The 52,123-nt window shown below is 45.5% G+C and overlaps 1 long non-coding RNA gene across 3 annotated transcripts; it reads right to left on the bottom strand.

Annotated features, from left to right (window-relative positions):
• Positions 1-17,169: 17,169 nt before the first annotated feature.
• Positions 17,170-49,309, bottom strand: LOC136305863 (uncharacterized). 3 transcript variants are annotated; one of them, XR_010725443.1, is made up of 3 exons: positions 49,250-49,309; positions 24,684-24,791; positions 17,170-17,385 (listed from the first exon to the last, which is right to left on the bottom strand). It is a non-coding gene; the product is annotated as an uncharacterized lncRNA (long non-coding RNA). The 3 variants fall into 3 exon arrangements; XR_010725442.1 differs by lacking the exon at positions 17,170-17,385 and adding an exon at positions 22,753-23,712; XR_010725441.1 differs by lacking the exon at positions 17,170-17,385 and adding an exon at positions 22,753-23,647.
• Positions 49,310-52,123: the final 2,814 nt, after the last annotated feature.

Below are 52,123 nucleotides of genomic sequence, written 5' to 3'. Positions count from 1 at the left end.
GCCACCTACAATCCCGAATGGAACAGAATTTCTTCCAGATGCAAGCTGCCACAAACTAGAAGACTAGTTTCCCTTGGAGGGCCAAAGGCCTCCTACAAACTGACATCAGGCACCTGGGCGTCTGACTTTACTTACCCCTAGAAACAGGCCATCATTTGTGCCCAACTCCCTCTGCCGGGCACCCGGCCTAAGACACCTACAATCTTGAACAGAACAGGATTTCTTCCAGATGCAAGCTGCCACAAGCAGGAAGCCTGGATTCCCATGGAGGAACAATTGCCACCTGCAAACTGACATCAGGCACCTGGGCAGACGACTTAACTTACCCCTGGAAACAGGCCATCATTTGTGCCCAACTCCCTCTGCCGGGCACCTGGCCTCGGCCACCTACAATCCCGAACGGAACAGGATTTCTTCCAGATGCAAGCTGCCACAAACTGGAAGACTAGCTTCCTTTAGAGGGCCAAAGGCCTGCTACCACCTGACATCAGGCACCTGGGCAGCTGACTTTACTTACTCCTGGAGCAACCCACCCTTTGTGCCCAACTCCCTTAGCTGGGCACCAGGCCTCGGCCACGTACAATCCCGAATGGAATAGGATTTCTTCCAGATGCAAGCTGCTACAAGTTGGAAGCCTGGCTTCCCTTGGAGTGCCAAAGGCCTCCTACAAACTGACATCAGGCACCTGGGCAGCTGACTTTACTTACCCCTAAAAACAGGCCATCCTTTGTTCCCAACTCCCTCTGCCGGGCACGTGGCTCTGCGCACCTACAATCCCGAACGGAATAGGATTTTTTCCACATGCAATCTCCTACAAACTGGAAGACTAGCTTCCTTTAGAGGGCCAAATGCCTGATACAAACTGACTTCAGGCACCTGGGCAGCTGACTTTACTTACCCTTGGAAAGAAGCCATCCTTTGTGCCCAACTCCCTCTGCCGGGCACCTGGCCTCAGCCACCTACAATCCCGAACGGAACAGGATTCCTTCCAGATGCAAGCTGCCACAAGCTGGAAGCCTGGCTTCCCTTGGAGGGCCAAAAGCCTCCTACAAACTGACATCAGGCACCTGGGCAGCTGACTTTACTTACCCCTGGAAACAGGCCATCCTTTGTTCCCATCTACCTCAGCAGGGCACCCGGCTCCGGCCACCTTCAATCCCGAACGGAACAGGATTTCTTCCAGATGCAAGCTGCCACAAACTGGAAGCCTGGCTTCCCTTGGAGTGCCAAAAGCCTCCTACAAACTGACATCAGGCACCTGGGCAGCTGACTTTACTTATTCCTAAAAACATGCCATCCTTTGCACCCAACTCGCTCTGCCGGGCACCTGGCCTCGGCCACCTACAATCCCGAACGCAACAGGATTCCTTCCAGATGCAAGCTGCCACAAACTGGTAGACTAGCTTCCCTTGGAGGGCCAAAGGCCTCCTACAAACTGACATCAGGCACCTGGGCAGCTGACTTTACTTACCCTTGGAAATAGGCCATTATTTGTGCCCAACTCTCTCAGCAGGCCACCCGGCTCCGGCCACCTACAATCCCGAACGGAACAGGATTTCTTCCAGATGCAAGCTGCCACAAGCAGGAAGCCTGGCTTCCCTTGGAGGGCCAGAGGCCTCCTACAAACTGACATCAGGCACCTGGGAATCTGACTTTACTTACCCCTGGAAACAGCCCATCCTTTGTGCCCAACTCCCTCTGCCGAGCACCTGGCCTCGGCCACCTACAATCCGGAACTGAACAGGACTTCTTCCAGATGCAAGCTGCCACAAACTGGAAGCCTGGCTTCCCATGGAGGGCCAAATGCCTCCTACAAACTGACATCAGGCACCTGGGCAGCTGACTTTACTTACCCCTGGAAAAAGCCTATCCTTTGTGTCCAACTCCCTCATCCGGACACCCAGCTCCGGCCACCTACAATCCCGAACGGAACACGATTTCTTCCAGATGCAAGCTGCCACAAGCAGGAAGCCTGGCTTCCCATGGAGGGCCAAAAGCCTCCTACAAACTGACATCAGGCACCTGGGCAGCTGACTTTACTTACCCCTGGAAACAGGCCATCCTTTGTGCCCAACTCCCTCTGCCGGGCACCTGGCCTCGCCCACCTACAGTCCCGAACGGAACAGCATTTCTTCCAGAGGCAAGCTGCCACAAGCAGGAAGCCTGGCTTCCCATGGAGGGCCAAAGGCCTCCTACAAACTGACATCAGGCACCTGGGCAGCTGACTTTACTTACTTCTGGAAACAGCCCATCCTTTTGCCCAACTCCCTCTGCCGGGCAACTGGGCTCGGCCACCTACAATCCCGAACGGAGCAGCATTTCTTCCAGAGGCAAGCTGCCACAAGCAGGAAACCTGACTTCCCATGGAGGGCCAAAGGCCTCCTACAAACTGACATCAGGCACCTGGGCAGCTGACTTTACTTACCCCTGGAAACAGCCCATCCTTTGTGCCCAACTCCCTCTACCGGGCACCCAGCTCCGGACTCCTACAATCCCGAACAAAACAGGATTTCTTCCAGATGCAAGCTGCCACAAGCAGGAAGCCTGGCTTCCCATGGAGGGCCAAAGGCCTCCTACAAACTGACATCAGGCACCTGGGCAGCTGACTTTACTTACCCCTGGAAACAGGACATCCTTTGTGCCCAACTCCCTCTGCCGGGCACCTGGCCTCGGCCACCTACAATCCCGAACGGAACAGGATTTCTTCCAGATGCAAGCTGCCACAAACTGGAAGACAAGCTTCCCTTGGAGGGCCAAAGGCCTCCTACAAACTAACATCAGGCACCTGGGCAGCTGACTTTACTTATCCCTGGAAACAGGCCATCCTTTGTGCCCAACTCGCTCTGCCGGGCCCACAGCTTCGGCCACCTACAATCCCGAACGGAACAGGAGTTCTTCCAGATGCAAGCTGCCACAAGCTGGAAACCTGGCTTCCCATGGAGGGCCAAAGGCCTCCTACAAACTGACATCAGTCACCTGGGCAGCTGACTTTACTTTCCTCATGAAACAGGCCATCATTTGTTCCTAACTCCTTCTGCTGGGCACCTGGCCTCGGCCACCTACAATCCCGAACGAAACAGGATTTCTTCCAGATTCAAGCTGCCACAAACTGGAAGCCTGGCTTCCCATGGAGGGCCAAAGGCCTCCTACAAACTGACATCAGGCACCTGGGGAGCTGACTTTACTTACCCCTGGAAACAGGCCATCATTTGTGCTCAACTCCCTCTGCCGGGCACCAGGCCTTGGCCCCCTGCAATCCCGAACGGAACACGAGTTCTTCCAGATGCAAGCTGCCACAAGCTGGAAACGTGGCTTCACTTGGAGGGCCAAAGGCCTCCTACAAACTGACATCAGGCACGTGGGCAGCTGACTTTACTTACCCCTGGAAACAGGCCATCCTTTGTGCCCAACTCCCTCTGCCGGGCACCTGGCCGCGGCCACCTACAATCCCGAACGGAACAGGATTTCTTCCCGAGGCAAGCTGCCACTAGCTGGAAGCCTGGCTTCCCATGGAGGACCAAAGGCCTCCTACAAACTGACATCAGGCACTTGGGCAGCTGACTTTACTTTCCTCATGAAACAGGCCATCATTTGTGCCTACCTCCCTCTACTGGGAACCTGGCCTCGGCCACCTACAATCCCGAACGGAACAGGATTTCTTCCAGATGCAAGCTGCCACAAACTGGAAGCCTGGCTTCCCTTGGAGGGCCAAAGGCCTCCTACAAACTGACATCAGGCACCTGGGCAGCTGACTTTACTTACCCCTGGAAACAGCCCATCCTTTGTGTTCAACTCCCTCAGCCAGGCACCCAGCTCCGACCACCTACAATCCCGAACGGAACAGGATTTCTTCCAGATGCAAGCTGCCACAAGCTGGAAACGTGGCTTCATTTGGAGAGCTAAAGGCCTCCTACAAACTGACATCAGGCACTTGGGCAGCTGACTTTACTTACCCCTGGAAACAGGCCATCATTTGTGCCCAACTCCGTCTGCCGGGCACCTGGCCTCGGCCACCTACAATCCCGAACGAAACAGGATTTCTTCCAGATTCAAGCTGCATCAAACTGGAAGCCTGGCTTCCCATGGAGGGCCAAAGGCCTCCTACAAACTGACATCAGGCACCTGGGGAGCTGACTTTACTTACCCCTGGAAACAGGCCATCATTTGTGCTCAACTCCCTCTGCCGGGCACCAGGCCTTGGCCCCCTGCAATCCCGAACGGAACACGAGTTCTTCCAGATGCAAGCTGCCACAAGCTGGAAACGTGGCTTCACTTGGAGGGCCAAAGGCCTCCCACAAACTGACATCAGGCACGTGGGCAGCTGACTTTACTTACCCCTGGAAACAGGCCATCCTTTGTGCCCAACTCCCTCTGCCGGGCACCTGGCCGCGGCCACCTACAATCCCGAACGGAACAGGATTTCTTCCCGATGCAAGCTGCCACTAGCTGGAAGCCTGGCTTCCCATGGAGGACCAAAGGCCTCCTACAAACTGACATCAGGCACTTGGGCAGCTGACTTTACTTTCCTCATGAAACAGGCCATCATTTGTGCCTACCTCCCTCTGCTAGGAACCTGGCCTCGGCCACCTACAATCCCGAACGGAACAGGATTTCTTCCAGATGCAAGCTGCCACAAACTGGAAGCCTGGCTTCCCTTGGAGGGCCAAAGGCCTCCTACAAACTGACATCAGGCACCTGGGCAGCTGACTTTACTTACCCCTGGAAACAGCCCATCCTTTGTGCCCAACACCCTCTGCCGGGCACCCAGCTCCGACCACCTACAATCCCGAACGGAACAGGATTTCTTCCAGATGCATGCTGCCACAAGCTGGAAACGTGGCTTCACTTGGAGGACCAAAGGCCTCCCACAAACTGACATCAGGCACCTGGGCAGCTGACTTTACTTACCCCTGGAAACAGGACATCCTTTGTGCCCAACTCCCTCTGCCGGGCACCAGGCCTCGGCCTCCTACAATCCCGAACGGAACAGTATTTCTTCCAGATGCAAGCTGCCTTAAACAGGAAGACTAGCTTCCCTTGGAGGGCCAAAGGCCTCCTACAAACTGACATCAGGCACCTGGGCAGCTGACTTTACTTACCCCTGGAAACAGCCCATCCTTTGTGCCCAACTCCCCTGCCGGGCCCACAGCTTTGGCCACCTACAATCCCGAACGGAACAGGAGATCTTCCAGATGCAAGCTGCCACAAGCTGGAAACGTGGCTTCACTTGGAGGGCCAAAGGCCTCCTACAAACTGACATCAGGCACCTGGGCAGCTGACTTTACTTACCCCTGGAAACCGGCCATCCTTTGTGCTCAACTCCCTCTGCCGGGCACCAGGCCTTGGCCCCCTGCAATCCCGAACGGAACACGAGTTCTTCCAGATGCAAGCTGCCACAAGCTGGAAACGTGGCTTCACTTGGAGGGCCAAAGGCCTCCCACAAACTGACATCAGGCACGTGGGCAGCTGACTTTACTTACCCCTGGAAACAGGCCATCCTTTGTGCCCAACTCCCTCTGCCGGGCACCTGGCCGCGGCCACCTACAATCCCGAACGGAACAGGATTTCTTCCCGATGCAAGCTGCCACTAGCTGGAAGCCTGGCTTCCCATGGAGGACCAAAGGCCTCCTACAAACTGACATCAGGCACTTGGGCAGCTGACTTTACTTTCCTCATGAAACAGGCCATCATTTGTGCCTACCTCCCTCTGCTAGGAACCTGGCCTCGGCCACCTACAATCCCGAACGGAACAGGATTTCTTCCAGATGCAAGCTGCCACAAACTGGAAGCCTGGCTTCCCTTGGAGGGCCAAAGGCCTCCTACAAACTGACATCAGGCACCTGGGCAGCTGACTTTACTTACCCCTGGAAACAGCCCATCCTTTGTGCCCAACACCCTCTGCCGGGCACCCAGCTCCGACCACCTACAATCCCGAACGGAACAGGATTTCTTCCAGATGCATGCTGCCACAAGCTGGAAACGTGGCTTCACTTGGAGGACCAAAGGCCTCCCACAAACTGACATCAGGCACCTGGGCAGCTGACTTTACTTACCCCTGGAAACAGGACATCCTTTGTGCCCAACTCCCTCTGCCGGGCACCAGGCCTCGGCCTCCTACAATCCCGAACGGAACAGTATTTCTTCCAGATGCAAGCTGCCTTAAACAGGAAGACTAGCTTCCCTTGGAGGGCCAAAGGCCTCCTACAAACTGACATCAGGCACCTGGGCAGCTGACTTTACTTACCCCTGGAAACAGCCCATCCTTTGTGCCCAACTCCCCTGCCGGGCCCACAGCTTTGGCCACCTACAATCCCGAACGGAACAGGAGATCTTCCAGATGCAAGCTGCCACAAGCTGGAAACGTGGCTTCACTTGGAGGGCCAAAGGCCTCCTACAAACTGACATCAGGCACCTGGGCAGCTGACTTTACTTACCCCTGGAAACCGGCCATCCTTTGTGCTCAACTCCCTCTGCCGGGCACCAGGCCTTGGCCCCCTGCAATCCCGAACGGAACAGGAGTTCTTCCCGATGCAAGCTGCCACTAGCTGGAAGCGTGGCTTCCCATGGAGGACCAAAGGCCTCCTACAAACTGACATCAGGCACGTGGGCAGCTGACTTTACTTTCCTCATGAAACAGGCCATCATTTGTGCCCAACTCCCTCTGCTGGGAACCTGGCCTCGGCCACCTACAATCCCGAACGGAACATGATTTCTTCCAGATGCAAGCTGCCACAAACTGGAAGCCTGGCTTTCCATGGAGCACCAAAGGCCTCCTACAAACTGAAATCAGGCACCTGGGCAGCTGACTTTACTTACCCCTGGAAACAGGCCATCCTTTGTGCCCAACTCCCTCAGCTGGGCACCCAGCTCCGGCCACCTACAATCCCGAACGGAACAGGATTTCTTCCAGATGCAAGCTGCCTTGAACATAAAGACTAGCTTCCCTTGGAGGGCCAAAGGCCTCCTACAAACTGACATCAGGCACCTGGGCAGCTGACTTTACTTACCCCTGGAAACAGGCCATCCTTTGTGCCCAACTCCCTCAGCTGGGCACCCAGCTCCGGCCACCTACAATCCCGAACGGAACAGGATTTCTTCCAGATGCAAGCTGCCTTGAACATAAAGACTAGCTTCCCTTGGAGGGCCAAAGGCCTCCTACAAACTGACATCAGGCACTTGGGCAGCTGACTTTACTTACCCCTGGAAACAGTCCATCATTTGTGCCCAACTTCCTCTGCTGGGCACCAGGCCTTGGCCACCTACAATCCCGAACGGAACAGGATTTCTTCCAGATGCAAGCTGCCACAAGCAGGGAGCCTGGCTTCCCTTGGAGGGCCAAAGGCCTCCTACAAACTGACATCAGGCACCTGGGCAGCTGACTTTACTCACCCCTGGAAACAGCCCATCCTCTGTGTCCAACTCCCTCAGCCAGGCACCCAGCTCCGGCCACCTACAATCCCGAACGGAACAGGATTTCTTCCAGATGCAAGCTGCCACAAGCTGGAAACGTGGCTTCACTTGGAGGGCCAAAGGCCTCCTACAAACTGACATCAGGCACCTGGGCAGCTGACTTTACTTACCCCTGGAAACAGGACATCCTTTGTGTCCAACCCCCTCAGCCAGGCACCCAGCTCCGGCCACCTACAATCCCGAACGGAACAGGAATTCTTCCAGATGCAAACTGCCACAAGCAGGAAGCCTGGCTTCCCATGGAGGGCCAACGGCCTCCTACAAACTGACATCAGGCACCTGGGCAGCTGACTTTACTTACCCCTGGAAACAGGACATCCTTTGTGCCCAACTCGCTCAGCCGGGCACCTGGCCTCGGCCACATACAATCCCGAACGGAACAGCATTTCTTCCAGATGCAAGCTGCCACAAGCTGGAAGAATGGCTTCCCTTGGAGGGCCAAAGGCCTCCTACAAACTGACATCAGGCACCTGGGCAGCTGACTTTACTTACCCCTGGAAACAGGACATCCTTTGTGCCCAACTCCCTCTGCCGGGCACCTGGCCTCGGCCACCTACAATCCCGAACGGAACAGGATTTCTTCCAGACGCAAGCTGCCACAAACGGGAAGACTAGCTTCCCTTGGAGGGCCAAAGGCCTCCTACAAGCTGACATCAGGCACCTGGGCAGCTGACTTTACTTACTTCTGGAAACAGCCCATCCTTTGTGCCCAACTCCCTCTGCCGGGCCCACAGTTTCGGCCACCTACAATCCCAAAAGGAACAGGAGATCTTCCAGATGCAAGCTGCCACAAGCTGGAAACGTGGCTTCACTTGGAGGGCCAAAGGCCTCCCACAAACTGACATCAGGCACGTGGGCAGCTGACTTTACTTACCCCTGGAAACAGGCCATCCTTTGTGCCCAACTCCCTCTGCCGGGCACCTGGCCGCGGCCACCTACAATCCCGAACGGAACAGCATTTCTTCCCGATGCAAGCTGCCACTAGCTGGAAGCCTGGCTTCCCATGGAGGACCAAAGTCCTCCTACAAACTGACATCAGGCACTTGGGCAGCTGACTTTACTTTCCTCATGAAACAGGCCATCATTTGTGCCTACCTCCCTCTGCTGGGAACCTGGCCTCGGCCACCTACAATCCTGAACGGAACAGGATTTCTTCCAGATGCAAGCTGCCACAAACTGGAAGCCTGGCTTCCCTTGGAGGGCCAAAGGCCTCCTACAAACTGACATCAGGCACCTGGGCAGCTGACTTTCCTTACCTCTGGAAACAGGCCATCCTTTGTACCCAACTCCCTCTGCCGGTCCCACAGCTTCGGCCACCTACAATCCCGAACGGAACAGGAGTTCTTCCAGGTGCAAGCTGCCACAAGCTGGAAACGTGGCTTCACTTGGAGGGCCAAAGGCCTCCTACAAACTGACATCAGGCACCAGGGCAGCTGACTTTACTTACCCCTGGAAACAGGCCATCGTTTGTGCCCAACTCCCTCTGCCGGGCACCAGGCCTCGGCCACCTACAATCCCGAACGGAACAGGATTTCTTCCAGATGCATGCTGCCACAAGCTGGAAGCGTGGCTTTCCATGGAGGACCAAAGGCCTCCTACAAACTGACATCAGGCACCTGGGCAGCTGACTTTACTTACCCCTGGAAACTGGCCATCGTTTGTGCCCAACTCCCTCTGCCGGGCACCTGGCCTCGGCCACCTACAATCCCGAACGGAACAGGATTTCTTCCAGATGCAAGCTGCCACAAACTGGAAGACTAGCTTCCCTTGGAGGGCCAAAGGCCTCCTACAAACTGACATCAGACACCTGGGCAGCTGACTTTACTTACCCCTGGAAACAGGCCATCCTTTGTGCCCAACTCCCTCTGTCGGGCCCACAGCTTTGGCCACCTACAATCCGGAACGGAACAGGAGTTCTTCCAGATGCAAGCTACCACAAGCTGGAAACCTGGCTTCCCATGGAGGGCCAAAGGCCTCCTACAAACTGACATCAGGCACCTGGGCAGCTGACTTTACTTTCCTCATGAAACAGGCCATCATTTGTGCCTAACTCCCTCAGCCGGGCACCTGGCCTCGGCCACCTACAATCCCGAACGGAACAGGATTTCTTCCAGATGCAAACTGCGACAAGGAGGAAGCCTGGTTTCCCATGGAGGGCCAAAGGCCTCCTACAAACTGATATCAGGCACCTGGGCAGCTGACTTTACTTACCCCTGGAAACAGGACATCCTTTGTGCCCAACTCCCTCAGCCCGGCTACTGGCCTCGGCCACCTACAATCCCGAACGGAACAGGATTTCTTCCAGATGCAAGCTGCCACAAACTGGAAGCCTGGCTTCCCATGGAGGGCCAAAGGCCACCTACAAACTGACATCAGGCACCTGGGTAGCCGACTTTACTTACCCCTGGAAACAGGCCATCATTTGTGCCCAACTCCCTCAGCTGGGCACCCAGCTCCGGCCACCTACAATCCCGAACGGAACAGGATTTCTTCCAGATGCAAGCTGCCTTGAACATAAAGACTAGCTTCCCTTGGAGGGCCAAAGGCCTCCTACAAACTGACATCAGGCACCTGGGCAGCTGACTTTACTTACCCCTGGAAAGAAGCCATCCTTTGTGCCCAACTCCCTCTGCCGGGCACCTGGCCTCAGCCACCTACAATTCCGAACGGAACAGGATTCCTTCCAGATGCAAGCTGCCACAAGCTGGAAGCCTGGCTTCTCTTGGAGGGCCAAAAGCCTCCTACAAACTGACATCAGGCACCTGGGCAGCTGACTTTACTTACCCCTGGAAACAGGCCATCCTTTGTTCCCATCTACCTCAGCAGGGCACCCGGCTCCGGCCACCTTCAATCCCGAACGGAACAGGATTTCTTCCAGATGCAAGCTGCCACAAACTGGAAGCCTGGCTTCCCTTGGAGTGCCAAAAGCCTCCTACAAACTGACATCAGGCACCTGGGCAGCTGACTTTACTTATTCCTAAAAACATGCCATCCTTTGCACCCAACTCGCTCTGCCGGGCACCTGGCCTCGGCCACCTACAATCCCGAACGCAACAGGATTCCTTCCAGATGCAAGCTGCCACAAACTGGTAGACTAGCTTCCCTTGGAGGGCCAAAGGCCTCCTACAAACTGACATCAGGCACCTGGGCAGCTGACTTTACTTACCCTTGGAAACAGGCCATTATTTGTGCCCAACTCTCTCAGCAGGCCACCCGGCTCCGGCCACCTACAATCCCGAACGGAACAGGATTTCTTCCAGATGCAAGCTGCCACAAGCAGGAAGCCTGGCTTCCCTTGGAGGGCCAAAGGCCTCCTACAAACTGACATCAGGCACCTGGGAATCTGACTTTACTTACCCCTGGAAACAGCCCATCCTTTGTGCCCAACTCCCTCTGCCGAGCACCTGGCCTCGGCCACCTACAATCCGGAACTGAACAGGACTTCTTCCAGATGCAAGCTGCCACAAACTGGAAGCCTGGCTTCCCATGGAGGGCCAAAGGCCTCCTAAAAACTGACATCAGGCACCTGGGCAGCTGACCTTACTTACCCCTTGAGCAACCCACCCTTTGTGCCCAACTCCCTTAGCCGGGCACCAGGCCTCGGCCACGTACAATCCCGAACGGAATAGGATTTCTTCCAGATGCAAGCTGCCACAAGCAGGAAGCCTGGCTTCCCATGGAGGGCCAAAGGCCTCCTATAAACTGACATCAGGCACCTGGGAAGCTGACTTTACTTGCCCCTAAAAACAGGCTATCCTTTGTTCCCAACTCCCTCTGCCGGGCACCCGGCTCCGTGCACCTACAATCCCGAACGGAACAGGATTTTTTCCAGATGCAAGCTGCTACAAACTGGAAGACTAGCTTCCTTTAGAGGGCCAAATGCCTGCTACAAACTGAGATCTGGCACCTGGGCATCTGACTATACTTACTCCTAGAAACAGGCCATCCTTTGTGCCCAACTCCCTCTGCCGGGCACCTTGCCTCGGCCACCTACAATCCCGAACGGAACAGGATATCTTCCAGATGCAAGCTGCCACAAGCAGGAAGCCTGGCTTCCCATGGAGGGCCAAATGCCTCCTACAAACTGACATCAGGCACCTGGGCAGCTGACTTTACTTACCCCTGGAAACAGGCCATCCTTTGTGCCCAACTCCCTCTGCCGGGCACCTGGCCTCCGCCACCTACAATCCCAAACGGAACAGGATTTCTTCCAGATGCAAGCTGCCACAAACTGGAAGACTAGCTTCCTCTAGAGGGCCAAAGGCCTGCTACAAACTGACATCAGGCAGCTGGGCAGCTGACTTTACTTACCCCTGGAAACAGGCCATCCTTTGTGCCCAACTCCCTCTGCCGGGCACCTTGCCTCGGCCACCTACAATCCCGAACGGAACAGGATATCTTCCAGATGCAAGCTGCCACAAGCAGGAAGCCTGGCTTCCCATGGAGGGCCAAACGCCTCCTACAAACTGACATCAGGCACCTGGGCAGCTGACTTTACTTACCCCTGGAAACAGGCCATCCTTTGTGCCCAACTCCCTCTGCCGGGCACCTGGCCTCCGCCACCTACAATCCCAAACGGAACAGGATTTCTTCCAGATGCAAGCTGCCACAAACTGGAAGACTAGCTTCCTCTAGAGGGCCAAAGGCCTGCTACAAACTGACATCAGGCAGCTGGGCAGCTGACTTTACTTACCCCTGGAAACAGGCCATCCTCTGTGCCCAACTCCCTCTGCCGGGCACCAGGCCTCGGCCACCTACAATCCTGAACGGAAAGGGATTTTTTCCAGATGCAAGCTGTCACAAGCTGGAAGCGTGGCTTCCCTTGAAGGGCCAAAGGCCTCCTACAAACTGACATCAGGTATCTGGCTAGGTGACTTTACTTACCCCTGGAAGCAGGCAATCCTTTGTTCCAAACTCCCTCTGCCAGGCACCTGGCCTCGGCCACCTACAATCCCGAACGGAACAGGATTTCTTCCAGATGCAAGCTGCCACAAACTGGAAGCCTGGCTTCCCGTGGAGGGCCAAAGGCCTCCTACAAACTGACATCAGGCACCAGGGTAGGTTACTTTACTTACCCCTGGAAGCAAGCAATCCTTTGTGCGTAACCCCCTCAGCCGTGCACCAGGCCTCGGCCACCTACAATCCCGAACGGAACAGGATTTCTTCCAGATGCAAGCTGTCACAAGAAGGAAGCCTGGCTTCCCTTGGAGGGACAAAGGCCTCCTAAAAACTGACATCAGGCACCTGGGCAGCTGACTTTACTTACCCCTGGAAACAGGCCATCCTTTGTGCCCAACTCCTTCTTCCGGGCACCCGGCCACGGACACCTACAATCCCGAACGGAGCAGGAATTCTTCCTGATGCAAGCTGCCACAAGCTGGAAGGCTGACTTCCCTTGGAGTGCCAAAGAACTCCTAAAAATTGACGTCAGGCCCGTGGACAGGAGACTTAACTAGTCCCTGGAAACAAACCATCCTTTGTGCCCAACTCCCGAGGCCAGGCACCCGGCCTCGGCCACCTACAATCCCGAACGAAACAGGATTTCTTCCTGATGGAAGCTGCCAAAAACTGGAAGCCTGGTTTCCCTTGGAGGGACAAAGGCCTCCTACAAACTGACATCAGGCACCTGGGCAGCTGACTTTACTTACCCGTGGATAGGGGCCATCCTTTGTGCCCAAATCCCTCCGCCAGGCACCTGGCCTCGGCCACCTACCCTCGCGAACGGAACAGGATTTCTCCCAGATGGAAGCTGCCACGAGTTGGAAGGCTGACTTCCCTTGGAGGGCCAAAGGCCTCCTACAAACTGACATCAGGCACCTGGGCAGCTGACTTTACTTATCCTTGGAAGCAGGCAATGCTTTGTGCCCAACTCCCTCTGCCGGGCACCCGGCCTCGGCCACCTACAATCCCAAATGGAACAGGATTTCTTCCAGATGCAAGCTGCCACAAGCTGGAAGTGTCGCTTCCCTTGGAGGGCCAATAGCCTCCGACCAACTGACATCAGGCACCTGGGCAGATGACTTTACTTACCCCTGGAAACAGGCCATCCTTTGTGCCCAACTCCCTCTGACGGGCACCTGGCCTTGGCCACCTACAATCCGAACGGAACAGGATTTCTTCCAGATGCAAGCTGCCACAAGCTGGAAGCCTGGCTTCTCTTGGAGGGCCAAAGTCCTCCTCCAAACTGACATCAGGCACTTGGGCAGGAGACTTAACCAACCCCTGAAAACAGGCCATCCTTTGTTCCCAACTCCCGCGGCCAGGCACGCGGCCTCAGCCACCTACAATCCCGAACGGAACAGGATTTCTTCCAGATGCAGCCTGCTTCAAACAGGAAGCCCGGCTTCCCTTGGAGGGCCAAAGGCCTCCTCCAAACTGACATCAGTCACCTAGGTAGGTTACTTTACTTACCCTTGGAAGCAGGCAATCCTTTGTGCCCAACTCCCTCTGCCGGGCACCCAGCCTCGGCCACCTACAATCCTAAAAGGAACACGATTTCTTCCAGATGCAAGCTGCCAAAAGCTGCAAGGCTGCATTCCCGTGGAGGGCCAAAGGCCTCCTACAAACTGACATCAGGCACCTGGGAAGCTGACTTTACTTACCCCAGGAAAGAGGCCATCCTTGGTGCCCAACTCCCTCTGCCGGGCACCCGGCCTCAGCCAGCTACAATCCCGAACGGAACAGGATATCTTCCAGATGCAAGCTGCCACAATCTGGAAGCCTGGCTTCGAGTGGTCGGCCAAAGGCCTCCTACAAACTGACTTCAGGCGCCTGGGCATGTGACTTTACTTACACCTGGAAGCAAGCAATCCTTTGTGCCTAACCCCCTCTGCCGGGCACAAGGCCTCGGCCACCTACAATCCCAAACGGAACAGGATTTCTTCCAGATGCAAGCTGCCATAAACTGGAAGGCTGGCTTCCCTTGGAGGGCCAAAGGCCTCCTACATACTGACATCAGGCACCTGGGCAGCTGACTTTACTTACCCCTGGAAACAGGCCATCCTTTGTGCCCAACTCACTCTGCGGGGCACCCGGCCTCGGCCACCTACAATCCCGAACGGAACAGGATTTCTTCCAGATGCAAGCTGCCGCAAGCTGGAAGCCTGGCTCCTCTTGGAAGACCAAAGGCCTCCTACAAACTGACATCAGGCACCTGGGCAGCTGACTTTACTTACCCCTGGAAACAGGCCATCCTTTGTGCCCAACTCACTCTGCCGGGCACCCGGCCTCGGCCACGGACAATCCCGAACGGAACAGGATTTCTTCCAGATGCAAGCTGCCACAAGTTGGAAACCCGGCATCCCTTGGAGGGCCAAAGGCCTCCTACAAACTGACATCAGGCACCTGGGCAGCTGACTTTACTTACCCCTGGAAGCAGGCCATCCTTTGTGCCCAACACCCTCTGCCGGGCACCCGGACTCGACCACCTACAGTCCCGAACGGAACAGGATTTCTTCCAGATGCAAGCTGCCACAAGCTGGAAGGCTGGCTTCTCTTGGAGAGCCAAAGGCCTCCTCCAAACTGACATCAGTCACCTAGGTAGGTTACTTTACTTACCCTTGGAAGCAGGCAATCCTTTGTGCCCAACTCCCTTTGCCGGGCACTCGGCCTCGGCCACCTACAACCCCGAATGAATCAGGATTCCTTTCAGATGCAAGCTTCCACAAGCTGGAAGCCTGGCTTCCCTTTGAGGGCCAAAGACCTCCTACAAACTGACATAAGGCACCTAGGCAGGTGAGTTCAGTTTCCCTTTTCTAAGGGCCATTCCTTTGTGCCCAACTCCCTCTGCCTGGCATCGTGCTTCTTTTTTTAATTCAGAGTTAGATAAACCAGAAAATAAATGAGAAAAGCAAAACACAAGTTGTCAGAGTAGCTGTCCATCAAATTAGAATCAATTGAGTGATTATAAATTATGAAACAATATGTCTGTAATTGCTCATAGGGGTCTTTTACTCTTGACTGTGGCTCAATCAAGATCAGCCGAACACTTACTAATGCTCTGCTTCTTCAGCTCTAACTCTGCACCCACCTGTACTCATTTATCCTTAAACTAGATACACTGCCAAGGAAAAGTGTGACTGATCACAAGTTTAAGTCATTAGTACCAGCTGTATAAATAGCTTGTGTATATGCTTTTAATGATCAGAAGAAAATATCACTCAGTTTCAAAGATATAGCACATAAAGATCGGCATTTCTGGATTCTGTCTACAAACAAATTATTTGTTTGGTGCTCTAAGCAATGAGTTCTTGTTCCTGGAAATGCTATTCTACATGGGGGAATTCTTCGTCCTAATATTTTCACCCCTTTGATGGGAGGCTTCTATTCATAGGTTTTTGGGGGTTTTTTTGTAAACGTACATGGAGTTTGCTTGTTTGGATAGGTTTTGTTATTTTTGTGTACTTAAGAGCAATTTTAAAACATTCCCATCCAAAGAAGTGTCATACAACAAAATCGGATTTGAAAGGTTACAAGATCCTCTGTTCTATTACTTTCTGAAACTATTCCAGTAGTTCTTTCACTTGAATACTTCCTTAGTACTGATAGTGTTCTTGTGGCTATTAAAACAAAGCACCCAGGATACAATGTCTTCCCATCATTCTTGATGTTCAGTCATGCTCTAAACACTCCTGCCCATTCACAAGGCTCTCACGAGCCACTGGGACATTTCCCACTGCTCCTTACTTACCCCTGATGCCTTCATGTCTTCTAAACGCTCCCAACATTTAATGGTTTTTACAGCACTTCTGTCAACATCCAAGTTCCATATTTGTATTTAAAGTCATTTTCAGCTTCCTTAATATGGAGTTTTCCAACTGACACGTCTGTAAGTGCGCACTCTCCTGTTTAACTACTGGTCACCACAAATATTTAAAGGAATTCAGGCACGCTTTCTTCAGCAATCCCTTGAAAAGAAGAAACCTGGATTATCAGACAAAGGCTACAAAATGGCACTGATGATCTGGCTCAGCACTGTGCCCTGAAGGCTGTTGCAGGCAGAGTAGTTCAGCCGCAAGATCATCGCCCCTTTCTACATTATCTGGAAATATTTCTTTAGCTCAACAGGGAGACAAGCTACACCAAAAATCCACACCTTATTGCCTATTTTCATTGTTTGTCTAACAGTTCTTTTGGTGGCTCTTCCCCAGCGTAACACCTAAATTCCACAAATACGGGAATTCTATTTCAAACTGCACCCACTTCTCATACCACATTGCTCCATATTCAGTAAAGCAAATGAAGTTCTGATGTATTTGAAACAAGACCACTGCCTGCAGGAGCTGTACTAGGGTACTACTGGTGCCTAAGAGAATCCAAAACTCCCTCAGAATAATGTCACTGCCCAAAAATACCTAGATTCCACTCAAATCTTCCCTAACACGTTACCAAGCCCTACAAGATCAGATGCTACTTAGATGTGAACGTTCCAGGGTGTTGCTCAATGCCCAAATTGTGACTGAACTTCAATCACAATTGAATGGGAGTGTTTTCAAGCCTCAATTTCCTCACTCGTATTTCCATAGAGAAATTTAATTTCTGCTGGAATCTACTACATTTTTTCCAAAGGCAGATAGAATACTGGTTCCAACCAACTTGGAGCTGCAGTAAAGAAAAACACTGGAAATACTTTAAGCAACTGCAGATGGCCATCAGAACTTGTGTACAAATACTCCTGGATCATTCAAGGAAGTATATTAATTCAAGACCACTGGAAAAAGGTACCAGTTAAAATGTCTGCCATCTCTCCTTGCAGTCACCAGGTGTATGTTTGGTGGCTGCGTGCTTCACTTCAGCACAAGGAAGACTTGGCATTTTTAATTTACAAGCTGCAGGTAAACTTTGAAGATGTTACTGGTTGTTGGCAGTATTGGCTGTTCAATTTGCTCTCTTCATACCCGCTTCTTTCTTCTCCACCTTGCCCCACACAGGAAAAAAAAAAAACCTACGTAAGTGCTCTTCAGAGAGGAGAGACTAAATCACAAACACTTCAGGGCAGGAAGCTTGAACAGTTGAAGCTCTTATTTGCAAGTTCTGTAAATGCTATTTCATACAACTCGATATATTCGCCACCCCACCTTTTCCACAGGCAAACACTGTATCCATCCCTCCACCCCTGAAGCCCACCAGGGGCACCCCGGTATCTCTGCCACCATCTTGAGGAGCAACAGACTCTGAAACATTATTTTTAAGGAAATTGACAATTATACACACAGCATACGCTGTTTGCCTCTGCAAGTCACAGCCAACATTTCTATTCTTTCCTCCAACAATAAATTTAAAGTGTGTACTACATTTATATAAGAAGAATATATAACCCAAGAGCGCCGACTGCAGCCCCACAAAGCCACCAAAAGTTTATTTGGTCTCGCAAAAGAAGGCAAGCACCTTTCAGAGGCATCACCATTTCCTTCTCTCCTGGATACAGATCCCTTCAGTCAGATTTGGCACACTCGCTTGCATTAAGAGGACAAGATGGAGCAATTCTGTCAGTGCAGCAGATTAAAAAAACCTGCCACCAAGAGGCTTTATTCCAAAGGCAATTCTCCTCTGATTCACAAAAGGTCTGCCTACCATACAGCCAAGCAGAGGCTCCCAGATGGTGCTGGCAAAGCAATCTCCACTTTCTCCCAACAGCACAGCAGCATGTTGATGTCTAGAAAAAATATTTCCAGTCCTGATCCCTTTGCTGTCAGTTCTGTAACATGCACTGCCCTGATTAAATAAATAAAAGCCTATCAACCACCAGCAGTTTCAAGACTTACATGAAGCTCTCCTACTCTTAGGGAAAAACCCCATGAAGTCAGCATTTAAAACCAAGAGAAAGTGCTTGGAATTATATCTCTTTCTTAATGACAGTCTCACTATTCCCTAAAGTTTGGGGAAGTTCTTTAAAGCCACAACATTTTTGGCCAGGTGATCAATAGTTTGCTTCAGTACGAGACAGGACTAACACTGGACAGGTACCTCTAAAGTCACCAGAAACCAGCAGATTGCAGTTGGCTTCTCTCACAGACACACCTCTAAGCGATCTTGGCTCCCAGTTCCAGTCTCCTCCACCCTGGCATCCACACATGAACAAATGGACTAAGCAGCATTGCTCAAATCCTGCTGCACTTGCTTAACCTCCATAAGATTTCCCAGGAGAACTTTACTTTGTGGCACTTCTGCTCTCCTTCAATCCTGCAGCTCTTCTGCAAGTTTCTGCTCAAGACTTAGCACAGACTACTCAAGAAATCAGAACACAGGAACTCAGAAATATTTCAACAATTAAGCTTTCTTCTGGAGTAGAACCAACCATGTAAATCATACAACTAGAATATTTCCCTGATTTTTATTTTAAGCTTTAAAAAAAATCCACACTAATTAAAGGACCTTAATACATTGATAAAGTATTTACCAGGCCAATGAATAAAAAGGTTGAAGTTTCTCTCAAAGAAAAAAAACAAAAACAAACAACCAAAAAAACACAACCAAACAAGTCTAGGTGGGAGATAACAGGCACAGCACCCTGTGTCACATTTTTCTGTCTTGAAGAAAAAATAATGGGGATGTTTGGACAAGTATTTATCAGAACAAAGCCTACAGTGGCCCCTGAGGATAAAGTCAAATTTTTTCAATGCCAGCTAGTCAGTAGCTCATCGTGACTGTTAAAAAACTGAACTCAAGGACACTGGCAAAAGCAAGATTTGAGAACTGTAGATATACTATCAAATTTCTACCATGTGAAACCTATTTTGATGGCCACAACAAGCAAGACACATTCCCTAATGCACACATTTGTCATACTCAGGTTTGTTACACCGAGTGATTTAAAGTGACCCTGCAGAAAAACTGGTTTGCAAAGACAGCAGACAAGAAAAACTTAGAGGCCACAAAGAGTAGAAGAGGAAAAACTGAACCACCACTTGCTAATGATAGTTCAGTTCATGCACTTGTGTATGCAGACCCAGCCAAGCCAACAGAAGGTGAATGAAAAATCTGAAAGCACAATTGAGCAAACCTTCAAAAAATATCTATCACTTAAGAGGCCAATTTCATATGCACATGATGCTGAAAATTTAGAAGAATCAAAATAATTGAATACTGAAGCAGGAGAATAAGAGTCCATACCATTGACACACGATCATTTTTTCCTCTTAAAACAATGGGAGAAATGTCTTGTATTAAAACAATTGCTTTCTTTAGGACTTCTAAATTGCACTAAATATTAACCTTCCTAAAACTGCACAATGGCAAACCCAAATTAAAAAAAAAAAAACTTGGGACAAGAAGAAACAGTGATATATATGAACACAGTTCAACAGATCTCCATAGACACTCTTACATTTCAGAATTGAGTTCATATTGACTATCATACACATTAATTTGAAATCCCAGCTTTAGTCTTTCATACAAGTTCTACTTCTCAGTATTTTTTAATGAGGAACTAAGATCTTAATAAAGCCATTCATTTCATTGTATCCGAAAGTCCTTTGCCTGCTGTACATTTTCTCTGCAGCTGTAGGCATGCATGAGTATGCCTAGCATGTGCATCTGCGTATTTCTATTTACACTAGGAGTGCTTAAATATTCATCTGCAGTTATGTATTTATGTACACAGCTAAAACCACACAGCTATGTTAGATCTGATGTATTTTAATGGGGGTCAAATCTTCAATCCATGCTGGGATTTTCTGCTATTTAAGAGAAACAGGCTGTGGAGCATTTGATCTTTTTCTCCAAGAGCAAGATAAAATGTCCCAGATGTGCCCAATTCTCAAATGCATTGTTTGTATCTCTTGTAAGAACAAGTCTCCAGGCACCTGAGCAAAGATAACCCACGTTACATGGATACCTCACAGACTGGCAGCAAAGTGCTGTCATCTTACCAACCAATATTAAAAGCAGGCTACTGCATGAGGCTGCCAGAGAGGCTTAGGCAGTGCTGTTACAGCTCACATTTCGCACTTGGTTTGCTACAAGAAGCAACAAAAAATAGTATTTTTAGCTCACCAATAACAATAGGAAAAGAGCAAGTGCTTTCCATAAAGAAAGATTCTCACCTGACACCAGGAGCCCCCTGGAATCTTGGATACAATCAAGCTCTATGAAATACACTGCTGATATACCTTGCAGATAAGACAGAATTTTACACCAATCTCAGTTTCCCATCTTAATATATTCTCTTTGCTGTGACAGGTAATTATGCAGAGCAGGACAGCCCTCTGAATCGCTGTCTTGTAAAACAAACATCGCTTTAATTAACATAACCAGTACAACAAAACATTTTCTAAATTTGCACTCAAGAGAAAAGATTCCCTTCACTAAGACAGCAGCTTGAGGGCATTGAGAGGATTTTTTGGACTTGGGGGACAGGGACAGAGCAACATTACTTGTTTGTTTTCAGTTTTGTGCAGCTCCTCATCTGATTCACCGGCTATTGAGAACTGACAGAAATGCCACCTATCTTATCTAAACAGTTCTTATCTGACCTTTTTTGGCTTCTCTTGAGACAGACAGCAGGACTCTGGTACTGCTAAAGGAAAAAGTACTGCCTGGTATCTCTAAAAACACAGATTTTCAGAAAGAAAAGAACAGTCGAATGCATCAAACAAGAACACTTTATTCCTTCAATAATGCTTACGTATTTTCACTATTTCAAAGTCTCCAAATAAAGCTTAGAAATTAAACACGTTAATGCTACATTCAAATATTTCTCTCTTCTAACCTAAGCCAGGAAAAAAAAGAAAACCAAATCAGGAAAAGAAATCCTTATTTTTACTACAAAAAGTCTCAGTTTTCCACATGAGAAGCCACATTCTCAACAAATCGATGCCAGAAGAGTCAACATTATTGAAGAGGGTTAAAGTGAGCTGTCAAATTACCTTCCATCCTCTGAGGATGTGCACTACACTACCAGCATGTTTCCAGCTCTCACATTCAGAGTAGGAGAGCCAGGACTAAAACATCTGCTGGGCCTAACAAGGTCCATGTCACATCTCTGTGATAACACATTGCTCATGTCTATCACGTAACACAGGCAGAACATATTCTCCTGGTTGTAGCCCCTTAGATTCCTCGGTCTAAGCAAGAAATTGGCAGCCTGCCAGGCTTCCTATGGACCATTCTGGGGTGGGACCACCAGGTAAATCTCCCCGAGTCAGGTCATGATATCCTAAAGAGAGACACTGCCCTGCTTCCCCATGGATAAATGGGATGATGAGCAGTGCAGCAGGAGCAGGAAGCTCTGCTAAGTTTCCACCACTGCCATGCATTTTCTCTTCACTAAACATCGATTTACTTGCAGGAAGAAAGGCTCCCCTAATAGAACCTGTTCTTTTTATTGCAACCAAGAGGGAAATGGCGAAAAAATAGCTTGAAACTATACCAGTTTCAAGCTATTATTAACTAGCAGGCATACACTGACAGTAGGAGAGATGCGGTGGCAAGAGGACTTTCAATAGCCAAAGAGCCCTTTCATCATCTGACCAGCTTCATCTATTGTATTCAAATAAATGTTAAAATACAGAGAAATCACACATATCTAGAGCCTTTACAAGGAGTATCCAGTTGCAGATTTCTTTCTGCACATGACTAAATTTAATGCATCCTTGCCGTATACAAAAAAAAAAAAAAAAAAAAAGCCTTGTGAAATGAGAGGTGCTAACATTTTCTAACAAATGCGATGACATTACAGAACAGGATCCTTTTTGTTACTCATGAAAACAACATGCACTTGGTGCAATTGATTTCACACATAAACGGCAACAGTTTCAAAGCCCAATATTGCTTTTTTTGGCCAGTTAGTAGAAACCCATTTCTAAAGCTGATAGCAACTCTGACAATTAATTACAAGCTCAAGATCAAGCATGTCAAATCCTTGTGAAATCCCTAGACATCAATCAGAATGACTCCTGAGGGTGTCCTGGGTTGAAGTATATTCTATCACCATCTTCATGAACTGTTGAAACCAGGTGAGGCAGTGCTCCCTGCCTCCTCCACTCTGGCTTATCTTCTGTTAATGGGCCATCAGCACCTTTGCTACACAGCTCACAGATAACCCCCTCCTGGACTACCTCCTGTTAATGGGCCCATCAGGCCTTATCACATGACTCACCATCCCATTGTGGGATGCTCCGCCCAGAGGGAGAAACCAAGCATTCCAGCCTGGATATAAGCTGAGACTCTGAACACCAGAGGGGCGCTTACCCACTGGATTCCCAGAGGACCCGAGCTACCAGACCTTTCTACAGGATCACTGCTTCAGGAAGACCACCTCATCTGGACTGCTTCCATCACTACGCTCAGGTTGTATTCTGACTCTGTCAGTGGTCTTTTGTATTATTGCATCGATTTTATTTTACTTTCTTTCCTTTTTTCTTTTTTCCTATTAAATTGTATCTCTGACTTGGAGCCTCTCATTTGTTTTGCCTTCAAACTACTACAGAGGGCCTCCATAGAGTTCAGAGCAAGTATTCCCTCTTTTTGCAGATCATCTTTCAGTGCCTCTGAGCTGCACAGATTATCAGCAGGAATATTTTATGGAATAAGATCAAGGTAAATAGGACCAGGAGGTGTACAGTTTCCTGAGTTTAGGTACAACAGACTTGCCACAGGTAAATAACTGCTCACTTAGGCACTTATACATATTACAGCCTGGTGAGGGGTGGGGAAACACTCACAAAGGAGACTAAAACACACTGCAGGGCAAACTGCAATTCCACCAATCCACACCTGCAAAACTCATTTACCACAACCGTGCTCAGTACTCCATAAAGACTCCTAATGAATTTATGCAGCACCAGTACAAGTTGACAAATACATGAAAAACATTTTAAAAAAAATAACTATAATGTCATGATGTTCCTCATGCTGATCTGAGTCAGGGTAAGAGCTGAAGGGCATTTCCTTGTGAGCTGAGAGGCCCACAGAAATAACCCAGCCATGATTGTCCCCAAGGACAACAAATGGGGCAGACCCCACACTTCCAACAGGCTGAGCTAATCAACAGATCTGCACATCTACTGCAGAATCTGCATAAGAAATCGATTGAAGCCATGTGTCGTTATGGATTCATTTTGCCAAAAAATTAACTGTGACGGGTTGGCACGGTAATGACTTGAACTTTTCCACAATACCATGAAGTACTGATGCTTCTGGAACAACAAAGTAGATTCTGATGTACCATTTAGCCTTCCTAGAAAGAAACCACGCCAACAAGATAAGGTAATCTTGAAATTGCCATCTCCAAGCTTCCTAAAACTGGAGAGAAGGTTTGAAATCTATTCGGACTCTGATTAAACTCAGCAATCAACACGGTAAAAAATATATTAAATAGAGCTTTTAAATAGACAAACTGCAACAGTATTTACTTATTTTCTTCTGTTTCTCCTCCCTGGAATCAAGTACTCAGGAAAACTTCTTACTTCTACAACAGCATATTGACTTTTTGACACTATGATCATTAAAGTCAACGTGGAAAATACATGCCCAAATAGAAAATCTAGATGCTGAAAGGAATATCAACCAAGTCAAATCCAACTTTTAAAAACAGAATCCTCAAGAAATGAGTCACCCACCCCCAAAACAAATGCAGCAGGAGAGGCAACTTATTCATCTCACAGAGATCATTCTCCTATCTCTCCATGCTCTGCTCCAAAGTGTGTTCAAATCAAAGGTTCTCATTTTTTTTCCTCTTCCCCTCAAATGTATTTAATTAGGTTTTTTTTTTTCTTTGAAGTCAAGGAAAAGAGGCCTATTTATTTCAAGGAATATTTAGCCTGGCTTTTTCCTTCCAGTGTTCTACCTCACTGCATCTTCAAACCCATTGTTCCATAGGGACAGGGAGGCATCCAAATAAAGATTAATAAAAAGGCAATTACTGTGGTATTATTAATTGAAGGAACAGGATCACTTTTTCCAGTGTCAATGAACTTCAATACACTAATAAAATTAACAAATATCAAAGTGGTTTGGGTCTGAAATAGAAACATTTCCATTAAATCTGAGTAGCTTTTCCAAATACTGGGCAAATAGTTTGATACACTTTGAAATACTAAAATATCTCCAGTGCTCCAAGATGAAGCTGAGCAAATTTCACTGTATGAAATGAGAGTAGACATTGTTTGCACCTTCTAAGCATGCATTATATTTTCATCTTGGTGCTTAAAACAAGGCCACTGCAAGGAGAATTTCCACTATCCCAGCTGTCAGTAACTGGTTTTGTGACTTACCTGCTGGGGAATTACTCACTTCCCATTGCAAATCTGAAATCACTGTTCATTTGGACAGACTGCTCCTGACTGCACCCTGATGATGTGTCCTCAGTCCAGCTCATGGCACTGGCAAGATAAATGTGTAGAATGAGATTAGGGGCAAAACACTAACAAATTTTGCTTAGATCAATGAGATGCACTCACACCCTGTCAGTACTACCTGACATCTTCCTGACAATATTATGAGGCAATTAATGTCTGTATGTCTTGGCTGATGGAGGTGAATTATGGTAAGTTCTAGGAGGCAACTGTCTAAAGCAGGGGAAGCTGATTAATTACCCAGCAATAATTCATTATTGAGACATTTAGGTTGACTTGTGCACCACAAAGTCAGAGAGAGCAGGAAACAATCAAACCTATGAATACTATTCAGACTAAACTCTTTGCAGCTATAGCCATAGAGGCACATATACATAGAAAATAACACCATCTCAGAGAAATAAGGTGCTTGGAAGCAAATCCTCAAACCAAGTGGGCAGTCTCCATCCCATACAACGGATGTATCAGCACATGCAGCAGGAGCGCCTGTGCTGGAATTCTCACTATTTCTCAGGTCTGCCTGTTTCCTGTATCAAATAATGATCACACACCCAGGGGCACAAATGAGGAGCCAGTCTGCAAAGCCTTGGGCTTTGATCTCACACTGCTACACTGAAGCAAATGGACAGGAAAATAGAAGAAGCCTGTAAACACCTCTGCTGATAAAGATCTGTATGTTAATACCATTAACATTGACTACATCGAATTTAAAGCTGATATCTGCCTGCATATCACATACAAGTCTCTTTTCAGGTGTACAAAAAATGTGTCTATTTCACAGCATTTCTTCCTTTACTTCTCCACCTGGATCATACAGAAAATACATTTCTTGGCCACCAGCAAATCATTACCCCTCATGGGGACTGTTCCCTAAAGAGTTTAAGTACCAGAACAATGGACTACTGCACAGCACCAAATTTCAATTGTGACTTAACTATTCCACAAAGGGGATTTACTGTAGTGACACCTCTCAGGAATACACCATTATTTTAAATTTCACTGATATTTTCCACTAACAAAACAGCACTTCTACTTTAGCAGTGATTCGAAGATGGAAACTTTCCATAAAGCCTTTTCTTTCCTCTGGGTGTCAGAGTTGTCCTCAAAGTCCTTCTGTGTTAAAAATTAATTGTCTGGTTTGGTCTAACACACCCAATGTATTAGTTAAGGAGTACATGCAGAGTAATATTTCAGAAAGATTACAACCCTCCTCCCCAGAATCTTGGATGGCAATTTTGGGTTACTCTGAACCTCTCTCCAGCTTTGGCTTCTGAACTTTTCATTAGTTTTCCTCTTTTTGTAACCTGCTGTCCAAATACCAGAACAACCACTTGACCATTTCCATAAGCAAACCATCCTCTGCAAAACTCTTCAGTCAGAATCTTATTATTAAAGCAAGTTTTTCCAAACAGTTTCTGCTGCAGAGTCAAAGGGCCCTCTGCTCAGAATCCTTTTCCTTAAAAGGATGGGGATATGGATGATTTCTGTGCCTTGTAAAGGTCCAGTGCCATTCACCTCTGGATACCAAACTGTTCTTACATCTGACTGGGGATGTAGTCACGGAAGATGAGAGGATTTCTCTCTAGCAATGATATCCTGCCCCTTGGCAGATATCAGGCAGTTCAAATCAAATTTCAGGTTTAGCTCACAACACTCAGGATGCTGACAGATGATGGAAGCACTGTCACAGCAGCTCTAGCTTGACTTTCCGCCTACACTACTGCACATTTTAAATCACTTCCAAACAGGATCACTAGAAATGGGCAGCGATCCTTAAATCATCCATGAAAACACAATGGCATCCAACAGGTGTTTGCTTGAGTTATCCCCCTAAGGGAAGGCAGTACTTAAACAGGCATATAGAGGAAAAAAGGAATAATTCTGTTCCTAAGAGCTGCCTCCTTCCCCTGTCTCCTCATTTCACATCAACATCTAAGAGGTCAACATTCAAGAGCTTTTCTTACAGTCTCTTCTTGAACTCCTCAGACTTGTTCTCATCTCAGTATATCCAGGTAACTCCATTTAGAGTTAGTATATCCAGGTAACTCCATTTAGAGTTACTGGAGATTTGTTCATCACGTTTATTATCTTCCAAGCTACTAGGCAAACCAAGTGGGTTATCCTGTCTTAAAAATTCCAGGTCTGCCTGACCAATATATGATAGACATTCAATTTAGGAAATACTGCCAAAAAGAAGACATTTCCCTGATCTTCTGAGTATAGTGGACACCACATAAAAGTACTAGAGCAGAGCCATGAAAACCAGAGCAAGGGGAACAATGCCTGGCCCAGAATTGTCTCTCTCACACAGAAAAAAAAGTCAGAACAATTAGGAGGAAGTCCAAGATTATTTAGATGATAACCATGTGTCCACCAAAACACTGCACTGGGGAAATGGATGGAGTCTAGAGAATTAGAGCAGCTGCCAACATGAGACTTAAGTTTGTAAACACACTTTTCATTGTAACTCTCCACAAAAAACCTTGGGACCTTTCACTACTCTCCCCAGAGGTTTTGGCCTTGTTATTAGTTTGCTTGGTGCCAGTTTGAGTGCCACTGAACCCACCTTATAATTTATCTTCAGAATATTTAATTAGATGAATTTTGTGCTCTATTAACATGCTTGGGTTTAACTTTTTGCCTTATTTAACATTATAAAGTAGATAAAGGATAGGGCCTATAATTGTTTACATCGCATTAGGCACAATTTCTGCATTCTGTGAATGCTTCCTCATTAGTTTTTCTCTGCTTGCTTAATTTATCCACTCCAAAAGACTGAATTCATTAACTACAATTACCATGGTTATTGTCTTTGGAATATTTTTATGTACTTATAATTAACGTATTTTAAACATACAGTCAAAGGTCATACATTTGAAATCATGTGTAGCCTTCCGTACTGATATCAAGATTTAGTTCAAGAATATGATTGATAATTTAAATATTTTCCTTTCTCAAGTCATGGAGCATAATAGAATAATTATCAAAAAAAATACTGCCATATCATCCTATCATCATGCCTATTCTATTATTCCTGTGGATTATTTGAGTAATCCATAATAATAAAAGTTCTAACGAACAATAATTAAGAGAAAAGATACAGGATAGTTCCTCCCAGTTTTGATACCATGAGCCCTGTAAGGTTAACTCCGAAGGCCTCCAACGGGCGTTCAGAATAATTCATTTTGTGTATGATATTCCTTATTTATAGCCAAAGCAGGGAATATACTTCAGCTTCTAAACATTTACAATCTCTAATCCATTTTTTTTTCAACATGAGTAATTTACATATCCAAGTCCAAACTGAATGAAAACTACGTTTTGATTTACTAAAATCTCATTATTCTTCTAATTGCAATAGGCACGAGATTGTACAGTAGCAAATCCCTCCAATTTCCACTAACTTCACTGAATACCACACCTTAACTTTATACAGGATAAAGATATTTAAGGAATTCTATATTGTTTGACAGTTCTAAGATACAGTTTTGCTTTTGCAAACTGTATTCCAACTGCTGTTTTCAACATCACCTCATGCTACACAAAAATCACAATGCAACCTTTTCATTTCCACTGGATACATGCAATATTATTATTAGTTACTAAAATTAATTGTGGGACACTGTCATGATCTTTAGAAAGGTTAAAAAATCCTTCGTTGCCCTTTAACTGAAGTCGTTTCAAGTGCAAAAACGCCAGAATCAAAGCACAGCAATAGAGAAAAGGAGAGGAAACAGAACTAATCTTATTAAGGAATGAAAAATAGATCCTTTACCATAATGAGAATGGTTCCTACAAATGGTGTTTATTGTGTGCTTAACAAAATAAATATTAATAGAACTTAGCAAAGTAATGCCTTAGATCCAAGCTTATAGCATCATATCCTTTCAATAGTTATGCTTGTTGGTTTTGTCCTTTTCTTCATTCCTGTCATTGATTATCCTTTGACCTAGTCCTCCCTCCACCTCTGACCATCATTCATCACACATGGTCTTATACTGCAAATCATCTACCCAAAAGAGAAACCAGTGCATTCTTCAGCCAGTGATCAAATTCCAAGTACTCAATGAAACAAGTCTAAAATACAAAAGATTTTTCAGTTCATTTTATAACTTGCCTGCTGTCATTACCCCAGCATCCCAGAATTAACATTTTTCATTCCCACTTCTAGATTATTTATTTCCTAATGCCTTCCATTGCTCTCTTAAGACATGTTTTAGATCTGGTTATCCCACAGTTATTCCAAGTATTTTAGCTAGGCACGACATTGAGACTGAGGTTTACCTAAGTCATTAACTGAAAGCCAGGAGAAAAAAACAAAACCAAACAAAATAAAGACCAAAACCAAAAACCAAAAAACCCAACCAAACAAACAAAAAAACCCCCAAAATCAAGACAGCTTTTTTCTGTAACCAACAGCAAAGAAAGAAAAGCGTGTTTGCTTTCCTCACTCCCATCTTTACAGTCTCTCTGGTCTTAGCATCAAAATCAAGTTGTTCCTTTTGCTCTTCCCTTGCTATTTCTTCCCCCACCAAAAATCAAAACCTGATGTCATCTAGATCAACTTCGCAATGAGAACCACAGTGCTGGGAGAATGGCTACCTGAGCACAGAAACACAGAGCTCAAAGCCTTAAACCTGGGCTAATCCTTCAGGAGAACGGGTCCATTCTCTCAGAGGAAAAATGGCAACCTGAACTGCATTAAAAAATGCAGGTTTTTGATCCCTCTTCAAGTGCACAGCACACAATATTTTGCTCTGCACATAGCTGTTTAAGCAGTCCATCATCAAGGCTTTCTAGCCTTTACTAGAAAGTGTCATTAACACGGGGGTTGGGACATTAAATGTCAGCTTTTACCATTAACTCATTTTAAAGGCATGTTCTCTTTCCATTTAAATCTGCACTGCACCTTCAGTTTGATTTTGGCAAGCAAGACAGAGTCACAAGACAAGAAAGATCAACCCAAAACTTCCAAAAGTGAATGTGACCTCTGAAGATTGCATCCTGTTTTACCAGCTGCTTCATCAACATCTGTGCACCTTGGAGTAGCCTGAGACATAGCAAAGGACACACTTACTGCTAATTTTGATTCTTTTATAGTAAAAATTCTTTAAGAGATTTCAGGGAAGAAAAGAGCAAGTACCAAACAGTCTATAAAGGTTTCACTGGTATTATGATACAGCACATTAATAGCTTTAATGTGAAGAAAAAAAAATTACATGTGGGCTAATAAAAAGCCTTCTTTTAATTCCCTCTGTAACACCTCTCCACGACTTGACCATCTGTACATTGATATATGAGTAAAAACACTCGAATGTGTGGTGCCAAGGGACTTGTAGATTCACAGAAGCTGACTACAACAGCACCACGTTGAGAACACCCCCTGCACAACCTTCAGCTCTGCACAAGAAGCCAAAATTAGCACTTCCCCCCTCAGCTGCTTCAGAGTCGTGCTGACTTCACCAGCCAAAGAGTAATTTCATAAAACATCTGTCTGACCTAAAACAAAACTTGCAAAGAAACAAGGATAGGTTGAAGGTAAGGCAACTTGGGAAGATCTTTCCTCTGTAAAGATGCTACTGCACATCCACTCAGCTCAAAATACACCAACTCTTTAGGCATTTTTCTTTCACTCCTCAGTATTTTACTTGAATAAGCTACATATACTCTTATGAAAATGGTGCAAAGATTATAGATGTGTACAGGATATATATACAACATTGTTTCTAGTACAAAATTCATAGCTTCAGATTTTTTCTAAATTCAAATTCATGGCTTAGAAATTTGCTTTGTAGGGAAACCGTATCACATTCTTCTAGAAATCAAATTTCCTTGGGAAATAAAAGGAGAAAGAACTTGAAAAACTATTTAAGAATATCTTAAGTTGCTCTAAATCAGGAACTATAGTAATTTTTTTGGTCTTGACTCACAGCAAAATGATTTTAACTAGGAAAACAGTCTCTGCAAACTTGAACTGAGCGTTTCACCAATGCAAGTAATGAGAGATGGTTGCTGTGAAGTGAATATTTCACCTCGGGATGTGTTTTGCAATCCAGCAAACCATAAGCTGTCAGGAGCATCTCATCTCAGTGACTTCCCTGAATAGTCCTCACAGGATTTCTGACTCAGTCAGAATATGGTAAGGAGTATGGCCAAGCAGAGAAACCTCTTGATAACGTTTGTTTTTAAAGGAGGGGCAGAGTGGCATTTTTACATCTTTGCACAATAGTCCTATTTTTGCTGGGCCCAAGTTACCCTACATTGCACAGAATTTCTGATGTTAGGGTTGAAATTAGAACGGCAAATCCTAAACACCAAGGATGCAGTGTGTCCTTAAAGAGAAACATCAAAAGCTAGTACACTTTGTGCCAAGTTAAAGGTTTTGAGTACAAAGATGTAACAACAGAAAAGTTCATGCATGCTTATATGAAAAAATATGAAGTGTATCTGCAACCTAGGGCTTGGAAATTATTCATTAAAATAAGAAGGCCCAAGCCCTTAGATACTGTTTTGACTTTCTTCTTATTTTGATCTTAATGTGAAACAATTTACAACATCAAAATGTTGTTATATTTCAGAAGTTTTGTTTTAATTGTAATGCCGAATTATATAATAATTATAATTTGCTTTTCAAATCATCTTTGAGAAGAAAGGAATAATAAAATTATCCTAGTAAAACCACTAGGGGATTATTGTTGCACTGGAATATCAAAGAACTTCGGATGCATTGAAGATTTATTGTCGCACAAAACATCGAAGTGTTAATGATCTTAATCTGAAACTGGGTGTTCTTCCTTTGATTAGGCACTATACATCAGTATGACAGTCTTAATACTTTCTGGTTAGACTGATAAATGCAACAGATTTTGTTACGTTACTCAGTATGCCTGCAAGTTAATATAGAAATAAAACTATTTCCTTATAAATTTTAGATTATGCAGAGGTAAGCACAGTACAGCTGTTGCCTTATTTTGCAGTGCACACTGTATTATGAAATGGATTAAGCAACTTCCCACCCCCCAAACAGGAAAAATTATGGGAGTTTTTCCTCTGAGCTGATGTTCCTCCTAACAAATGCTTCAGTTCAAACTGATCAAGGCATTTAACATTTGAATGAGCTTACTAATTTAAGCAACAGTACTATGCTTACAGCCAGGAGCATACACACCTCACCTAACTGACTGAGCAAGGGGGACCTGCAAGTCCACAATTATTCTGGAATTTTCACTCTGTGGCTTACGAGTACCTCCATCTCATGTTTATTAGCAAGACTCAAACACAGCAAGAACAATCACATATTTCCTAAGATAATGAGCCCTTGTTAATTCTTCATTTATCCTTACTAAGAAAACCTAAGAAACCAAGCTTTATATTGCAAATGGATAACAGAAAAGAGCAAAAATTTTTCCTAAGAGTCATATGGGAATAAAATAACTACATCCATTTCAAATTATTTCATGCATACCAAACCTTGCAAAGCAGGCATGCAAACATTCATGCCTAGGCACAAAGTATTTCTGCTGAGAAATGCAATCTTTCACTTGCACATCGCTGTAAGTTAATATAAATCTTTCAAAAGATTCCTCAGTATTTTTCATTTTTCAAACCCGAATTTAAATAACATCCATCAAGAATTCACATAAGCAGAACAAGCACAGCAACAACAAATGAAAAAACGACTCTCTGAAGCAGACAGTTTAATGCCCAGCACGCAAGACAACACAAACAAAACTAAAAGCAATGGCTCAAAATAGGCACTGTTTTTTCTCTTTTCATCAAAAGCTGATTATAACCCCTCTAAGAAACCAGCATGATCTCCACAGGCTTCACTGTCCTATATGAGGAAGATACAGTGGCATTTATTTGTTGGATTCACACAGTGGGTGTGTGACCCGCTCGAGCAGGGTGTGGAGGGCAGAGCTGGGCACACATACAGCTCCTGCCCAAGGTGCACAACAAACAAACACTGCTGCTGTTGCAGGACCACCTTCCCTACACAATTTTTCCTATAGGTGATCTCATGCCGTGCAATTTGTAACAAGAAACTGAGAGAATCCAGGAATCAGGTGGCTCCAGAGAATGCTCGCTGATTTACAAGGTTAATTTCCCACAGCGGCATCCAGACAGGTTAGTGAACTATGAAGCATTTTCCTTTCAGTAATGGAATGGAATAACATGCTGACAGAACAGACTGAAAATACTTAATTTCTCCCTCTTACATAAGAATATTTAATGTGACTTCTAAATGACCCAGCTGAGAGAGGCATTCTTTCCTTAGATAAAATACATGACAGAGAAGAAAAAAAATATCTTTTGAAACAACTCTCCCTAAATTATATGGGCTTTGCAGGATATTCCATGACCAGAATGAAATCTAAGTAAACAAAGGAGGATGCCAAATTTCAGATTCCTAAGGTTCATGAAGTTGAATTCTACAGCTCATGATGACCACAGTGGTTTCAGAGAGAGGATGACAACGTTTGATGTTGGCCAAGAGTCCACAGGAGATGATGATGCTACTGAGTGATGAACAACACACACCTCTGAGTTTCCCTGTCATTCTGAACAGAATTCCTGACTGTACAATCATGCAGCAGAAAGACAGCCAGGAACCAAAGAAAATTCCCAAACAACCCCACAGAGAAGCCCCCCACCAGCTCTGCACTGCTTTCATCAAGAGGTATCAGACCACAGCTTTTTTAATGACATGCTCTTCACAACAGTACTCCATACATGAAATTTCATGTGAATAGCTGCACTGAACATGCTGGAATTACAGAAGAAATTTCCAGCTGCAGTAGAAAATTAGACATTTGATGGAACTGAGCAACTGAAAGTGTTTGTTATAAATATCTACAAGTATTTTTATAAGAGTCCAGCATCACTCTATCCTGCATCTAAGCAAACAAATATTTAGCATAACCTGCTCAACTCTGCAGCATAACACTAATGACAAGATTTCTTTTAAAGGTAATTTGTATTATTATCACTCTGATAATAACACATTACTGTCATTAACTGCAACTCATGAAAAATAAAAATACACTGCTTAACATGAATATTGCTTTCTGTTGGTTTAAAGGAGGAGGCTGACTGTCATTCTGCTCCAAGAGAAGCATACAAGGCTTGGCATGAAAACCCCTTTGGTTTATATTTTCGAGAAATCACCATTTCCCCCTGGCCTTGGTCAGAACTTCTTTTAGATTCCCTAAATGCCACCAAAAGCAGGAGACATTGGCTCTACAGTTGGCCTGTTCAGGAAGGTATGAGGGATTTTCCAGATAACACATTCAAATAGTCTCTGGTGAGTACACTAGGATTTATGACAACAATTAATACAAACTGAATCAAAAAGGAAGATAAAATGTTTTAAGTTTAGATATTATTGCAAATTCTGGTTTTTAAGATCAGAATTTTTCCAAGAATGCTCAGTCATTCTCCTGCAGCAACAGTCTTTTGAGCTGTCAGTGTGAATTGTCCACGGTTCATCCTGAAATTAAAGAAAATCCCTGGCAGCAAAAGTGAAGAGTCAGCCAAAACCTATCCATTTCACTCACTGCCAACTTGCTCTCAATCTCTCCATTACTCTCTGGAAGCTCCTCTACCAACTTTCCTTTCTTTTCCTATGTTAAGGGACAGAGGGATGGCTCTTCATACTTTTGGAGCATCTTCAGAGAAAATTTTAATAGAAGTACCCGTGTTTTATTATTTCCTCAATCTCATATTACATAAAACTATCTAAAACAGCCTCTCCTTTGGAATAAATTTGATGCCACCACTGATACGCCCATTGCACTTTACTACTATGTGAATAGGACCGAATGTTAAGTGATCTTGTTTTATTGTTCTAATATAATACCGAGAAGAAAGAAAAGTCAGTTAAAAAGCTTATTGCTGAAAAATGAATTTCTTATGAATTCTCTCTAAGTGAATAGAGAGACAGATTGCAGCTTCCTTATGAAGGAGGTTACTGGGGAACTGGCTTCTCTAATTCACACTCTCAAATAAATCCATTCTGACAAATACTTTAAAACACATGTGAAAACCTTCTTTTAGTGTTAAAAGAAATAAAAAATACATTAGGAGAAAGGAAATTTCCCTACATGAAGACTCCACACAGTACTTCAAGAGACACTTCAAGTGCAGCCATATGCCTATGAAAACTGGATTTACACAATCTCCTGTCACTAGAATTCGTTTATTGACAGCACAAAGTACCCAGTAACTGCAGGGTCATCTTGCACTAGCATGCAGCTTCCCTCCCGCCTACAGAAAAGGTGTTTGTTTGCTGCTATTTCAGGAGTCCTGTTCACCCTGACCTACAGCGCCCTGTTTTTTATGGTAGATACAAAGCATACTGGAAGATGGAGGAAATCGAGTCCCCTCTACCAACAAGTAGACTAAAACCAAGCTTAACTCTGCCAGCTTTTCTGTTGGTAATTACACCAGGTTACAAAATTGCTGTTACAAAAAACATGATCAAACTTCAAGGAACCACACCAAAGATCTGAGGGATTCTAAAGTAAAGTTAAACAAATGTTTTCAGCCCACTACACAGACACTCATTTCTAATACAGTAAAAATACAGGACTGATGTGAATATTTTAAGAAATCATGGACTAAGCCAGCCTGAACTCTAATACAGGTAGAATCACCATTTTTTTCAGGACAATAAAGCTTGGAACTTGCATACACAACAAAATCCTTCTCCGCACGATTTACTGGCAGAAATCATCCACAAAGTTGGCCAAAAGAAAATTTTGAACCCTTTCACCTTACATATGCAGTACAAAACATTACCTGCTGCACTACAGAGAAGCAAGTCTTTTAAGAGAGTCACCTGTACCATGCAAAGTCACAGTAAAATATGACACATTTTTTCCAACTCAGTATTTATGCAGAGGGCAGAGTGTACAGGGAAGGGGAGAAAAGAATCATTATTTAATTGCAAAGCATTGCTAGAAGAAAAGCAGGTTAAGGCAGCAAAAAAGCCAAATGCCAGTAACTTTAGCTGAACAATAGTAACTAGAGACAATTGCCACAACAATTCCACATGGCTAGAATTAAGATTTGTGACAGCTCAGAGCTAAAGGAGGCACAACTTATGACTAGTTTCTTGCTATGATTAGAACAACTGCAAAAACAGAACCAGAGACACAGATTCTTGTAATGAAGACACTGAGAAACTACACTGATAATAAATCAGAGTTCCTCCCTGCAGTTATCAAATGGGATATCACTTCAGAAGCCTGATAACCTACACAACACAGTCTGGCTGCCAGGCTCACAAGAGATGATGCGAGCTTTGGGCTAGAAAATAAATATCCATTACCATGACCTTTCTACTGCACGTTACTAAGACTTGCTCCTATCTGGAATCCAAATATCTTCCAGATAAGTAACTTGCACTTTCATTGTAAGGTCCACAACTACCTGGAAAACCATTTACTGCATCTCTAGCGTAAATGTTATCTTTCTCACAACTGAAAGTTAATTACAAATTATGGATTCAGCCCAGAATGATTCACATTTCCCCTGGGGGTTAAGGAACAGAACCAGATCATTGCACACAATCACAGCCATAATGCAAAATAAATCTGTAAGTCTCTTAAACAATTGTTGCTTAAAACTCTTTAAATGAGTCTGTTCTGTGGCTCAGAAATTAAGAGGAAAATGACAAATGCAATCACTTGCAGTGCATCCGAGCCCTGAATGACCTCATGACACAAGTCAAGCCTGTCTAGGCCCAACACCATCTTCCGAGAACATTTCATTAAAGCTGAAAGAACACTTATTTCTACCTACAAGAACCCTAAAGAAATCATTTCAGGAAAAAAGCTGTCATTAGTACCAGAACATGTCTCAAATACCTGCTATGTCATTTAGAAACTGCATTGCACCATGACAGCAACTTATTTCTAGAACACTCTTTTTGACAGATACAATGCTATTGCACTAAAAATAACGTGGGTCAAACAATGAGGAAAGGAGGATATTCTAACACAGACATGGCTTACTGCATTTGTACAATGTTTCAGCAACATCTAGAAAGAAAAAAAACCTTGTTTTAAGGCCTGACTGCAAGTTAAAAGTTTTGCATTCTGGTTGGGTCACAGGGTACGAGTAACTCACCCACCATCACAGGCCTGGTGACAGAAGGGCTTTCCTGGTGGCAGAAGGGCTTCCCTGGCGCAGCTGATCCTCCAGAGCCTCCTGAGGCCTCCCCCTGCCCTCAGGCACGAGGCTGCTCTGCCCAGGGCCGTGCCCAGCACTGCACACTGACCCCAAACACACCAGGAGCCCACTGGGGCCACAGCAACCGCCTGGCACCCCCAACACTCCATGGACAGCAGCCCATTATGACCACAGCAACAGCCTGGCACCCAAACATTCCCACCACTGCTGTCTCCTGGGAAACAGATGCAGAACCCAGGAATATGATTACCCCTATTAGCAGTACCACGACACAGGCTACCATTGCTACCAGTGATAAAAATTCAACCAAAATCCCATCCATTTCATTCTGCTGCCAACCCTCTCTGATTTAGCTAAGAGAATCATCTACATTTCCTCCAAAGATCTGATCTACTTCATAAACCATTTATTTCCAATTTCAATCCAAACAACTTGCATATAAATATTTTACCATTTCCCTAAATAATATCCACATTTACCTGGAAACCATTTACTGCATCTCTACTATAAATATTACGTTATTCAACTTCATTACAAATTTATCTCAAATTTAGAGTCCAATTTAGGTCAAGGTTTTCAGCCTTCCTAAAGTACAGTTCCATTTTTAACCTGTATTTCCATCTTCTATCAATACATAGTAAAAGCAAGTACACAATGCATTCAGTTCCCCTTAATTTTTTAAGCCAAAACTAAAAATAAGAACAAACCCAAACTTCAACCTGGTCACTGTCACAGATATGCTCTCAGACATACTTTCTCCATTTTTGGACCATTACCTCACTCTTCCTGATACTCTTCATATTGTTTTCAAAATCTTTGCACAGTGATTTGACCATTTAACTGAGACTTCAGCAGCACAGGAACCAGCTTTAGGCAACCCCTGGACAAAGAAGGTAATACTCATAAGCCTATTAAACCCGCCCATTTTTCCTAGAGTTCAAAAGCTCAGACTGTGGGGGGTTCTGCAACAAACGCAACCTGCACGCCCAGAACCTGACGGGCACGTTCAGTTCGAGTCGCCTGTGAGGACACCCACGGCCCTTTCTCCTTCATGAGGGAAGCACCGCACTAGAGGAGTAGAGGAGCGCCCCTCTCCATGACGCCCTTCCCGCCAGCGAACACCGCACGCCCTCATGCGACATCACACGGCTCGCCCCACCAGTCAGCACCCAGAAACACGGAAGCAGAGGATTGCTTTCTTCCAAAGTGATTTCTCATTTCCCGGGCTAGGAGACACACTTGTGCTGCTGTGGTAGCTTCTCTGCTTCTGCAGAGCACAGACAGCACACGCGGCTGCCGCGCCAAGCCACAAGAAAGAGCCGGCAAGAGCACTAGATCTGACGAAAAAGAGATTTCTCGCTTCCCGGGCTAGGAGATGCACTTGCGCTGCTGCAGGAGCTTCTCTGGTTGCAATATAAAGGAGAAAAGAACCTACACAGAAAAATGCAGTGTTTGATTTCATAATGTATGTCCTGAAGTCTCCACTGTGATCCAATCCCAAAACATTCCTGCAGTGTCAAGTCAACAGCTGGAGAGCAATTGTTTGGGTTTTGGGTTTTTTTATTAGATTTAAGAGGGAAAATTTAAGGGAGATGCTCGATAAGCTTCTAAGACTCCAAACCACCCAAAGAAGGTAATAAGAACACGGCAAAAAACTGTCTGTTTTTCACTAAACAGGATTAAACTACTATGGGAGACTTTTTTAGGCAAGTCACTATTAGGCAGAGCGGCAGTACCATAAATTAACAGCCCTGTTGTTCAATTCACTTTTGGAAGAAATTCCAGTTCTGAGCTAATTGAGTCAGTTGGAAGTCATCAAAAACTGTGGATTGCTGCAGAGGAGAAGAGTTTTTCCTACCCCTTACCTAGTACCAAGGAAAGTAAGGTCTCCCCAACAAGATATTCAGAGATTACTGCTGTGAATTGAGTCTTCTTTGCAAGGAAGGAAGCTGCTGTTAGAGCTCCTAGGGTCATTCTAAAAACCTCAGACAAAAAACTCACAGTCAATTCTAAAGAAGCCACCAGTAGAAATACCAAACTCATTTGAAGCATCATGCAGTGCCTGGGTAAGTAGGAAAGAAAAATGGAGAAAGAGTAAATTATTACCCGTTGAAAACTAGACCAAGCAAGATGCACAAGTTGACCACACCTAAAAAAGGCACTGCTTCTAAATGGGGACAGATCTTAAAACAATAATCCTGAGTTTATGCACCTGAGAATTCCAAGATTTGAAGAACCGACTAAAGAAAACCAAACAAACAGCAATAACAACAAAAAGAAACAAGGATTAAAAACTTGCCTGTCAATAGAAATACCTGTTTTATAGGAGTTTTTAGGTTTGGTTTCAAAGATTTGACTTACTCCCAAATGAAGAGTCCACAGCAGCCTTCATCCAGAAAGAATCTCCAGGACTAGCCTTGCAAACATTTAACCAGAAGCAGGCTTCTGAAAGCCCAGCTACAGTAGCTCAAAACAGCAGCTAATTCACTCTAACCATTACCTTTTCCATCTTCCTGTACACAGATACAACATAAAGGCACAGCCTAAAGCCTTTTACTGCATCTTCCCCTTGCCAAAAGTTTCGGCTGCCCCAGCTTAGGACAAATTGAGAAAGAGACAAGAGAAAGCAGCTAAATCCTAAGGAAAGTGCACAGCCCTTCCCTGCTCTTAAACTCAGGCTCTTGATTGGCTTTAGCTGTAGACAAAGTCAAAATATGCCTTAAGTGCCTTAAGCAAAGAAGAGACTCTATTGGTTGACAGAAAAGCCCTCAAGTCCAGTTCAAAGTTCAGTAGCATTGCCTTTTAGAAAGTTAACTAATTCCTAGACATAATATAAACATAACAGAGCATTGCTAACATTGCTAGACACAATAGGTAGGCTGTAGGCCTAGGCCTCCTGTAAGAAATAACCCCATTGTCACACAACTGTCTTACACCAGGATAGGTGCAAAAAGACAGGAATTCACTTTCCTATTTATCTTCCAGATTATGTCTGTCCTGATTAACTGTTAGAAACATATAGAAAGAGGTGCAAGTACAAAACCTAGAATATTAGATGTATTTATACAGACTTCCACTGTCATTTCCAGAAACACCTTCTCTCAAGAACTTCACTCTCTTTTCCAATTTCTAGAATAAAAGAGACAGTATTCCTAGGACACTAATTAATTTTCAGCTGAATCTGATTAGTGCAGCTGCTGGACTGCAGAGCCTTGTCTTGCACAAGTTACAACTGAAAGCACAAAATACTGGATGGGAGAATAAAATGCCTCCTTTGGTTTTTCCTCCATTCAAAGGTATGGATGTGTCACCCAGAACACTTTGCCACTAGCTCACCTCTACTAACGTCTTGATACAGATCTACAACAATTTCTGCAGGCCAATGATACGTGAGCTAATTTATAAATAATGAATCAAATTAAAATACATTCAGGTAATAAACGTGCACATTTACATAGAAAACATTTGCTGAAAAACACTAAACACTAGCAACAAAATTGTATTTTCTCATTTTTTGACAGTATCTGGATCAAAGAAAATACACACCATGACTAAGCTCTTGAGTTTGAAGGCTAAAATGGATTTGACAGTAAGGGCCCATGACACCTGGCACTTGTTTAGTCTTGAAATCTCTAACCAGATGCAATCTCTGTTGGCTAACTTCTTCACTATTAGAAATTAGCAGAACTCCTGCACTGCCACAGTGACTGCAACATGTTCATGGTTTGTTGGGACCTAAAATCTCTCCACTTTTTTTTTCCTTCTCATTATATTCATGGCTTTTCCTCCCCAAATCTTCAATTTTTTCCCCCTCATTAGAAGAAAATTCCTTCTGTCCTAAAATCTGGGGGATGTTTTGAATGGTTAGATTCCAAGGGGGGGTGGAAATTTCTCTCCTACCAAAATTCAGAAAATAGTTTTCTGATTCTTTTGCACTGCCCGTAACTTCACTGTTATTGATTAGTCAGAATCCTCACAGCAAAGGTTAATTTAACAAGGATGCAGAGAGCAGAACTGCATTTTCACTGCCTAGACTAGAAAAGAACTGAATTTTCCTGGGTATCACAATTGGATACCGCTGACAGAGGCTGCCTTAAACTGGCTTTATTATCAAAACAGAAAGAGGGAGAATGACAGCAGGAAAACGGGAGAAAAATCAGAACATGCTGAACTCAATGGAAACAGAGAGTGCAGTTAAGATCAGCTCCCTGGCTAGAGGTACTGAGGGACAGATGTCTGTATTTGGCTGATCAGAATGAAAGAAATCAGCATAAGGGGCAAAATGTCTAAAAGTGGAATGGATGTAAGAGCAGAATTCTTTGCATTACAGGCATCCATTGAAGGCTATGAAGGCACTCTTTCTTTCTATCATTACTTCACCTTATAATCTCAGCTGATATAAAGCAAAGTGCTATAATTAAAAATGAATTCATTTATTCTGAACACATTCCTTCCTTCATCTTTGTCTTTAACTTTGCTCTTAAAAGCTTTAACACATTTTTTTCATTTGACATTAAGCTTCCATTTCTTCCCTCCAGAGTTATGGCACTTCCCCATGTGATGCAGAGGTATGTTCAAGTCAGTGCACGTTCTGAGACTGCAAATCACAGAATGCAATGCTCTGAGCAATGCTTTCCCTGAGACTTTGCTCTTGCATGTGCACCAGAAAGCTTCCAGGGGCCATTTTTGCCATTGAATACCAAAAAAGGTTACTACTATGATAGGGGGGAAAAAAAAGTCAATTATTACCCAACAGACAACATCAAATGCACAACACAGCATCACATCATGGAATGATGATCACAACTTGTGTGGGACAACTGTCAAAGCAAAGACTTGACCGAAAAATTCAGTACAGTTCGTACTGAATTTCAAACTTCAAGGAATATTTTGTTCTTTAAAAGACACATTAAAAAGGAAAGAATTCGGTAGCTACAAAGACAAAATTATAGAATTGTCACTGAATAATGACTTTCCTTGGGTATTTTCTTCTAGCTTTTAGATTTTTATCTTTTTTAAGAAATAGATTGAAATAAAATTTAAAACCTCCTCAAATACCGCTGAAATCCAGTACCTAAATATTTAGATATACCTGTGCCGTTCCACATAAAAAGTTGTTCAAATTCACTTGCTACTATAATTGAGTTACATCATGCTTCATCAAATGTTGCAGTCGCTTCAAAAACTTTTTTATTTCATTTTAGAAGCATTGAAACAGAATCCCTGTTGTACAAAAATTTGGGGTTCACTTTCATGCAGAGGATCCAATACGAAGATGGAAAAGTAGAAAATTAGCATATTAAATCAACTACTTTGCAGAGTGATTGCACAATGCACTAGAGGATCAAGTTCCTTTCAACAATTCATTTTCAATTTTGTGACAAATCATGATATACAATTCCTTTTCTATCACGTTTTGATTTCAATCTACCTACATGCACGGAGAAATATTCTTGCTAGGAGTATGTAGGAACAAGGTTTAGATCTTCATATCAGTATAGGAATAATTTGATGCCTGCCTTCACTAGAGGAGAAAATGCCTATGTTTGCGATAGTGATGGCAAACAATGTGCTTTTGTGGAAAATTCTTGCCATCTGGAAAGGTGTTAAATGAACACTTTGTTAGGTTATTGGTTTGTTTTGCTGATAGCCAGAGCACTTCTTTTCTATCTTTGGCATTTATTGTTCTTTGCAAATTGCTTTCCTCAGCCGCTATAGCAATACAATTTAACACTACTTCAAGCATATCCTCACTTGAGACTGGAAAACACTGACAAAGAAATGCATCAATTAATCATCACAAATTTACTCAAAGTCATTAGGATGGAACTTACTCTCCTATATCAGGGTTCAGTTGTCTGCTAGGAATACAGCAAGTAAAATTTAGCACAAACAACTTTAAATGTTTATCTTTTGCTCAATAACCATCTTCAGGCCAGATGACACACTGTAAACATGCTAAGTCGGCCATTGCATTGACTACAAAAAAGAAGAATTAGATACACTTCTACAGATTTGACCTGTATTTGCACACACTAGTCAATGTTTTCTACTGAAAAGAAGAAACTCTAGGGGGAAAAGACCTATTAAGGTAAAATTAATAACTTAGATAAAAACCAAGTTAGGATAGATGGGACACATACCAAAGTTTTTCACATGGGCAGATCTATTACTCAGCACTTCAGACCTGAATGTGAGCTTTGACCCAGCACAGCTTGGAAGAACACCACGCCAAAATTGAGATCTCAAGCCGAAGAACAACCAGATAGATTTTCGTTCTTTATTTTCTGTACAGAGGGCAGAAAGTATGCTGCTTTACCATTTTCCCTCATGGAGAAGCACGGTTATTTAGCTCTTTGCACAGTGATACAACTTCAACAGCCACACCTTACCCAGGCACTTAATTTTAAGGACACCATTTATCTAATTGGAACCAAACAAATATCAGCACATTTCAGCTTCAATGGTTACATAAATCCTTTGTTACAAGCTGAGAGTTTCTGCAATGAAGTGGACAAGCAAGAAAGGAATAATGAATGGAAGTTTACAACTATTCCTCTGCAGATTTAGTCCAACAGAAGTTGCAAGAGCTGGATTTAGTTTTCCACCCCACCCGTCACATTTTTCACTCAATTATGCAAGGAATTCTCACGTCTTGAATCTTAGTGTAATAAATCAGATTTGCAGTTTGATTCCAGTAAGTGGTTTCAAATAGAATAAATTCTATCACAATTAACAGAATTCATGGAATTCGGTGTGTATTCCATCTAAATTTATCTGTCTGTGCATAGGTATTCTCATCTCAAGGGATTCACAAGAACATCAGACTCATGCTTCACATACAATTCTTTGTTTTATTGTTGCACTAAAAACACGTGCCATTTAGAGTTGCAGCTTCTGTACATTCAGGATTTAGAATAGATGATGTTCTCCTTCAATGACAAGTAATCTTTTTCTAGTCCTGTTTCCTACTCTAAAGTGAAAAAGCTCTAAAATACAGTTGGACCAATAAAACCCAATGATACAATACCTACTGCATGTTTCCAGCTGGAGTAGTATATGCAATTATCAGGAGTAAAAATATCTAGAATTCAACTATGTAATATTCTTATATGTATATCAGTATATAAATACAAGGTGTCTTACATATCTCTTTAAAATAAGACTAAAATTGTTGCATGTTCTAAAAAAATACTTCCAGACAGCCAAAATTTAAAAAGTTTTACAATTAAAAATGGGGTTTTATGAAATTATTTTACATCCTTTTTAATTATAGTCTGAAATGGTATAGCATTTACTTTGAGAAGAAGAACAATCTGCAAAGTAGCTAAAGTAATTTTTTATCTGTCACTAAATAGAAGATGAACCATTCCAATCTCCCTGGAAAAAAAGCATACCTTCTGGCAAAGTTCTCACTCTGCTCTATTCCTCTTTGTGCTGTGAAATACATGAGGAAGTAGAACAGGACAAGAAATTAAAAAACAAACCACACTACTTTGTATTTTCAATTTCTTGCTCACTCTTGTATCTGTATAATCCATACCGTGATTTTATCAAAAACCTAAACTCAAAATACTTGTAACAAAGATGAAGCAAAAAAAAAAAATCATCAACTACTTCCCTGAAATAAATTCTGAAATAGTTTGGGAGAGATTAATAGTTCTTAAAAAAACCATATTCACTAGCATGACTTTGAGGAGCTAAATAACAGGCCTATAAACAGTCTGCAATTTTTCAATACAAAATATCGTTATATCTTTCAAAAAAAATCTAATGTGCCAAGTCTTATTAGTATTAGAAACATATTGCTCATAAAATAAGAATTGCTCTTTTGATTATGAATTTTTTGGCACCAAGATAATAAACACTGATTAACCAATTCTACCTGAGATATTCGATTTTTTTCCCCTAAAGCAATTTCTCGCTTCCCAGGCTAGGAGACCCTCTTGCAATGCTGCAGTAGCTTCTCTGGTTGCGCAGAGCCCAGAAAGCACACGGGGCTGCTGTTCCAAGCAAAGCTACAAGAAACAGCCTCAGAGAGCACAGGATCTGCCGAAAAAGCGAATTCTTGCTTCCTGGACGAGGAGATGCAGTTGCCATGCTGCGGTAGCTTCCCTGCTTGTGGAGAGCCCAAAAACCGCGCGGGGCTCCTGGTCCAAGCAAAGCTACAGAAAGAACCTCCGAGAGCACTGAGATCCACCTAAAGCAGTTTCTTGCTTCCAGGCTAGGAGACTGTCTTGGTTTTGATAGACAGGTATTTGCCAGGGAAGATTGGAGTCTCTCTTAGAATGTGGAGATTCAATCCAACGTGGAATATGATGAAATACATTACAAAGACAAGAACCTTACACACGTTTATAGCAGCACATCAGCTACAGAGCACTACAAACATTTTGAAGGAAAGGAACTAAGGTCTCCCAGTGGCAGCAAGCACCATTTGTTTCCTTTACAACAGAAGGTGCTTCTAAACCAGGACTACAACAAAAACCCCACACATTCAAGGACCTTCCCGAGCTCTGTTCATTTGCCCAAGCAAGCATGAGTTAGAATCGTGCAACTCCCTAATGCCCTATTATCAAGGGTCAGCAAGGGAGAAGAACCCAGTTCAGGCTCCCCCAGCCCATCTCCAGGTTTCTCTATAAGCCCTCCAAGGGGCTACCTGCTCCCACTGCAGAACAGAACCAGCACCCAGCCAGCAGCTCCTCAGTCCTGGCAGGTCAGCGGCACTTCCAGGAGCACACCAGGCTGGCAGCAAACTGCCCAAAGGGCACTCAGCCCTAGACCCTTCAAACCCTCCAAAGTAGCTTGGCCAGGGGGCAGGGTCAGCACCAAAGACACAGACACCAACCTCAGGAGCTCAGGGTCTTTGGAGACAGCTCAGAGCAGCCAAGAACCTCCCAAGGAGAAGCTCAGCAATGCTCCCCAGCACTGCTACCCAAGGTGACCTACAGGGACTGAGATCCAGCACCAGGGACCCTGAGCCTTACCCCCAGCAGCTGGGAATCCCCTGTCACAACCCAGCCCTGGAGAGCCCCCACAGAACTGGCAATTCCCGCGGGTGCGTCCGCCCGCAGGCCAAGAGGCTCCGGCTGTGCCGGGACAGGGCCCAGGTCGGGCAAATGCTGCAATAAACAGGCGCACACAACTCCCACGGTGGGAACAGCTGGGCTCAGCCTCCTCCTGCGTCGCCCCAAAGCCTGGCCAGGGCTTCAGGAGCAATGCAGGAGCTGCCTTTGGCCCCGCTCCTCCCAACAAGGCCACAGGACTCATCTCAGGGCCCTGTCCGGCCTCTGAACACAGAAAGGTCAAGCCATGTTTCACTAATGAGCACGGACCTAGCCCAGAACACTAACGATCCTGGCTACCGCACTACCGACAGGATACAAACACAACATCTGAGTTGAAGGCTCACCCAGAGGTCAGCTTTGCCTCAAGACTCTGCTTCAGGCCTCAGGCCTTCAGGAAGTCCCAAGCTGCTTGAACCTCTGCGCAAAGCCTGCTCCCATCTCCTGTGGAACCTCACAGATCAGGCAGCACTTCCTCGGCCCACTCCTGAGGCTATTTAGCCTGCCAGCAAAGAGCAGGGGCTGACCTGGGAATGACAGAAGGCAGGGAGGGGAAAGGACCCTTTTGCTTCCATCCAGAAAGCCAAAGGCCGTCAAAAAACCCTCTGGTGAACACCTGAGCAGCACCAGGAGATGAAAGGCCTGGCACTCCTGACTCCCAGAGCTCCCAGGCCTGCCTTGCCCCTTACCTTCAGCCCCCGTCTTGGACAGCAAGGCAATCCCAGGGACAGAAATCCAGGCTCCTGCTGCTCCTGGACGGAGGCACCCAACAGCTCTGTGCTGGCTCAACATGGCAGCAAAATCAGGATGCTGCTCTTCCTTGGGCAAAACTCCAGCCACTAAAAAGCTGGAACGCAGGATAACCCTGCCTCTCCACCGGGGCACTTGGATCCAGCCCTACTGACACATGGACATTTGAGACAGGAATCCATAACCCTCCGTGAAATCACAGCACAGCCTCCAGGTGTTTTCCTGTTCGTGTCCTCACTTACCTGGCATAGGCTTCTTCCAAGGCTTTGCAGACACTTTGCCTCTAGCCAAAAAGATTAACATCGCCTTCTTTCCAGCTTTCAAGAAGTCACAGCAAGTCATCCTGGTCCCATGTTCCACATCAGATTCTCCCATAAGAAGATAGATATTTTTCCATTCAGATCCTTTCTCAAGCTATCAAGAAAACCAGGACCCCACATGCACTCCCAGAAATTCTCTCAGCACCATTTGCTGCTTCTCTCTCTGCCAGGGCACCAACAAGTCCTGGGTTGCTTCTTGTTCCATGCTGGCCAGTGACCTTGAGCGATAAAAGAAGGCACCAGTATTGCTGCTAATTTTACAGCCACAGGCTTTCAGCTTCGCACAGGTTAAAAGCAGAAGCAGACACTCCTCCCCCTGCTGGAGCTGATGGGTCCATTCCCCGCTCTGCTCTCACAAACCCTTCAGTCCCGCTGCCAAACCCAGCACTGCTGCAGATCTGCAACACAACAGCACTTTATCCACGGGGGGCTGCCCCAAACACACATTTCCCATCACGGGTCCAGAGCAGCCCCAGCGCTTATTTTACATCTCCCCAAGCACGGCCAAGGTCCCCCCCAGGTGCACAGGAACATCAAATCCTCACGGTGTACCAAGAGCACCAACAGGTTCAACCCATTCAGGCAACAACTGCTCCAGTTCACTGCCGGGCACTGGCACTGCTCGGTGTGGGAGGATCCACTGAGCTCCTGGGTATACTGAAGGACAAAACATTTCCCATCATGTATCCAGACCAGTTTATTCACGGGGCTGCTCCAAACACACATTTCCCATCAAGTAACCGGAGTAATCCAAGTGCTGATTCTACCTCTCCCCAAGCGCGCCTAAAACCCCATGCACACAGGAACACCACATTCCCACAGGGTGGCAAAAGAAACTGGAATAGACTTCATCCATTATTCCTCAGACAATTAATCCAATTAACCACCGTGCACTTGCAGTGCTTGGTTTGAAGGGTCAATACACCTTCTGTACATGCTGAGCTACAGAGCATAAACACAAAAATGAATCTTGCTCTGTAAATAAAACCAAACAGAAAGAATAACCATAAGAAAATTCCATAGACAAGGAAACTCTTGCATGCCTTTAAGCATATCTCCTGAGAACTCAAATAGCCATTTACAACAGGAAGTATTCCCAAGCCAGACAAAAGCCCCGAACACTGGACCTAGTACACAAAGTTTCCAGTACAAAACCTTCATGCTTCATGACAAAGCTAAGACAAGGAAAAAAGCTCCTCCAGACAAAACAAGTTAAACACTCTCTACCCCCACGATAAAAGTCCCCAAAACATACCCCCAAACCAAAAGCAAACAAAGCAACCCAAACAAACCCCAGCTGCCCTGAGTGCCATTTATCATTCAGCCCCTTCCCAGACTGGGGACACCTAAGGGAGGTCTCACACACCTTTTCCAACTCTTCTGCCCCTGCTTCCCTGCCCCTCAGGCACCACTGCCCTGCCCAGGGCTGAGGCAACCTAAATATTATGGAACAAAAAACTTAAACTAGCAGAAATAACTCACACTACTCAAAAGCTGTCTCTGCTTCCAATAAGTAGCCCTTTGAAACATGATAGCACTTTCCACAGAAATTCTATAATTGAAGTCACTCCATAAACCAGCCAAGAAAGCAAACCTCACAAGGTTGTTTCTTCCTACCATGTTCTTCCTAGTGAAAGGCTAATTAAAACCTTCACTACCAGACACCAGCCAGGCCCACATGTCACGGGAGATTAAAGGGGGGAAAAAAAGACAGGAAAACTTTGGTACCTTCCCTAAACAACACACCCCAAGAGTACACGTCCTCCCCCCCCCCCCCCCCCAACACCTGCAAACACATCAAGGCTTAGCATAGCTTTGATTTATAGGAGAACTTACCAAGAAAATTCTATAGCACAGCACAAAACTCCCCACATTCCCTCTACCTCAACCATAGGAAAGCTCAAGCAAGAGAAAACACTGAGACAGAATGCACAAAAAAATCCCTGATTTAGCACCAAAAAAGGCCAAAAACAAGCTAAATTAAAACAACGTCTGCCTCCTAACCACACATAACAGAATATCTTGGAATTCAGAGAGAAACTCTGACAAACACACAGAACAACAGCCCCTCAGCCCTACCTACCATCACCCACTACATAATAAACACAATCCCACACAGCACAGCTTATACAGAAACAAATGAACAAATTCTCACCGCACTAAAACAGCCTGGAGAAACTCCATACCCACACAGACAGACCTCAGCATTCCAGACCGAACCACAGATCCCCACAGCCCCTTCCGGGGCCCTTTTGACCCCCACCCGGCTCGCGATTCGTGGGCTCTCTGAGGCATCGGAAGCGCTGATTGGACAGCGGGCCCTGGGAACCCACCCGGCCCCGGCCCTGCCCAGCCTGCGCTGAGGGCCCGGGGGCTCCGCCCCGCCCTCAGAACCGGCACCAGCCCCCCGGCCCCGATCCCCCGATAACCCTTGGCACCGGCCTGGGCTCTACCCCCATACCGGCCCCGGCCTCAATCGCCCCCGGTCCTACTCCCTCGTCCCTGCCCCGGCCCCGCCTTGGCCCCGCCCTGTGCTCTGCCCCAGACTCTGCCCCGGCCCCGCTCTGAGGGCCCGTGGCTCCGCCCTCTCCCTCGATCCTCCCTGGCCCCCCCACCCCGGCCCCGGCCCCGGCCCTGCTCTGAGGGCCCGGGGTTCTGCCAGATCCCCCGGCCCTGATCCCCCCCGGCCCCGTTCACCCCCGGCCCCAGCCCCGCTCCCCCGCTGCAAGCCCAGGCTCCACCCCGGCTCTGACACCAGCCCAGCCCCCGCCCGCCCCATCCCCCCCGTGGCAGGTTTGCGTTCGGTTTGTGTCTGAGAAGTAGGATCTCTGCCAGAATGGTGCTGTTGGGAAGAAAGTAAATCTGCCCCAGGGATCTGCGATAAGCGATAAAGTTGCAAGGAAGGGGAGTATTTATAAATGGTCTCCGTAGTTCCTCGTAATTCTGGGTGTTTGGATTTAGCCTGGGATTGTCAGCTAAGTCATGAAAAAGCCAACCAGGCTTCTGAACTCTCAATGAATGTTTGAAACACTTCCACAGAAAGACAAGTTAACAATGATTCCAAGGCAAAATTCTAAATGGAGGGTAATGACTTCTGGGGGATTTCCTAAGGAATTGTGGATCTCAGGCATATGGACTTTTGGAGGTGGAATCCCAGTTTCAGCCTTGGGCACCTGCAGAAGAGGGACCCTTACCCATAGCAAGGAAAGCCCGCTGCCCCAGCGTGTCAGGTGCAGACATTGAACTCTCTGGGGAATAAGCAGCAAGTCCGCTCTGCCCCTGCCCTCACACTCGGAGTGGCAGCAGCCGCAAGGTGAGAGCTGTCACAGAATGATTGAGGGGACAGACTAGCCCCAGGTATGAGCTGTAAACGGTGAGGGGAGAACAGAGCAGCCACAGGTGTGACCTGTCAGGATAATGAGGGAGCAGACCAGCTGCAGGTGTGAGATGTTACAATGATGATGGGGCGGTTCCTGCCAGGGGCGGTTTAACAGAGGAGCCTCGGTTCACTTTTCCATTGAGCTGTAGAGGTTGAGGAACTCATGTTGAGTTTCTATGTGGGGTTGCTGCAGTGGTGGGAAAGCCTCTTATAGTGCCTGCAGGAGTACATGGATGTGGAGTGTTTCTTTGTGGCAGACAGCAGCAGCAGGTAAGCCAGTGTGGAGTTGTAGGGGGGATTTTTCTCTTTTTCAGCTTTGTTTTGCTAATCTCTTTTAAGTGCTCCCAGAAGAAAAAGGGCTTACGAAGGCAAAAAGAGTTCAAAATGAATAATGAAACTCCTCTTCTGTTTTTGTTTGTGTTTAAAGTAAGAGGGATTTCTCTCCACCTGGGATTTTATAAATAGGGGTACTTATACGTGTTTTTTTTCACTGTTGCTTTCTTTGATGATATATAGTCTTTTGTTTGATTTTTTTGGCATTATTTATTACATGTAATTTGGTTTTTGAGTGAAGATAACTTTATGGGTGGGTTTGTATTTGACATATGTCTTGGTTTAGGAAGACAGGTATCTGCTAGGTAAAATTACAATCAGAGGCTCTTTGGCAAAGATTTGGGAAATAGGAATAGCAGTTCTTTACTAGTATGTAATACAAAGCAAACAAACACAAAAAAAAACTCCCCCCCACCACCAAACAACTACAGCATTAATGACAAACGACAACAGTACCAAGAACCTTGAGGGCTTTGTTTCACAAAACCCAGGGCAGTTTGGTTTCGGTGTCCCTGCAGGATCCTCAGAGCACCAAGCTGGAACTGTGGAAAAGTCCCGGCAGGTAGCTGGGATGGCAGGGTGTCCCGGCAGGCAGGGGCAGGATGTCCCGGCAGGGCAGGGGGTGCAGGGTCACGCTGCAGCAAGAGGAGCAGCGCCGAAGAAAGCCGAAGGAGAGGCAGGGCCTGGACCAGCTCCCCGCGGGTGGCTGGGAAAACTCCGGATTCAGGCCGAACCGGTGATAGTAGATTTCCCAGGACTGGATCCCTTTGGCCACAGTGAAACTCCTCCAGCCAGCAACAGCCGTTCTCCGCTCGGCGTGCTTTTCGGCAGCTGAGCTCCTCCAGGAGCGGCAGACACGCGTCTCCCCGAATGCCGGAAGCAGAAAAGCACGCCGCTGCCTCAAGCTTTGTCTTTTACCTGCGTTATCTCCCCCTTCCACCTTTTGTCCACCTCTTTGTTTCAGTTAAGTACTCTCAAGTATCCAACACTTGATCTCCTTGGTAACTTGTGGGGAAAAAATTCTTTAGAGAAAGAAGGAACAAACCTAACCCCCAACAACATACAATTAAGTAGCTTTTTTGATAAGCTTCTGATATGTGCTATTGGGGTTTTGATCATTGTGTGCAGGGATTCAGATTGGGTAGGGCCACCCTGGCTGGTTGAAGTTTAGGTGTATTGTTAGAGGCAGCTTTTTTTTTTTTTCCAAATTTTTTTCTGTTTAATGGTTTTAAAGCGGCCTTTAATAACTTATTGTGTAGCTTTATTTTGCTTGGCAATAGTGTATGATGAGGAATGTGATCTATTTACTTTACATTA

The sequence above is a fragment of the Chamaea fasciata genome, unplaced genomic scaffold, assembly GCF_029207755.1.
Source record: "Chamaea fasciata isolate MVZ Bird 193981 ecotype frontalis unplaced genomic scaffold, bChaFas1.0.hap1 SCAF_718, whole genome shotgun sequence".
In the NCBI taxonomy this organism is placed as follows: Eukaryota; Metazoa; Chordata; class Aves; order Passeriformes; family Sylviidae; genus Chamaea; species Chamaea fasciata.
This window is presented reverse-complemented; position numbering and strand designations above follow the sequence as displayed.